A 72,089-nucleotide genomic window follows, 5' to 3' on the forward strand; every position below is an offset into this window, starting at 1 on the left:
AGAATTTTTTAATCTAACTCTGCTTGAACGATGATTCTAAAGGACACGTAGTTTACCACCATTTACGCATGTTTATGAACAGTCAGAATAATTTGACTAGAGGACGCATTTAACTGGTTGAATGCTTAAGTCCTTAATTATATTGCATTAAAAGGACTACAACACCGTTTACATGTATCATCAAAGAAATTGCCGAGATCATGACAATCAATGAAAAGGTCGTGTCCTGCCATTTTGCATAAAATAGTCCGCATTTGTCAAAGCTGTTGTTATTGATCAATACTTGATCGAAAGTTGAACAGTTAGCATGCTTTCAAAAGATTGCGCATTAACAAGGTCAGAATATTACTCTCTGCTAGACCATGCAAGTTTTGTTTTGATTATCCACTGGAGGTCTGACACCATAATTTTACAAGTTGATAGTGGCAACTATGGTGTGTCGCACTTGAGTGGAATAATAGTTTTTTAGTTCCAGAAAATATAATAAACCACGGGATTGATTCAGATAAAAGAAAGTTGATTGATACGTGAAACTGATCCTATCATACGATAAATCCAAAAGGTACTTTCAAAGAAAAACTTAATTAGCCCAAAGATGCGTGTATAATTCAATATATAATAATAAAAGTATAACACAGACCAAAGACAGATAATATCATTTTGTAACAAGATTTTCTTTGTATCTCTCACCATAAGGCCAAAGAAAATAAACATGAAGCAAAGACAACGTTAGGTTTTATCTAATTTACTAGTAATTTCCAGATAAATTTGTTAATTTAATAACTATCGGGCTTTGTTTGCTTGGAAAATGCCTCGGACGGTTTCTGAGCCTAGTTTCACACTCTCGATGGTCAGAATATATGTTTAATTTTCATCACCGACGAGATCTATCCTTCGCCGCACTCATCGTTATTCTTAGCAAATGACATGTTTACAATTCCGCATGTGTAAGTTAGGCATCAGTTATATTCCCATAACATGTATACTATCTCAGAGCTCCACTGTGTTAGGAGCTTTTGTGAAAGTACAGCTCTGTACCATACACACGTTTCTGAGATAATTAAAAATCAAGTTTTTTTATGTTTTCAATGGATTTGTATAAAGTGTTATTGCTCGATCATATTGTTAAAACACCGGTTCTCTGTAAATGTCAGGCCCTTGACCAATAATATGCCGAGTTTGAACAGTCCTTGTTCTTTGGACTGTATCAAAAGTGAGGGTATTTGTTAAGCATCTCTCAAAGGGCTACAGTTTACAACTAAAAGTACTGCTTCTATAATTATAGATCTAAACCGAAAGTTTTCTCCTACTGTTATAAATTAGAAATCAATAAATGTAAATTCGAATAATACTGTAGACTAAAGAATGTAGACAGAATTACCTAAGGAAGTCTGATGTAATTTAAGGCTGTAAGAGAAAGAATCACCGACATTAACTTTGCAAGCTAGAAATCCATATGAACAAATTTGGTAGACCAACTACATTACCAACTGTATGCAATCCCGTAACAGCATTTCAAACGCTTTGCGGAATTATAAATCTAGCCTCAAACAGACACTTGCATACCAGCCGTCAATCAATAGGAACGTTCCGGGTCAATAGTAGCAAGACCGGTTGCCAAATCGACGGTTAACACAAAACTACAAAAGAACTTAGAAAGTATATCAAGTACGAAAATAGGACGGAATCATGCAAAGAGAGGCGGTCAACGGTGTTCATTGATGTAAGAAAAATGTCAGGTATGCTCTAGGTGACTGGGTGAAACAATTATTTAAATCGTTAATCATGCTAGAATGTAAGACTGATACAGAGAAAAGAAAAACTTAATTTGCTCAAAGCTGCGTGTATAATTCAATATAAGAAAATAAAATTGTAACACAGACCAAAGACAGATATCATTTTGTAACAAAGCGTTTTTTGTATTGCTGACCATAACACTTAAGAAAAAAATTAAAGCACAGACAACGATGAGTTTTATCTAATTTACTAGTAATTTCCAGATGAATTTGCTCATTCAATAACTATCAGGCTTTTGCGTGCTCGTTTGGAAGATTAAAGAAAATTAAGAAAATTAAGAAAATTAAAGCACAGACAACGATGAGTTTTATCTAATTTACTAGTAATTTCCAGATGAATTGCTCATTCAATAACTATCAGGCTTTTGCGTGCTCGTTTGGAAGATGCCGCGTACAATTTCTGGGGCTGGTCTCACACTCTGAAACAAACATTTAAATCGTTAACCATGCTAGATTGTAAGTTGTCGATGATAAAATATGTATCCAAAGTTGCGATTGATTTAACACGATGAATATACAGCCCCTAGCTACGGGTTAAGCGGAATTAGACACAATCCTAAAGCAGAGCAAAGGCCTCCGTTGCTCAGTTGGTTAGCGCGCTAGCGCAGCGTAATGACCCAGGAGTCTCTCACCAATGCCCACGCTGTGAGTTCAAGTCCAGCTTATGCTGGCTTCCTCTCCGGCCGTACGTGGGAAGGCCTGCCAGCAACCTGCGGATGGTCGTGGGTTTCCCCCGGGCTGTGCCCGGTTTCCACCCACCAGTGCTGACCGCCGTCGTGTAAGTGAAATCTTCTTGAGTACGGCGTAAAACACCAATCAAATAAATGAATAAGTAAATAAATAAGTAAAGCAGAGCACCACTTATTCTGCCCATATTTACTTACAGATTCTGTCCATATTTACTTACAAGATAATTATACTCATTGTAAAACTTGCGAAAAGAGGGAAGCGTTTTGGTTTTTGAACAAATATAGGTTCAGATAAGATGTACCATCTGGAGAGTCTGTGGATTATTTATCCAGCGAAGATGCGTAAATACATTGTGTATCTTTCACAGCTATTGCTTTATATATGGATTGTTTAAAGCTAGCAGGTGATCAGTATACAGTTTAGTGAATGAGAAAGATCGGACTTGATGAGGATTACTCTTTAACAGTTTCTGAGTCACAAAAAGACTTAGAGGTAAATTGACAAGAACCGTATTCCTCCGGTTTCGTGTGTCCATTTGCCAAAGATCACACTGTCGTCGCTACTCTGGTGTTACTCACTTAACGAGGGGGATGTAAAAGCATACATGTTTATTACATCAACATGCCTAGTGTCTGCATGAACAGTTGTGTTAAATTAGCGTGACAGAGATACCGAGATATTTGTGTTTGACCTGGATATCATCCAAGAAAGATTCAGTGAAATAGAAGCCGATAAATGTTTTGATTGTATGTGATAGGCTCTATAGGCTATGCTGGTATAGTCAAGCGGCGGCTTCACATCGGCTGTTTTGATGCCCTGAAAGGGGTATCTGACATCACATAAGGAATATAGAGGTGTAGAATTAATTCACTACATACTCTTTCAAAATTATCCCTGATCCATTAGCTGAATCCAAGCTTAAAATCCAAGCATTTGACCGCCTCTAAAGTCAGTAAAAACAAATCTATCAAAATAAGTGAACATGTTTGATGCTTTATGTTTACAGTGGTCTTCTCCTGAGGTTATCTCCATTTAAGAAGGTCTCTGTCATTAAACAACATGCTTTCTGATATTTAATCAGCGTGGCTTCGTGACACACAATTTATTTAGTTACTTTATCCGTTTCTCTTCTCTTCCAAAACAAAGTTTTTCACAGGGGAAAACTGGAGCTTTCAGCATTACTGACCGCTAACTAAATTCAATCTCGATAGCAAATACCAAAATTCCGGCTTCATTTGATTTGGCTAAGCAAACACTGTTGATTCAGTGTCTTGGTTTGACGTCTGATGCGGATATGTAGTCTTTTCTTCACAGCGAACTGGGATGGAATATAACAAGCTGCTGCATGAAACACGCGCCCTGATCCATTAGCTGAATTTACACACCGCATAAAGACTCTGATAACTTTATTCGAATCTTTACTTTATCAATTTCAGTGTGTTTTAATTAGCCGCTTAAAAATTATCAGATGCCTATTTCTTGTTTAGTTCTGAAGTGGAGCCTTTGCCAGTCAAATGGTTCAGTCAGTCTGAGTTAAGACTTGAAAAATCATACACGTAGACATGTATATACACTGTGCACTCTGAGTGAAAAGATATAAAGGTGAACAAAATAACTTTTCCCAACAAAAACTGATGCATCACCTTGACTTTGAGACCAATTTTGATCAAAAGTCATCCAGTTCACAACCTTAGTTTAGGTGTGAAATATGCCAAGTTTCATCATACTCTGTTTCAGTGGGCACTAAATAGATTTTTAATAACACTATCTATCATTATAATAACCAAAAAGATGATGGTAATAATAATAGCAATAAATCATAAACAAACCGAGAAAATTTTGTTACATGTTGATGGATGTAAAGACAAGGCCTGACAGCATAATGTTACTAGTTGATAATTGCAACCATGGTATGTCGCACTTGAGTGGAATAATAGTACTGTAGTTCAAGGAAATATAATAAACGACGGGATTGATTCAGAGGAAAGAAAGTTGATTCATACGTGAAGTAGATCTATCAGACGATACCTTCAAAATATATTTTCAAGAAAAAATTAATTAGCCCAAAGCTGCGTGTGTAATTCAATATATGAAAATAAAATTATAACACAGACCAAAGACAGATAACATCATTTATAACCATATTTTCTTTGTATTTCAGACCATAACGCCAAAGAAGAAAAAACTGTAGCATAGGCAGGGTTGGGTTTTATCTAATTTGCTAGCAGTTTCCAGATAAATTTGCTAATTCAATAACTATCAGGCTTTGCTTGCTTGAAAGATGCGTCGTTCAATTTCTGGGGCTGGTTTCGCTCTCTCGATTGTCAGCATATGTGTTTAATTTTCATCACTGACGAGAGATATCCCTCGCCACAATATGTTTTTATCTCTTGTTTCAAACGCGCTCATCGGTTATTATCAGCAAATGACATGTTTGCTATTCCGCATGTGTAAGTTGAACATGGGCGATAGTCCCATAAGACGTTTACTATCTCATTAAAATATATTCCTGTGGCTCCACTGTTTTAGGAGCTTTTGGCAAAAACCAAGAGCACATTTCTGGGAAAATCAAATTTCTTGTTTTTATGTTACTAGTGGATTTGTATGACGTGTCATCGCTCGAACCTATGGTTAAAGCACTTGTTCTTTGTGATTGGCAGGCCCTTGACCAATAAAGTCGCGAGTTTGAACAGTTCTCTTCCTTTCGACTGCTTCTTAAGAGAGAATTTTTGTCAAGCATCTCTCGAAGATCGGCACTTTAAACCTAAAAGCTCTGCTTCTGTAGCTATAAATCTAACCGACGTCATACAAGTGGAAAATTTTGTCCGGGCTGTTTTAAATTAGAAATTCCATTAAAATTGTCCACTGAAGAATGTGACAGAATTGCCTAAGTTGATCTGATGTGTTTACAGACTATAAAACAGAGAGAGAATTACATAGTAATAATCCATATGAGAAAATTTGGTAGAACCACTACAATACCAGCTGTACGCAATCCTGTAACAACATTTCAAACGCTTTCCTGAATTCTAAATCTAACCTCAAACAGACATTTGCATACCAGGCATCAACCAGTAAGGACGTTCCAGGTCAATAATCGCGAGGTCAGTTCTCAAAACGAAGTTTAAGACAAACTACTAGGAACTAAGAAAGTATATAAAGTTCGAAACTAGGACGGAATCACACAAGGAGATGCGGTCAACGTTTTTCAGTGATGTAGAAAAGATGGAAGGTATGCAACTGAGTGAAACGGGTATTTAAATCGTTTACCATGCTAGAATGTAACTTGTCGATAATACAATGTGTATCTCAGTTGGGTTTTGGTCTGCCAGCAACCAGCTCCGGGTTAAGGGGAATTAGACACAGTCATAAAGTAGAACGCCAGAGACTTTGAACGCTGTGTCCATTTTCACTTTCAAGAGAATTATACTCATTTTAAAACTTAAGAAACTTGGAGTGAAGGCTTTTGATGGAATAACCTTGACACAGTTTTTTGCAGAAATAACTTATGACGTTGATTGAAATCGTCACACAACCTATAATCAGCTGTTCCGATGGCCTGAAGCAGGAATCTAACGTCAGATACTGACGTTAGTGTAATTCCATGCAGAAGTGTAGAAAAAAATGAGCACATACTATTTTAATATTATCCGTTAATACAACCTTACAATCCAATATTTAACAGCCCCTAAAGCCAGTGAAAACAAATCTAACAAAATAAGTAAACATGTTTTATGCTGACTGTTTACAATGGTCTTCTCCTGAGGTTGTCTTCATTTTACAAGGTCTTTGTCATTAAACAACACGCTTTCAGGGTTACTGACCACCAGCTGAATTCGATCTCGAAAGCAAATACCAAAATGACGACTTCATTTGATTTGGCTAAGCTAACACTGTTGGTTCAGAGTCTTGGTTCGACGTCTGGTGCGGATATGTAGTCTTCTCTTTACATGGAACTTGGACGGAATATGAAAAGCTACTGCATGAAACATGCGCCGTGATCCAGTCAGTTGAAATTACAAACCGAATAAAGAATCGGATAACTTTATTCACAGTCTTTACTTTATCAATTTCAGTATTTTTTTAATTAGCCGCTCAAAAATGATCAAGTGCCTATCTTTTGTTTAGTTCGGAAGTGAAGCCCTTGCTTGTCGAATGGTTCAGTGTCAGTTTAGACTTGACAAAACATACACGTAGACATGCATATACACTTGCACTCTGGGTGAAAAGATAAAAAGCTGAACAAAATAACTTTTCCCAACAAAAATATGATATGATATGTCAAGTTTCATCACATTCTGTTTCAGTGGGCACTAAACAGATTTTTAATAACACTATTTATTTATAATAATAATAATGATGATAATAATAACAATATATAATGAACACACCGAGAAAATTCGTTACATGTTGATGGATGTAAAGACAAGGCATAATTATCTTTCCTTGCTCAGGTGCTTGCAGATTTGGATTCTGGTGAGTATGGAACCCACGGTGATCTGGATTGATTTCCAAGCTTATACACAAAATAATCATATTCCCTTGTCATACCGCAGTCAAACTTCAAATCCCTATTTCACCAATGTGTTCACTATAGTCGTGGTTGGTTTGGTTATGCTGGCAATTGCTACCATTCGACAAATCAGCTTTTAACCTTGCTGAAGATTACGGATTCCATCACGTACTGACAACGAACCTAAAGTCTATCACTGGAGCAAATAGGCAAATAACCAATTGATTTGAAGTAGCCAGCTTAACCAAATCTTAAAGCGGACGTCAGAGCTACGTTGTTGATTCAGTGTCTGAATGGAATTGATATCTGTAACTACTTCTTAATACGAAGCTCACAAAATCTACCAGACGTGTATTCTACCTCTGTCATTTACTCCTATTGACATCAAACCTTCATTATCCAAATTGTTACCTCCCATACCATGAAAATTTCCATTTCATGTAAATATCTTCATTGCCGCAGTTAAATATGCTCACGCCAAGTGTTTTAACGTAGACCATTCGCTGTTAAGAAATAAAGGTTCTGCCTTTAAAATAAAAGGTAATTTTACGTCTAATCTGTAAATATGGTTATGCCAGAAGCTAATACTGGTACTGAAGCGTAAAATTGTTCAAGTTCTGAACATTTATTCACGAGTTCTGCACTTCGTAGAGCCTTGTGTAATAATCGCTACTGTTCAAGCGTTTAGCAAAATATATCCACTACATTTAACTGGAATTGAGTGGCGCTAATTGGCCTGCCATCCTGCCAAATAGTTGGATTATTCGTAGGACTAAATAAAGATGCATTTAAAAAAATATGATACAATTTAAACTTTTGGGATTAAAAGTTTACAAATCAAACAGCAACTTTACATTTTGTCGTCTTACGAACGACATGATTTAAAGTTCTTCTTCGTACGCCACTCACTGAATTTTGTACTAACCTGCACGATTTGAGGACTGAAAATCGCTGCAGAATAAACAATCATTGTACTATAATTTGGAATGAAAACTTGTTAAGGTTGGGAATGGAATTCCTTGTCACGTTTCCCAGAAAGCCCTTGTAAAGGCTCTCGTTTTGCGCATTCTGTCAACAGTATCACATTAACCTCATCCAGAGAAAATTTGTTGATCTAGTGGAAGGAGTGCGTGGCCAAAACTAATTCTCGGCTTACACTGTCTGTTGGTGCCGTTATAGATTTTTCTTACATCTTTTCCAGTAGGCCCACCACGAAATAGATTGCCTCGATGTTGATGGTTGGAAATAAAGAACTTTCACCAGTAAAAGGTCACAAACTTCAGATTGAATCATACTGAATATAAAATATTATGTGATGACGTGAAGGAAAAACTGAATCATTTATAAAATATAAACGCCACGAGTTAAGTTTGCACTATGGTGGATATAGCAAAAGTCCGGTTCTTCGTCTGGACAATCAGAGAAGACTTGGGCGAATGACAAGGAGGATAATCAGTGGTTTTATAGAAGACTGACAGCATCATTGTTGCTGCATGCGAATGTATGCAAAAGCTATTTTGATATTAAGAGGTTCCAAGGGGCACTGTTCAGGTACGGGAATGTAATGTGAGAAGGTATTGCTGTAAGTTTTACTGCCTCCATGCCACATGCCAGAGGTTCTGTGTGTTAGTTTTTCATAAGAATAACATTGCCAGCAAGCCTGTGTCATATCTTGTCGATGGCGTCTTGTTAGTAGATTAAAACCATGACTTTGAATGTAAGTCAACGGATAGACAGATTACACTTCTATACTCTTCAAAGAAAGTACACAGGCGCCAGTATAAAACCTGCTAGCCCGATTTTATTACCCTGTCGTGAACTGCATTGACGTCATCTTACTGAATTATTCAGTGATAAACTTTTGAAATATAGCGTCACAGAGGATTTACATAAATTGATTTCGTCGGTTTGTCAGTTTACATTATTATACCCTTGGTAGAGAGTTATAAATATTCCCCTTTTGGAATGTCTTATTTTAGAAACAAATGACACCAAAACGTCTCTCTCTTACAGACAGCTTGTATACACTAATGTCACCAGTCATAAAAGAACTAAAAAAAATACCAGGCCAGAAAAATGTATGAACTTTCTAAAGAACATTCGCTATTTAGTCTTACGTTGTGCATTTAATCTCTCATTGATTTTTGACGCTCAGTGCTTGATGAATGGTTTCACTTTGACAATTTACAATAGTCCACCATATGAACATGAAGACGTTGATACAATCGATCATCACTGTGTGGACGTACTGCGATATCCGATGTTTGTCAGGTCATAATACTGATTATTAAAAAGCAAGAAGCTAATGGAGAACACCAGTTGTTGGCGAGGTAACTCGTCTTATTATCGTATTTCCTTGTCATTTTTTGAATGGGTCCTATCACTATTTTACCAGTGTGCTCTCTATGCTTCGTAGTTGTTTGGGTTACTTTGGCAGTCGATACCTTTCGTAAAATTACATTTTAATCTGTCAGCCAAATTACAGATTCCAGCATGGAATTACCACGAACCTGAAGCCAACTACACGAGTAAACTGGAAAATGCCGAATTGATTTGATATAACTCGACTTAAACAAATCTCAAAGCGGACGTATAACACCGTGGATTCAAGGAGCGTCCTGCATCAGTCTCTCTCTAACCTTGTACAGCTTCCACAGATTAATACAGCTTCCGACAAACCTTCGGCCTGTGTTGGACATGTTCTTCGATATCGTCTAGTCTAGTTTAGATTTACTGGGCATCAAATGATCTGATTTCCTAATTTTCAAAATGAAGATGAAAAAAGGCGAAGAGTGAAGATGAGTATGTCATAATGCTACACTATCGAAGAAAATTAGGGCTTCTGTGAAAAAGCACGTTTTTTGAAAACATGAACGTAACATGTTGTGCAAGTAAGAAATGGGAGAACATATTCCGTAACCACGGCCATTCGCTAAAGTTTCTTATAACGCCTACCATTGTTCAAGCAATGAGCATGTACTGATTTTAGCCATCAGTTACAGTTAAGCTTGATTTTATCAAGAAAAATGACAAAATACAGAGAGCTTCCAAAGTTGGCTGATTTAAGTCGGTCTTACGTGTTAGTAGAAGCTTGCTGTGTTTATGGATTACCTGTCGTCTCAAGAGCTGAACAATTATATTTAAATACGATTCAACTAGGACCTTCAAAGCAAAGGATATGTTTAATAAAATTTAAGATCCTGGGTATTTTCGTCAGTGTACATAATAGAAGATTTAGATGTAGGTAAAATTCCCTTAAATACAGAACACAAGACATATATTTTTCAATAATTTTGCAATAACGTTTCACGTTAATCTTTTGAAAACCCGTCAAAAGGCCGACATTAATTTAATCACGAAGGCTTTTGTTCGTTTAAGGGAAGAATTGTGAATAAATTGAGGAGCAGCAAACAACAGACGTCATAATGAAATTATCTATATCACTGTCCATGGATGAAAGTAACAACAAAGACATCTTTGATCAAGATGGGGATAGTTTCATATTAGATCAGGTTCTTCTGAGTGTCATCTAATAAACCTGCAGTAAATCCCTGTAAATTGATGACATTTATCTTGGCCTCGAATGCAAACCAAATATAAAGCATGGGTGTACAATATAATATACTGGCAATAAGTCTGTGAAATTAGATAGCATTTGGGCGATTGACAGGGAACATTATCAATAGCCTTTTGGAAAGCTGACAGAAGCGGTGTGATTCACTTTGGTGTTAGGTTCTAGTAATTGTATCCCCTCATCTTGCACGCCATGATCTATAGAGTGAGGATATAGGTGTAACCTCTGGGTCTGCATGAGGTAAAATACACTCTGCTACAAGCCACGACTTACAGGTTTCTGATGACGTTTGTCTACAGGCCTTCAACAGCCAACAGCCACCAAGTGACGTGGACAATATTGGTGTAACCAAAGCAATACTTTATCTACACGTATGAAGCTACATGATTGCTTTATCTATTTGTCTTGACTGAACAAATGCCTCGTGGTTTTCACCACGGCGAGCAGCTTCTCCTGTACAAGTGAATAGCGACTTTTAAGTTGAGTGATAAACTTACTGATGACCTGCTCAGTCTCCATAATTTTCACACAGGTCAGACGTCTTTAAATAAAGAGAATGTCTAACATTTTACATGTACAATTGCAATCTTAATGAGCGTCAACCGCAAATGTATATGGATATATATAATACATATGGATTATGTCATCTCAAGAGTTGAACGATTTTACTTTACTCCGATTCCACCGATAGGCGGAAGGAATGTATTATATTAACGAAGGTAACTTTTAATAATTTTCCATCATCCTGCCCAGCTGCATGTAATTAAGTCAAATGCACTTCCATGGCAAGGATTTGACTTGATGTGACGGTTGAATAAAGACAAATAACACCAAGGTTTGAAGGTCAGATTTAGAAATTCCTGTCACGTCTCACGAGAGCGCGTGTAAAGGCTATCGTGTAACTTTTCCTCATTCCGAACATATTGTGTTGAAGAATATGAGAAGTTGAAGCAAATTCATTGCTTTCTGCGCCTATGAGTGCACTGAAAGATTATTCTAGCGTAGTGACGGAGAGGCCAGAGCCACATGATTAAAGTACTGATAACAATGAGCGGACAGACTCCGGTTTAGTTCTGTCAACTGTCAAACGGTACCTAATCAGCTTATTATACATATCCGTTGAATTTGGTGTACAAATCACGAGGGTAAATGTTACCGGCTTGTATGCTATATTCCCAAGGAATCTAAAAGTAAACGATACCACTCATATACCATTGAAAGAGCGCACGAAGTCAATAATTACCTTCAGCCTGGACAACGGAATACCCTACTACTGTATAGGCAGCCTTTGGAACAATCGTGCCGTTATATATCCATCATCTGTGTGAAGATATAGACTTATTATGTCTACAGATGCGGGAGAGAGAATGAATAAATAATTCAGAATTTAGACTGTATATGCAGTGTTTTAATCCTATCATGAGCCATATTTATGATCATGTCAAGCCTTTGTGCACGACTGACGATAGGCAGCTGTGCTGAGGAGGATCGTATTCTAATGAACAAGAAGTCCACAAAAATGAAAAATTGACCTAATTTTGAACCCAGCAAAGTGTATATAATATGCAAAATCGTGATTATGTTGTGACTGGTCATATGAAATATGGTCAATAAAAATGTTATAGCATTTTGGCAGTAACAAATATACATATATGATGCCTTTTCCTTCTTTGGTTTATCTTTATTGTTTATTATATTGCTAGAAAATAAATCTCAATATTGTTAACGTTTCTGTGCGATGTATGGATATTCATACCTGGCAATGGTTCTCAGCGAAATAAAAACTTCCGTATTGATGCATATTCACTCCTACAACAGAACACGTCTACAAGGATACAAGAAGTGGACTCATAACGTACAAAATAATCAAAATAATAAAACATAATTAAGGTGTACAGCACACAGAGAGTACTGACGACAGAGTGATAGCTGGCAAATGTTCACACACCCGGTGAAATACGGCCTCTTGTCAATTTATCTCAGTTAGGGTTTATTTCTAACAGTTCATGTCAATGCATAAATGTAGCATAACACAAAAGACCAGACAAAATCTCCCACTAACAAAACTTTTCCGCTGAGCCTGTTTGGTCAACTGAAAGGTTAATTTCCGAATTAAGTGCAGGTTATTGCTCCAAAGGTTCAATATCACCATCTCCGCATCGGCCGCGGGTATTACTAGTCAGTAGATCTTCATTGACCGGAAATGTTCCCAGTTGAAAACAATCTCTAACCAGTTCTTGTTTTTCAGCTTTTCCTAAACCGTTCATGCCCATTCTACTTAAAACAATATACATTATTTTGTGGCTGTTATTTCAGGCCATCGACAATCAATCCTTCCATCAAATCTGTCAACAAGCTGTGACATCGCTTTTGAAGTGTTGAATGGCGTCAAATACAAATAGTAGTGTTGTAAGCACCTTATTCCGTCACCCTAAATGGCTACACAGAAATTTCAATACTCTACCCGTCCTTTTCTACCAATGACAACTCCACAGAAGATTGAAAGATTAAATGGTTAGTATCCAGATTTACCATATGTACTTAGCCTAATTTGCAAGATTTGGATGTAATAAACATATTACGGCTATGGCTTATCGGAAGCGCAATATAATGAATTAAACCCATAATAACAAAAGACTTACCACCCTGGATGACCCCAGCATTTAAGACCTTAAAACACAAGGGAAAGTGTTCGCCATGTATATCAAGAATAAATGTGTTAAAAGTGTGGGGGTGGGGTGTTGAAGTGTATTGATTCAATGCACAGGACAGTGACCATCTCTTCTCAAAGATCAGTTTTACGCTACTCGATGAGCAGAACTACGTGGGCAAAATTCTCGACTTCCGAAGGTGTGAATGACCTAATACATTGTTCTCACATACTCATTGGTGGGAATAGGTTGGCTACGTGGCCGATTAAAATCTTTTAAAAAATGATATGGTTTAAAAACGATCACAATTTTCAGCTTCTAATTTATTTATTTGATTGCTGTTTCACGCCGTACTCAAGAATATTTCACTTATACGACGGCGGCCAGCATTATGGTGGGAGGAAACTGGGCATAGCCAGGGGGAAACCCACGACCTTCCACGGGTACTGACAAACCTTACTACTTACGACTGGAGAGGAAGCCATTCAGCTTTTAAGGTTCTTCTATGTACTGAATGTTAGCTCACCCGACTCATAAATCTCTGCCAATTGATGCAAGACATTACGGTCTTGAATTTAAACCATTATAGCTATTATAGACGTGTTGACCGTTTTACATGATAATATGTGTTCTCTTTTGCACTTCGTCGTATTTGTTACGAAGTCCGTCTTTAAATATTGTTTAAACGCTTATACTTATAACCTGCGCATGCCCCGATTCTGTTGGTGGTTTTTGACCCCCGAGGCGAGGCCTCTGCCCAATTATACCAATAGCTATGAACTACAACAATATGTATAGGAATAACACTAGGAATAGTGGTGCATGTTCCCAGGCCGAGTCAGTAAATGATTCCTTTGCACTAAGACCCATTTCCATCCAAATATCGGATATATTTGAGAACATTAAACACGGTATTTCCACCAAACCGTGTTCTATCCAAGTGAACAATTGTTTGACACTGAATTACCAAAGCAAATATTTAACTATTTCCAAATGTGGACATACTAATTGTCTTACATGTCCATCATTTGATACATCCGCCATTTTTATTTCCTCACTAACTGGTAAATGTTATTCTGTTAATTCCTACGTTAACTTAAGTTGTATTGCGTCCAACTGTATTTACTTGGTAACAAGCAAGAAGTGTGGTCAGCAGTATGTTGGGAAGACCACCCAGAAACTACATCTACGGGTGAACGGGCACGGAAGTCTGTGCGCAAGAAACAATTGCTAATAGGCAAGCATTTCTCTGCCTCCGACCATGACTGGGACCATTTCAGCATTCAAATAATAGAATCGGTTTATCCATCAACAAATGAGACAGATGTCGAATTTGAACGTAAAATCCGTGACCGTGAGCTTTTCTGGATGCTAGAGATTGGTTCAGTCTTCCCATATGGGTTAAATGATAACGTTATGGGAATCGGCAATGTAACATCTAGCCAACCACATGACTCCGTCATAACAAATTTATTCAAATACCATAAACGTAGACCTCGCAGTCATGGTAGGAGGAAGTTCAACAGAAACATGATTCAAAAAAACGTTACAGTTAGCTATTTAGTAGGATTGTCGTATGACACCAATAGCATGCATGCTCTACGCACAGTATTATATGCACTGCCAATGAACTTGCTAAAACAGGTAGTTCAAGACGTATCCAATAACATACACAATTTTAATGTTCCACCTTACCTTGTACGTCTGTGTCAAGACATATCTTATTTTCGATTGTATCGCCCTGTAACTACAATTGAAACTCAACACAATCGACTCTTTCTGAAGATAAAGTATTTAGACAATGGCCTTGATTTAAATAACCTACCAAGCATCTTTAATGAACCTGATGTTCGTAGTGCTGTGCCTAATTATTTTAATATCCAAGAGCCACCTTGCATATCCTATGAGAATACAAAGTCTATCGCTTCCAAAATTTTCAGTTATTCCCAGGCCATCAAGGAGTTCGATTTGGCGACGTATACTTCTGGCGGCCATAACTGTGATCGTGAATCCTCAGTTTTTACCTACGACAAATGTAAACATGTCCTGACTGGTGACTTTAATATTATTAAGAATCACGATCTAAGGAATCTCTTTATGAGGGGTCCTAAGTATAGAGAAAAGAGAAATGTCAACATTCGATCAAACAAAAACAATATCATCTTGGCACTTGAGGAGTATGTTAAAAAATGGTCAAAACGGGAGAAAGTGGATTCTTCGGTACTTGTCTTTGGAGATTGTCAAAAAGAAGGCTAGTTTAACTATACACCGTCTAGACATGGATGCTCTACCTAAAGTTAAACAGGTTCTGAAGGATCCCACTGTGCAAAAAATACTCGCTGACCTTCATAGTAAATATGTCATCATTGTAGCAGACAAGGCTCCTAATAATGCCATCTTTATTTGCAAGAATTATTATTATCAAATTGTTGTTCAAGAGCTATGTGCATCTCCAAGGACACCCAGGTATTCTGCTACTACATGTGCTCTGGGGGAACTATTTAACAAACACAAAACCTTTCTTAACGAAAGGCGCATAAATATACCTACCCGTCACACAGAAATACCACAACTTTACTGGATTCCTAAAATGCATAAATCCCCATACACGGCTCGATTTATTGCGGGTTCAAGAAGCTGTATCACCAAACTCTTGTCAACCCTACTTACGAGAGCGTTACAAGAAGTAAAGTCATTTTGGAATAAGTATTGTTGTGTCATAAGAAAAAAATTCAGGTGTCAACTGCATGTGGATTGTTAACAACTCCAAACGTCTTACTGAAGAACTTGATGCTCATATGCATATACCGTACAAAGACGTATCCACATGGGATTTTTCTACTCTCTATACTACGATTCCTGACAAAGACCTTATTGAAAGAATATCGTCGTTAATTGTCTCGGTATTTACTAAAACAGGTCACCGTTACATTACCGTCAGAAGCAATAAGGCTTTCTTTAGTTCTACTCTTTATAAAGGTTACCACTCATGGGATGTTACATTATTTACTGAATTACTTGAATTTCTCATTAATAACATCTATGAGAAATTCGGAGATACCATTTACCAACAGTGCATAGGTATTCCAATAGGTACCAGTTGTGCACCTCTTTTGGCAGAGTTTGTTTTCATATGAATACGACTACATGCAGAAATTACTTAAAAGTAATATCTTTAAAGCTCGATCCTTTTCATTTACGAAGCGGTATATTGATGATCTACTGGCGCTAAATAACCCCCATATTGCTGAAGCGGTGAAGGAAATCTCTCCGCCTTCATTGGATTTAAAGGAGACAACAGGTAGTCCTGATGGTACATCTTATCTGGAAAGAGGGTTCCAGAGGCACAAATGACACACCTTTCCTCCAGGAACTTCTTAACTTCACAGACACTCAGCTCCTTTATTTTCCCCACCGTTCATGCATGTGTACTCTATTTTTTGTGAAACATGTTAATGTACGTGTGATCAAAAATAGTTGAGTAACATCTCAAGTGATCCAATAGGACTTCTTTGGCCTTCACCAGAAAAGAGCTACATCTTGAAACTCCCCTTTTGAGGTCGCTATTCCCGTTACTGTTTCAGGAATAGCTAAAAGGGCCTACACAACAGTATGTGTAACATATGCGCAAAAGGTTGGGCATGAAATTAATGTATTATTTATAAACTGATTTATCTGATTGTTTTACGCCGTACTAAAGAAGGAAACCCACGACAATCCGCAGGTTGATGACTGACATTTCAAGTGAATTGACCACATGACAATTTGTGTGTAATTTTTTTGTTTTCAGACAAGATACCAGTATAAAGCATTACTGTTGTAAGTAATACAAATAACAATATCAATTTGCAATAAGCATTGTAAATTTCGATTACTAAACCACTGTTGAAAACTACCTGATGAGTGGGTCAGAATATGTGTGGATAGATGTTACCGCAGAAAAAACAATAATATTCCAAACTCCTCATCACCTTCCCGGGTGTGCCTGTGTGAAGGATGTCTTGTAGTGCATTTCGTCAACAGACACAGATTAATCGCGTGAACGTGTTGATCCCGAGGAAAAACTGCGAGGCCAAAGTAATTCACGGCTTACAACCGCTCTTGTAGCGCATTGATGGATTATTTTAGTGTATGTGTTGACAGCTGTCCACCAACAGCTAAAAAGATAAAAAGCTATTGTCGAAACCTCTGCAGGCATTGGTCAGACTGAGAGAGAAGCGTCTAGTTTAGATTCCGGTAAAGGCCAAACGCTGCCTAATCTGCTAAGCTAAAATATCCGTGGACTGATGAAAGACGCCGTGGTCTGAAATTCAAATCATGGGAGTAATGCATGGCGTATATCCGATTTTCTACGGCCATCGAGCAATTCTCTTGACGTCCTTTAATTAGGTATCTCCGGCCTCTCTGTGTGTGTAAGACATCAAGACCACTTTTTGCTGGTGTAGATGAGTGAAACCAGACATTCATAAACCAGCCGTCCAGCAAAATAAACGATCACGAAAACCATTATCTCAGAAACGTACACCCTGCTAGTTTATAAGTTGTCAATAATCAAAATATATATGTTACTCTCAGTGCAAACTGTTCATATATCCAAAGCAGAAATTAGATTCGTTTGCAAGTCTACATGTAAATCGCCAATGGCAGCATAGTCCATTTTATGACAACTTCTGTGGCAAACTAGTCTGAGAGGAATAAATTATTCTGATTTAAAGCTGCAGCGACTATATTTTTTGTGTAATTATGGTCTGGCGAACCAAACTGCGGGACTTGTTTCACTTTCAAACCCACAAGGATTAAATGTGTAAGTGACCAGGTGTGCGGATTATATAAATTATACATTGTAAAACACAGCCTGTCCATACACCATATAACGTTGGTAGTAAACTGTAAGGAAAACAGAGACGGAAAAAAGGAATCTTGACAGTCTTTATACGACGTCGGCCAGCGCTATGGTGGGAGAAAACCGGGCACAGGAAATACCGTAGGAAATACCGCCGTACATGTATATTCAAAGACTCCAGCCCAACTTCATCACTTTTCATGGTAATTAATGCACACATACAAAGATTTATTTTTATATTTAACTGTATGGGCAATTAATGACAGTAAGTTAAGTAAACAAATGTCAACAATGTTACGTTTTTGTGCAATGCAAGTTCATGTTCATACATGTAACTGTTGACGGTAAAAATCTGCGTATTCATATGGTATTTACTCATACGGCGGAACACGTCAGTTAAACTGCAGGGAGTGGACTCATGCCGTCTGAAAGACTGGGTGTAATCCCTCAGTATCAAAGCTTTCCCTAATCCCGTTTGATCAACTGTAAAGCTAATATCCGAATTTAATGCGGGTTGTTGATCGGCCCTCTGAACACCGTTATAGTACGTAACATACTCGTTTTGCCTTCATCGCTAGGCGGCACAATAAGTGTTCATCGGCCGAAAATCCATTCCGTCTCGTCATCTCTAGGAGTTGCCTAAACCATCCACGCCAAGTAACACTCACAATATAATAAAGACGTACAGCATAGAGAGAAAAACCACAGCAGCAATGACAGTTTGGCATCTGCCAAATGGTCACACGTAACCAGCGAAACACGACCTCTTGTGAGTTTCCCCAATCCCCCAAACGGCACAAACCACAAAAGAAGTAAGAATGTATAGATTATAAAGAAAGGTACGAAACTTGGAAGGAATTAAGCAAAGAGAAGCAGACAGTTTTGAATTATGGTGGGAAAACGCCAGAAATGTTCCCCGCAATTCAATGAAATATATTTATATATTGATGCCATATACCAATGGTAATAATCTATTGAGTAAAAAATGTCCCACAATCTAAACCTAGACAAAATCAGATCTAATTTTGCGTTCTTGAATTTAAACTACCGTAAACACAGGGACGTGTGGATGGTTTTACATACTACATATTCACTATTTCTTTCTTTCTTACTGTAGCTCATCAACCGCTTTATCGCTATGTAATCAGTTCATGTTTATGCCTCAGAACTGATTTTGTTGTTTTGACTCTCAGCACCCTCTAGGAAATCATCTTTTGAGCGCAAAATTCCAGATTTCAGCTTGGATTGACTCGAACCTGCAGTCAGTCTCAAGAGCAAATTGTAAAATGCAGTCGGGTTAAACAAATCCTGAAGCGAACGTCGTAGTCACAGTGATGATCCAAAGGTCTGGTAAAGAATTAATACCTGTAATCATTTCTTGAAGCTAGACGTAAGACAACTTACCAAGAAGAGGGATCCTCCGATTAACCGCCATAGATGACACTTTTCTCTTAACTTTCAGCACCGCTTAAAAATAAATACTACGTTGGGAATTGTCCAGAAACAAGAAATGAATGCAACATGCTACAAAGAAAGAAAAGACAGAACATGCATTCTCCTTTTCTTTGTCCCGACCAGAAAGCTACTAACGTTGCTTACCATTGTTCATGCTATGAACACACGTGTTTTCAGTTTACTACCAATAATAATTACGCTTGTTCTTCTTGTATTCAGAAGAGTGTTCAAATATGTACATGTATCTAATAAGTCACCTAAATATAAAACTAGCCAGACGCCTTGGGGAAGAGCGACCCCTGACATTTCCCAGATCCAGTTGTACGTTCATTGGATGACAATCATCAGCAGACATTTCCTGTATTTATGGATTACCTGTCGTCTCAACGACTAACCGATTATACTTCAGTCCGATTCTGGTGAATTATTGCCGCGTCGACAATAAGGGAGTTTTAGATCGAACTTTTTTGTGACTGAAGGTAAAAATAGTCCTAATGTATCATGTGACTTGTCAAAAATGTTAGGGAACTTCTGTCTACATCGATATACCGATTACCTGTCTTGCCGTGTTTCAGAGGCACAAAATGACCTTTCCTTCAGAAACTAATTCCTCAAAACACCCAGATTTGTTCATGTACTCCAATTAATTTTTGTGAAACTTTTATAGACGCACACGTTAAAGTACATGTGATCAAAAATAGCATTTCAACGCGCTATCAGGCGATGGCAGCTTTCCAGTTCTTCCCCTGAATCCAGAATTCAGAATAAGAATAATGCGGCAATGATTACACAAGAGCCTTTGCATAGGCTATCTTAAACCCTCCATGGTTTCCTCCTACCATAAAGCTGGGCGCCGTCGTATAGGTGAAATGTTCTTGAGAACGACGTAAAACATCATTCAAATAAATAAATAAATTCGCATACATTTCATAACTAAGATAACATAACGTTCATAACGCTGAGCGATTTAAAAGTTTCCATCCAGTTTGACAGATGGAAGGAAAGTGATATTTTACATAATACATTTCTTCCACTTTGAAGGATGTAAATGGCGATTCGATAGAATCGGACTGAAGTATAGTCGATTAGCACATGAGGGTATCGGGAATCCATAAATAAGTGAACTTTTGCTTATGACGGGCACCGTATGACATTGCAATTGCAATGTAAATGTAAGCGTCATATCTGACATTCTTAAGCCATTTGTAGTTCGTAAAGGGCGTTTCAAGTCGATAATCGCAAGATCCATTTCCAAAACAACTTTTAACATTAGCTCCAAAAGACAAAGGTATGTAGGAAATTATACAACTAGGAAATAAAGCCGGTAACACACGAGAGAAAAGCGGTCAACAGTTTTCAATGATGCCGGGCAGACAGTGCATATTCCTGGCATGAATCCCATATCAAAGTTCAAATGCGTAGTCCATGCATGAGTTCCAGGTCAAATAACAATTAAACAATGTATCTAGGTCGCGCTTTGATTGCGGCTGTTCATGAAGGCATCTCCGCAGATGTAATGAGCATGGCTGCCTTTACGGCCCCTAGCCCCAGGTTAAGCGGTATTAGATACAGTTCGAAAATGATGAGCGTTACGGACCTTAACGGCACAGATTGGGATGCAAACGATTACGGCTTTCCCGTTAGCATGTAAGGATCTCATACTATAAGAGGCGCCATCTATGATGTTATACATGACATGCTAATCTTTACAAAAGCTGTCTACAAGATAGACGGTTACTCTCCGCAACCAGCGCCATCTATGTTGTTAAATACCATGTACGCGATAGATATGTACATAAGGATAACAGCACCGTGTATTTGGTTGATCACAATGCAGATCGCCAGAGATTCTGAACGCTCTGTCCATACCTGCCAAAAAGAGTGTTATATTCACTATAAAATTTGAGAAACTTAGAATGAAGGCGTTTGATGGAGTATCCTTAACAAACTAGTTTTTGAACTAACAACTTGTAACGCAGATTAATGTCATCACAATTTATGGAAAATCTGAGAAACGCTACAAGGCGAGATATGTATACGCCATATGCAGGACCTTTTGGTATATTGCTATCCAAATAAGGATAATTTGCAATATCAAAATTGAAATTATCCCTTTTGTCGTAAAGGCGGCGTGAAAGGAGACCTTGTTCGTCTTTGTACAGATATAGATCCAAATAAGATGTAGGCCTACCATCAGGAATATATGTTGTCTTTAAAGTTTTTCATTTTCTGTTTTGTTAATTTTGAAGACGTCTGACCAGAATGAATTTTAAGATCTAGTTATGATAATTACATATGCAATGGTTACGGATCATATGTTGTCTCTTTATTTTGACTTTTAGAACCCTGGATGATCGTTTAAACTGGTCATCAATGTATTTATCATTCAAATTGAAGCTGTTATGTGCATAAAAACGGTTCATCGTCTTGGTTTCGATCGAGACCAGGACGCTTTTCATCTGTCAGTAAAAACAGAAAGAATAATCAAGTCGTGAATTAGTTTGCCCTCGCAGTTTTTTCGTTGGATCAACACGTTATCTTTCTGAGGTTAAAGTGATTCTGTTGACGGAATGCGCTACAAGAGATCATTTACTCAGGTACTCCCGGCAAGGTTATAGAGTCTTTCGATTATAATTGTTAATTGTGCGGCTGTCGATAGAATTGTTATTTGTATGAGATACAACAGCAACATTTTACTCTTGTTTTTTTAATAATTCGAATTTATATTTATTTATTTATTTATTTATTTTATTGTTGTTTTACGTTGTATTTAGGAATATTTCACTTATTTGACTGCGGCCAGCATCATGACTGGAGGAAACGTTCCCACGTTCGATCGAATTTATAAGGCTGTACAGTATCTGCAGAGTTTTGACCAGTTCATTGACCAGTGATTGCTCCAAAACTATAACGTATAAAGTTGTTAGTACAAATTTTAAAATATTTTGACAGTAAGAAATATACACATATGCTGGCTGTTTCTTCCTCGGTTTATCTTTACTGTTAATTATATTAAAAGTAAACAAGTCCCAATAATGTTGTGTTGCTGTGCGACGCAAGATTATAACTGGTAACGGCCCTCAGCAAAGTAAACACCCCCGAATTAATATGACATGTTTACTCGTACAACAGGACACACCTATTAAAGGCTACAACGTTTAAAACACTGGGAGAAATCCAAGAGTAACAGAACGTTTTCGCTGAACCTGTTTGGTCAGTTGTAAGGTTAATTTCCGAAAATTAAGTGCAGGTTGTTGCTCCGTAGACTCAGCATCACCGTGATGTAAACACCCCCGTTTTCTCCACAATGCTCGTAGGCATTACTAGAGAGTAGATCTTCATTGACCGGAAATTTACCCTGTCGAGTGAAATCAATCTCCAACCAGCATAGATCAGATTTGTAAGCAAGGTGTGACAGGGTTAAGGAGAGTTAAATGGTGTCAAATGCAGAGAAGCTGCTCATTACGTCAGTTTGAATGACAAATTGATATTAAATTCTATACCCTTCCTTTTTCTTAAAAAGTTATTAAGTGTATGTACATTTCTTGTGTCTTCTCGTGGCAGGGTGTCCATGCCGACAAAGCGCAGCCTCCATTGAAGTGTCATGCCAAAGACACCAGACATTACATGACACCTACTTCGGCGATAACTTTTCACATTTGTTATTGTTCAGGTTCTTTGTTCATGGGGTGTTGTGGACGGCTCACTTCTGGCGTATGTATTTCATATTATCAATGTACAGTGTAAATCTGCATACATATATTCAATCAGTTAACCTACGGGATATACATTGTTTTACCCAATGAGTTAATAATGCTATGTATTAACAGGGTTGAGTCAATTTAACTTATACTGTCGACTCAACCAACAAAATTTCTGAACACTGTTAAACTGCAGCTTTCTTTAGATATGTCTGTTAATATAGCATGGTGAAGTGAAATAAATTTACACAAAAATGTCTCAATAGCAAAGGGAAAAATGTTCATAAGACATAGTAAATGCCCAGAATAAACTTGTTAAAAGTCGTTTAGAATGCATTACGCAGTTCATGGATCACATGATTTCGCGGTCGATTCTCTCCGGGAATCACCTTTTAATCGCAAACTTGCAGATCCCAGCTTTGACTGACCTCGAACTTGCAGTCAATCTCAAGAGTAAATTGGCAAATACCCAATTGATTTGATGTAGCCGGCTTAAACAAATCCAAAAACGGACGCTGGAAAAAACTCTGTTGACTCAACGTCTGGTAAAGAATTAATATCGCTAACTCATTTTCTAGTCTCGACTTGGACAACTTATTAAGAAGCGGGGTCCTCTGATTGGCCGCGAGTAAATATGATGGTGTCATTAGTCGTCACTAAGGGGCCTCCTGTGGCCGGGGGAGTTGACCCTGAATGACCCTGAAGCCTCCCACCACTGCCGTCGTTGTGAGTTCAAGTGCAGATAATGCTGACTTCCTTTCCAGCGTGGGAAGGCCTTCAGCAACCTGCGGACGGTCGTTTGTTTCCCGCTGGCTCTGCCTGGTTTCCTCCCACAATAATGTAGGCCGCCGTCGTATAAGTGAAATATTCGTGACCAATCAAACAAATCAATAAATAAATCACTGCCACTGCCGTTTTTGAAGAATACTGTTTTAGGAACATTCAGTCAAGAAATTAATGTAACATGTGACAAGAAAGTAGAAGTAAAACACACAAGTTCCTTAATATTGCCCTTGCCAGAAGGTTGCTAATGTTGCTTACCATTGTTTATGCTATCAACATCTATGTATATGCTTTAAAGGGATACAAAATCGACGCTGACTGGCTGACAGTTAAGATAGGACTGACAGGGTTAAATCTTGCATTTTGGGCCACACTTGAATAAGTGCACCCTACCTAAAATTCCGCTTAGGGCAAAGCAAAGCCTGGACTTGTCTATCTCTCACACCAATCAAAATCGATTCTTTACCCCTGTAACAAAATAAAGCTATTTTTTATACAGAAGAGTGAGTATGTAATTACTGCAAGTCCGTCGGTCACCTTAAATTTAAAACCAGCCAGACTGTAGCATGTCATGTAAATTACGTATCCTAAAACACTCCTCGATGAATGGAACAGTGTATGTGTAGCGCATGCCGTCAACAGGCTTACATGGGAAAAACGGCAAGGCCAGAACTAATTCACGGCTTCTACTATAGCGCATTGATAGATTAATCTTGCGTATTCGCGGACGGTCAACACCCGATAGGTACAGAGTATAACTAGCTTTTGTATAATAAAATGTCGATAACTATGCAGGGATTGTTCAGACTGAGTGCACAACGTCTAGAGTAAATCACACAGGCTGACTAATCAGCTAAGCTAAAATATCAGTGGATTTCTGAAACGCACCGTGCTCGGGGAATTCAAACCATGGGAATAAAGCATGATTTATCTCCGATTTTTCGAAGGTATATCTGCCCGGGGAGAACGAAATGACCCTTTCATTGAGTTTACTCTTTGGGTATTTCAGATATTTTCGGCATCTCTGTGGAAGACATGTTGAAATCCCTTACAATGTTTGCAAGTGTAGATGAGTGAAAGCAGAAATTGAAAGTCTACATGTAAGTCGCCCATCAAAACATACTCTATTTTAGGACTGTTAACTGCCAGCTTATTTTAACAGGAACCAATTCTTCGGATCTACATGGACAGCTTTTCCCGTGTTTATATGCCCGACGAGCTCAGGACCGCTCGTTCCATATTTAAACGTTTAGGGATTAAATGTACACTGTAAAAATAAGCCTGTCCACTATCTATACTCTAGATGTACTATGTAAACCTGTTGATGAGCCGCCATGGAAAAACGGTAAGTGAAAAAAATATTTTTTTTGAGAGTTCATAATATCATTTAGGCTGTGGATCTGGATAACCTGGCTGAAATATCTTGTGGGATATTGCCATATTTGAAGATCCCAGTCTGCTTTTTAAAACTTTTTTAACAGTGAAGAATACACACATACAATGGCTTTTGTCCTTTGATTTAACTTTACGGTTAATTAATAATTAGTATGTTAATGAAACAAATCTCAACAAGATTGTGTTAACGTGGGACGTAAGGCCATACCCATACATGTAACTGGTAACGGTAAACTTGTTCGCATTCATACGATGTTTGTTCCTGCAGTGGAACACGTCTAGGAGACTTCAACGTGTCAACTCATGACGTCTAAAAGGCTAGTTAGGATTCCACACTATCAAAGCTTTCCCTAATTCCGCTTGATCAACTGTAAAGCTAATTTCCGACGTTAATGTAGGTGGTTGATCGGCTCTTACAAGATCGCCATAAAGCGTAAACTGCCGTGTTTAGTCCGCATTTCTATAGCCGACATTAAACCACAATAAGTCTTCATCGACTGAAAATCCATCCCGTCACATGTAAACAATGTTCATTCAGTTTTGGGCTTGCCTAAATCATCCACGTCACAGTCACTAGCCATACCATTGGTGTTATTTCAGGCCAGCGGATGCTTTTAGCTACAAATCAACCCCTTCACCCCCATCTCCGATGAGTCAAGAAGGTTCAGTGTGTACAGAATCATATGAAGTACAGATGTCAGTTAAGCCGCTCATTTCATGTCTGAGTATCAATTTAAATTCTTCTCTTTTTAAAGGCGGCAACTGCGGTTGTAAACGTTTATTTCTGAAATGTTTTGGGCGGCTCCGAGTACTTGCATATTTGGACGTTGTCTCTTTGTCTGCTTGTCTGTCAGGAACTTTACTTCATAAGTTACACAGGTATTGGCATGAAGGTTTATGGAAAGGTTGGCCTTGGTCTAAAGACCAATCCATTAAACCAGCACTAGTGCGCATCGGGATCTCGATAAAGGAACTTTTTTAACGGCTTGTCTCCAATGTCAGAGTTTGTACTCTTGTTGTAGTGCCTGGCAGAGTATTGCCTATCCATTGAACTTATCGTGCGCTTTAGTACTAGAATGAGAGGTGTCTGGATTATTACATAGGGAATTTTAGATCAAGCACAGCAGGACATTTTGACAATTCCCAGAAAGGGTTGGGGGTGAGTGTCTTAGCACAAGTGCGGCCTATCTCAAAGAAAACGTTTGAAATTCAAAGGGCCACAGGTGCATTCTAAACGATCTCTGTGAAATAAGTTCAGAAATTATATTAAGGCATATAAAAGGAGAAATTCACAAGAGATTCCGCACTGACGCTGAAGTTATTTGAAGAACGGGAAAAACATGACTCCGCTAGAGGTCGCCCTGACCGCTTGCAATGCATTATTCCGTTTTCCAGACAGAGACGCTGACTTCCTGAATATTGGATAAAAGCCACACTTAGATACCCGCATGATTTGCATTCCACATATCCACGGCGTCTTTCATATGTCTACGGATATTTTTGCTAAGCTGATTAGCTACCTAGCCTTTGCCATTGAATATTTCTTCATTCTGATCAATGTTTTTGTGTACACTTATGTATGGGCAAGTTATACAATAGCTAATTATGTCCTGTGGCTGTGGATTGTTGACAGTTCGTGAATACACAAGAATACTTCAATTAGTTTTGGCTATGCTGTTTCTTTGCAAGAATCACAACTGATTTTCTGACGAGATCACAATTTCCTTGTGCACGGAATTGTCGTTACGATACAGTCCATCCAGGTTCTCGTGGGAGCATGACCAGGTATTGTAAACCAAACTTTCAAACTTCTCTGCTATAGACGGTAAAGTTATTGTTCATTCTGTGGTGACATCTGGTCTACACACTGTTCCAGTCATCATATTCTTTTGCTCAGCGTTCTTTAAATAAGGTGTTTCCATTCTGCTTTATAGTAACAAGTGTATTTATATCGCTAAAGCAGCAATAGTTAAATTGGAATTCTTATTTAAAATTAGCATATGAATCACATTTCAATATATTCCGAACTGCGAAAACTTTGTCAATACAGTTATTCCGTAATATAAAGTTAGGACGACTGTTCTCTAAAGGTATTTTACTAAAGCTTTTCTTCACCCTACGAAAGCACAGCACCCTGTCTGGCAGCTGCCGAGGCAATCTTGTGTTTAAAGTGTATCGAACCTTTTCTTAAGCTTTGAGAGTTGTAAATCGCACTTCACCAGGACAGAAATGAAGTATAATCGTTCAGCCCTTGAGACGACAGGTAATCTATAGACGGAGGAAACGTCTTATGACCTACATCTTCCCAATTATATATTTAAAACGTCAGACGTCTCTCCTGACTCTTTCACAATGTCAAAAGTTTACAGAAGATCACTCGACTCGTACAGTGCTCTAGGTGGCTCGTTCCAGTGGCATTCTAGTGAAATCTCCCAGCACATGTCCTTTGGCCATATGTTGTGTTTGAATCGATATTACATCAGTTACATCAAGGCTACCTTGTACATTTAAGAAGGCATACTTTGTTCTGGGACCTCACTGGTAGAAGAGCGTAACTTGCGTTGGAACTCAGCTCGAATTATCGACCAAAGATGTGATTCCTTTAGGAAGGGCCTTTTTTAGTATAGCAAGAATACTTCCCAAAGACATCATAAAGTTTCTTTATGGATAACAACTTCTGGTTTATCTCTTTCAAAGTTTCGATTCTCTTTCATCGTTAGCATCGTTATCAAGCCCGGTTGTTACATGTAGTTAGTATCCATAAGGAATTTTTGTGACGTTGCTCTGACAATTTTTACATGTAAATACCTCTTCGATATAATTAAAATCGCACAGCATAGAGAGTAAAACCACAGCAGGGTCGACAGTGATAGCGGGCAAATGGTCACATGTAACCGTGAAATACGACCTCTTGTCAATTTACCTCAGTCAGAGTTTTATTCTAACTGTTCATGTGAAGTAGCAATTTTCACGCCCCCTGGCACCATGGCTTAAGCAGAATCAGGCACAAAAATGAGTGATGTTAATTGCAACTTATTAAACATAACTGGTATAGATTATTCAAAATGCTGTCATTTAAAATACAATCACATTCCCTAAAGAGGTCTTACCAGTGTAAAATTTAAGGTACTACATGTAATGTGCATACAAATCGGATAGCTGCTGTATTGACATACTTTTGGGTCAATCTCTCATTTTTTGTCTAAACGTCCAGGCAAATAGCCTGCATATTTCCTTTTTCATTATGGTTTACACCCCATTTATGATGATTGTGTGCGACACGCCGATGCGTTTCGCCAGGTTATAGGAAGTTGATTGGATAACATATGCCTTTTAAAAGCATCCAATCTGAAACTTGTATGATCAATCTGATCACAGTGTTAGACGGCGTAAATTGCTGGCTGTCGATGAATATATAAGAATAATCTATCAATACGTTGAAAGACTGGTCAGATAGTTTCCCACATGAATCTACAAATAAAGTGGAAATATGATTATTATGGACCCCTAGGCGGAGTGCGCTGAAAGGGAGCCTTTATTGAGCTGCGTGTAGTTTTTCGAATTAGGACACATCCTAAAATACAAAATGAAATATTTAATCCATATGATTAGTTTATCTTTTAAAGTAAATCTGTGTGGGGTGGTGATAGCAGATATACAGGTCGAAAAAATCCGGGTTCTTCATAAGATGTGTTGGTCTCATTTGAAGCAATGGTTGGAGATGTTAATTTAGTACCATCCATAGAATAAACTGTCTGTCGAGGTTTGGTTAAGCTGGCTATATCAAGCCCCATCGACATCGTGTAACTGACTCCACGTTCTGTGTCCGCCCATGTCATAATCTGCCACTGACTACGCACAGGGTATCTAGTGCCAAGGTAAGCAAATCGGTTCTGAGTTTTGAAAATAAGTTATTGAGCCTGTCGATGAAAGATGACTAGACGATGCCTTGAGACATCACGTACGTCGTATACGCGTTTGAATGTGTTTTAGAAAAGGGAAATATATCCATCTTTTTGGCAGAAATCTCGTTCTGACGGGATAATTTGTTTTTATTGTTATTTTTTGGCAAAGCTTTCCAGGTATAGTAACCGATTAGGCCTTAACCTCATGGATGTTATATCGGCAAAATGAACGTACTGAGGTTTTTTGTAAGAACGTGTTTCTAACAACCACGAGATCAAATAGAGTACGGGTAATCTTTCGAGGAATGGATTGATGTGATTTATTGAGAAAAAAATAAAACGTAAAAGACAAAACGTAAACGACAACTGAGGTGAGTTTTTGAGTTGCAAGTGTCCCTTGACTGGATAGACAGTTTATCTTCATGGTATACATTCTCCACTAAGGCGCTGTTTTCATTCTAGAGAGATAGATAATAGACAAATTCATATATTTTCGAGATTTACGAATACCGTTTCTGGCTTATGTATTAAATTAGACCTCACTATATATCACTCCTAAACTGAGAAATGGTATTGTGATTCATTTCTGACCAAGTCAAACTTAAAAACCTCTTCACAATGGTTAGTTTTCAGGATTTGAAGTTGAAACGTCATGGATTCGTTCCAACGCCAGCTGGGCGGCTATATGTTGTACAATAGACTTCTTATTACGGACTAAGAGGTTACGTCATTCACAGCTTTCATCCCCAATTTCGATATTAGAGAAAGTATACCACTATTTAATAAGCCCTGGTGTACAAGTTGAATGCATAGAGATAAATGTCACTATTACGGAGACAACTCGCACAGATATTCCCAGTATTTTGAAAAGTCAGCCATAATCCTGTTTTGGTAAGCAGGTCTACTCATGGTACCAAATGCATTACAAATGGTAATGTGGCATCTCAGCACTGAGAGACATAGAGAAAGGAGAAAGGGCTGGGTGGCCCTGTGCCAGTATAACATGGCTGAATGGGGTGTCATGTCTTCAGCATGATACTTAAGTGGCAGCACAACTTTGGTGGCATTGACTCTCCCTGCCATAAAGGAACAGAGTATACTGTATGTAAGCACACCCAGTGACACCTCGTCGTCGTGTGACTGAACAGTGGTGAAGCACGTCAAAACTCATGTATATATACAAACGTATACCTTTTGTTAATTTAATGTGTGTATTGCACGCCTCACAAACTTCTTTGGACGATACGTTGGCCACTTGACCCATCATCTACAATCAAACTTCTCGCATGGCTTCCACACCAGACTCCTCGGACAGAGAATTTGTATATTTCCACGCCCCAAGTAGCTTTGGTCGACGACGTACGCTGGATTAGCCGTTCGTGCACTCAAACATTGGTTGAAGACCGCCCGTGTTCCATCAACATGGTGTCTCCACGTCGCACGAGGGAATTAGTCAAAATGTTTTTCAAGTGTTACCGGTATCCCAGTTTTTTAAGCATCTCTTATCTGGTGTACCTGTCCAGCATTTCAGGCATGAAACCGCCCAACCCCATCTTCTTGTTTTCTATTTCGTTTTCAGCAAATAACGTGAGATTTGACTTGGAATGGATGGAATTGCATGTGTTTCTCTTTATTTCTTCCTTTTGCAATTTATTCACTCAGTAAGTGTTCACTCTCTACCAGTGACATATTATAAGGATCTACTTTCTACGATATTTACCTTGAAAGTGGGATAAGAACTTTTCGAAAGCTTCCACAACACAATGAACATATCTTTGACGCCATATGTGCTAAACCGGATTAGATTCTTACCAGTGTTTTAAATGCCATGATTTTACTTGTAACAAAAGAGACGTATTCACAATGCACATTTATGCACAGATGTTTACCTTGATAAGAAACCATGTCACTTATAACCATCCTTATATATCGCAGAATAACACCACATTGTACAGACTTCGAGACTACGAGTATCGTCCTTTGCTCTTCTACGTCTGCGGATAACATCAGGGTTATGTCATGACAATTGATTGTACACAGATGTCGAGGATATTTGATTTTTTTTTTTTTTTTTTTTTTTTGATTGGTGTCTTACGCCGTACTCAAGAATATTTCACTTATACGACGGCGGCCAGCATTATGGTGGGTGGAAACCGGGCATAGCCCGGGGGAAACCCACGACCATCCGCAGGTTGCTAGCAGACCTTCCCACTTACGGGCGTAGAGGAAGCCAACATGACTTGAACTCACAGCGACCGCATTGGTGAGAGGCTTCTGGGTCATTACGCTGCGCTAGCGCGCTAACCGACTGAGCCACGGAGGCCCCGAGGATATTTGAAGGACACATGACTACATTTAAAGGTAGATACCCATTGAAATGAATTATTCCCTTCACCCTGATATGTTTATCTACAGAATTCAGGATACAAACAACGTGCTTTGTATTCCAGACCAATACGCCTTTAACCCAGGGCAAGGGGACGTGTTGAAGGAGATCGTCACATTGAATTTATTGTGATCCCAATAGTTGCCATCATAGTGCAACTGAAATACATATTTTATCGTCGTAAACATGGAATACGATCTGAATGCTGATTTCACTTATAGAACATCCCTTGCGCCTTTGCAACGTCATTGGAAACTACCGACTGCTTTTCTTTGCATGATTCCGTCATAATTCCGTACATTATATATTTTTAGTTCTTTGGAGATTTGTGTTGTACATCGTTTCGGGGATGGGGCTTGCTCTTATTGACCTCTAACAGCCATATTCATGGCTGATACAGAAATGTCTACAAATACGTTTGATGGGCCTTATTTGATTGCCTTTGGCATTTACCATTATAACCTAATATTCAGGCGCTCTTTCTGATCAATACTTTTCTACACACGTCTGTATCGGCGTGTTATACAATAGCTAAATATGTCTTGTAACAGTGGGCTGTCGGTGAAAGCGCAAGGATAATCCATCGATGCGCTAACCGACGATGAAAGCCGTGTATTAGTTTTGGCCTTGCAGTTCTTCCCTTGAATCAACAAATTCTTTTGCGATGAGATTAATGTGAGACTGTTAACGGAATTCGCTACGCGAGACCCTTTAGTCAGGCTATATTGATAACGTGACAAGGAATCCTGAACCCAACTTAGCGAGTTTTCTCTTCCAGTTACGACAGAATTACTCATGATTCTTATAATCACCTAGTCTACATTCTGTCCATGTCATCAAGTCAATTCGGTCAGTATTTTACATGTGATTATTTCCATGTAGTTCTTAATTAAATGTGATGACAACATAGCATTGGCCTCTAAAAAATTTCATTTACTGTTTGTTTGTTTTTTTGTACCTAGTTCTGCTGAAGACACTGTGCTATGACATGTGTCTAGGTGGCCACTATTTAGGGTTTACATGAGCATGATTAGTTGAAGTCATACCTTAACAGATATACATGAAAACTGACAAGAGATCACCTTTCACTGGCTACGTGTGATAATTTGCAACTATCATACTGTCGTCGCTGCTCTGGTTTTGCTCTGGCTTAGCGCTAAAAGTATTAATTGTATTATTTACAATTTAAGCAGTTTAAAACGATGAATTAAAAGCTAAAAAATGGCATGTTTGAAATTTTACGTAAAATGCTCTTAATATACAGTTCCAAAAATTGTCTCGTTCACTGCTGTTTAAATGTATTTATTTATACAAATTATCTGTAAAATCCAAATGAAGCATAATCATTCAGACTTACAGGCGACATAAACATATAATTCATAGTTGCAGAAAGAGAATCGTACATGTATTTTATAAACGAATGCGTTAAGTCACCGTGAAGGTTAAAACAGTTATAATTTCTAGGACAAGAATGTCATTATGAGGCACATACATTCCACCTGTTTTAGCTGTAAATATTAGTAGTAATTTGTGATAATGATAGTTAGGGGTCCACGCTAGTATCCTAGCAGGACTCCTCTTGAAATCGTTAGGATTATTATTAATATTATTTGTCAAGTCGTAAAGTTGCAATATCTCCAAACCTGGCAAAGGTAGAAAAACCAAATTCGGGAGGCTTACTGAGGAAGATATAAAACAACTTTTGACGTTTTCTCCAGTTTTTCCAGTTATGTAAGTTAGCGGCCACTTTATTTTGTATTGATCAGCTAAAAAATTGTTTTCCAAAACAGCTAAACCTGTCGAGATAAACTTTTCGCTTACAGCATTTAGATTGATCTCCCTACCCATATTGTAAAAACTTAGTTTGATACCCAAATAAGGCCAAAACTTACCAGTGAATTTGGATCAAAAATAGGTCAGTTTTTAAATCTGCTTAAAATCATTAAACAAACACACTCTCTAGTGCCCCTTGACGTCACAATTATAAATCTCCAAAAATTGTTTTTCTACTTTGTGTTGTATTCATGTTATGGCTAAAAACCAACAAAAATTTGACAAAATCATCCTATGTAAATAACACGGGAGCATCGTGCTAGACTGCATGAAACCATTGACTGCAGTTTACCATAGGAACGGGCATCAGCTTTTAAAACAATGTATTCTTTCTATCTTTTGTCCTCGGCTACCAGCAGAAGATCAAAGCCTCTTGGTCTCTACGCTCGTCTTCAGCACTTGGCAAATATTAAATGATGCCTGGCAGTCTCGGGTTCAAATCCAGTACATAACCTTTTTCCACTTTTTCGCGTTTTTTCTTTTTCCCCCTGCTTATTTCTGCTATTCAGCATGCAATTTATACAGAGCGTACAGAGGCAATCCCTTGGAATTGTTGTCCTCAAGCCCCAATGGACATCATATCTAGCTGCCTGGGGTTCAAATGCAGTTAATTCCTGTCAATCTTTTTCTGTTTTTTTTTCTTGTTTATTTTTGTTTTGGAAAATTAATGTACACTAGATCTTTGGTCCAAGTCCAGTCTATTCCTTATCAGTCTTAGCAAAGAATATTTAGTAGTTTGAATTTCAAATCTAGTTGTTATTATTCTTATTCAACTAGTAAAATTGCAATATCTAAAAAAAGTGGTAAGGGTAGTGAAAACAAACTTTACAGTCGTTATGAGTAACATATGAGGCAAGCGGCTTTCTGCTGTTTTACTAGTCACTTGCTTTAGCCATCATTTTGATTTTTTTTAATGAACAAAAAAAATGTTCGTCTCCAAAACGGCTAAACCCATCGTGATGAAGTTTTCGTTTACAGTTTTTACGTGGATTGCCCTAGCCATGGTACAGCAACCTTTGGATGGTCGTGGGTTTTCCCACTGCCCTGTTTCCTCCCTCCATAATGCTAGCCGCCGTCATATAAGTGAAATATTCTTGAGTACGGCGTAAAACACCAATGAAATAAATAAATACTCATAGTACAAAAAACTTTAGCTTAGTATGAAAATAAGGCCAAAACTGACCAATGAACTTGACTCAAAAGTAAATCAATTTTTAAAACTGTTTAAAATCATTACTGAAAAACACACTATCTGGTGCCCATTGAAGTCGAGATTACAAATCTTCAAGAATTATTTTTGTACCTTGAGGCGTTTTCATGTTTTGACTGTTAAAACCACCTAAAATTTGACATGACAATCCTATGTAAAGAAGACGGGAGCTTCGTGCTAGACTGCATGATACCATTAACTGTAGTTTACCGTGGGAACGGTCATCAGCTCCGCGACAATGTATTCTTCTGCTTTCTGCTCCCAAGTACCAACTTTACAACAATGTATTCTTTCTGTCTTTTGTCCTCGGGTATCAGAAGACCAAAGCTGCCTAATCTCTATTCTAGTCCACATTTCTAGTAAATGATGATTGGCTGTATAGGGTTCAAACCCAGTACATTCCTTTACATTTTGTTTTCTTTTTTACCATTATGTTGAACGTTATAGACATGAGACTACCAGAAGTGATAAAACTCCAGTCGCGAGGACCCTTCAATAAGATAACAGCCTTACATTAAGTTGAAAATGGCATATAATGAGGAACTGCTTAATGAAAAGTAATTGCAGTAAAATGCAAAAGAATAGTGGAAATGATAAACAATAACAAAAGAAATAAATTTAACGTCATTGCAGTCGTGTAAATGTCGCTTTGATGGCTGTATTGTCTCGACACGAGAAATGTTATACATATACCCAAGATGCGCAGCAATTCCCAATAGCTGAACAGTGTGATGATGAAGTTGATGTTAATGTAATGCCCATGTTTGAAAATTTGAGCATGTATTGATGCTTGTCTGAGTACACAGGTGTATCAGATTACGCTTGTCATTTTTCTAAAACGCCACTGATAGCGTTCCCTGTGAGTTACCCGAATGTTATCAAATTAGCCCGGAGAGCAGCCAAACATACATCCCCGGCAACCCTTCACACGTCCCTCTCGTGGTTTATATTCGGGGCCACGATGCCTTTGATCAGTTGACCGAGACTCACCCGCGGCTGATTAGATAACTTCTGCTATTTAAAAGGACCTTAGCTGGAAATTGCGTCATTATTCTAATCAAAACCGATTTGTATAGATAATTTTACTTTGCAGGGTAGGGGTTGTTCATAATGGATAACTACTGGTCTCTCCACACAATGCTTTGCTTGCTGCGCTTTATTGCAAGTCGTTTTGATATTTATTTGGAATAATTGTACATATGTAACACAACGGCAGGAATTGTATCCTTCGGTATTTTAACAATTTGCAATCAGCATATATTACGCCAATTCAGCTTCACAACGTACGTGGGAAGGTCTGCCAGCAACCACCATAATTCTGGCCGCCGTCGTATAAGTGAAATATTATTGAGTATGGCGTAAAACACCAATCAAATAAATAAATAAATCAACTTCACAAAACATGCCGTTTATGGTTTGGCTATTCCAATCACCCTATCTCTAGCCAGACGCCAACTGCAATTAATAGCCCTTGTTGGGTCAGCATTAGAGGAGTGAGAACAAATTCTTTCTGGACTTCGATAAGTTTATACTGTGCCATTACGTCGATGAGTTCATACTGTGCCATTAAGTCGATGAGTTCATACTGTGGCATTACGTCGATGAGTTCATACTGTGGCATTAAGTCGATGAGTTCATACTGTGGCATTACGTCGATGAGTTCATACTGTGCCATTAAGTCGATGAGTTCATACTGTGCCATTACGTCGATGAGTTCATACTGTGCCATTAAGTCGATGAGTTCATACTGTGGCATTAAGTCGATGAGTTCATACTGTGGCATTACGTCGATGAGTTCATACTGTGCCATTAAGTCGATGAGTTCATACTGTGGCATTACGTCGATGAGTTCATACTGTGGCATTAAGTCGATGAGTTCATACTGTGGCATTACGTCGATGAGTTCATACTGTGGCATTAAGTCGATGAGTTCATACTGTGGCATTACGTCGATGAGTTCATACTGTGCCATTAAGTCGATGAGTTCATACTGTGCCATTACGTCGATGAGTTCATACTGTGCCATTAAGTCGATGAGTTCATACTGTGGCATTAAGTCGATGAGTTCATACTGTGGCATTACGTCGATGAGTTCATACTGTGCCATTAAGTCGATGAGTTCATACTGTGGCATTACGTCGATGAGTTCATACTGTGGCATTAATTCGATGAGTTCATACTGTGCCATTATTTGTGCAAATAAATATTCATTAAATTCTTGCTCTCCTGTTTTACATTTCAGTGTTATATATCATATCTCATTATACTTTACTTATTTACATGTTGATAAATATGGCCGCATTTTTGTTAATCAACTTGTTAAAGAGCCATTGGAATGGACGGAAAGTGTCACAGACAAGGAAAAGCCTTATATAAAACATTATTTATTCATTTGATTCAATTTAAAGCCCAAGAAGATGAGACGCTCATCTTTTGAGCAGGAAAAGAACTGTGAACGTGATTAAACTTAAGAAAATTCGCGTATATCTGCCGACTGGCAGTGGATAGTCATCGTCGTTTGGAGTGCTTAATCTGCCAGTCAGCTCAAAGTCAGGACTACAACAACAGGCCATTAAACAGTTTATCCAACGGAAATATTCCTAGACAACACGACTGGGATATTTAGTGGGAAATGTCATTTCCACTATCACGGTAAACAACACCACACAGCCAGTGTGTACCAGCGTTTTTCTTGGTAGACGCCGCTTGTAAAAATTGGAGATTCCCAAAGTAGGTCTGTAGCTATGAATGCGGCTATAGTTTTCAGCCGGTAGAATGTGTGAAGTGTGATGAGATACACTTGCTGATTTGGGCGTTGATGGCGGAATGTGTAAAGCCAAGGTAACTGGTGTAAGCATACATGAACTTTAAAATCTTGACTTCAAACAGCTATCGTCGTCGCAGCGAGCAAGTGATTTAAATATGCGAGACGATAGGACATAAAGACTGATATAACTGTGAGTACACTTTTGGAAACTGGCCTAAGATGAGTTAAGATATCGGGTAAATATATGGAAAAGAAAATTATCAATGGATTCTGGCTCTTTAGTCCATAGCGACGCAATGGCTTCAGCCGGAAGTCGTGTGGGGCTTGCGCAGTAGCGTCGCAGATTTGTAGCCGCCATATGTCAGGGTGTGCATGCATGTCAGATGCCTGGCAACATGCCCGATTTCCCCGTCTTCATAAGTGAAAATTAGGGAGTAAGACTTTTGCTGTGGCAAGATTGGAGAGTGCCCGCTTTTCCTCCTCACAAGAACGCAGTGAACTACCTTCAATACATAACAGTATTTTATTAACTGACAGGTGTAACATCGTGACAACTATGACGAAACATAGGTACAAATATACATATAGCCGACAGTCACTCTGCTCTAACATTCTGTGCCGATAAAATTTTTATAGTATGGATTGTTACAGAGCACCTTATTAATGTCGACGGATGCAGAAAATATACCGATGCATAAGCAATAAAAATGTCGACAGTGTGTAACATATATCAACGCATATACAAGAGAGGTGGATGTTGGATGTTTATAGTTGAACTACAGAGCTATATGGATGATTACTTTCTTTAAAAGTTGACAAGCATAATATGATTTAAAAGGTATCCGTGTTGTGTTATCTAACAAGGCAGTCTAATACATATAGGCATTTTAAAAATGTGATATTTAGGCAAGATCATGAATACCTTCAAGAAAAACAAAAATGTGTTAAAATACTTTGGAAATTTACAAGTGGAAAACAACTCTCTGCGCAATATACTACGGTACAGAATGTCTTCTATGGAAGTAAACCTCGGAATGCATCCTGGCAGCTTTTCACATAATGTTGTTATTTCTGTATGTATTTATTAATGCAGGCATAATGGCAATGTGGATCAGGATATATATCTCCACATGCCTGATTTTATCTGCAAAGCCGCAACATATCTAACAAAATTTATTCCAGTGAATTTACAGAATCACAGCAATGCAAAATATTTCATATAAACAACTTCCACTATCAATTGACATTAGGTGTAAATTCGTTAACAGTATTATTCTTTGTACAACCATCTACTTTGTTCCATCTTACTGTAATATTCCATTAACCTATAAATGTTAATATACTATATACATAATAAAAGTATGTCCTTTTCACCATCATAAAAAAGAGTATGTACCGTACTTATTCCATTACTCTACTAGTACATTATCAATAAACCGTTACATATAATTATATACATGTGAAACTAAAACAATTATAGATACTAGAAAGGTAGGGTTTGTAGGCTTTGTTTATATTGAAAAATAACATATCTTTCAACTTCCTATTACCGATAACCTGTTAAATCTGATATCAGAGAGGAATAAAATATCAATGTAGATGAAAGCCAAAAGCAGCCATATTATTTCTCATTAGATGAATGTATTGCTGCAGCTAGATCACTCTCAGACAATAATAACTTGATCAAGGGATAATTGGATACCAGACTAGTGATCAATGGACAATGTATATTCTTATGTCCATTACATTCTGAAGCTAACCCAGGTGTCATATAACATTTAGTTTATAGCATAAATGAGTTTACTGGTCCACTGAACCGCGACAAGTCTTTTGTCCTCAACATTTGTTTGCGCCAAATATTAACCGGAACGAAACTTATGGAGCATTAGAAACTTTGGGTAAAACAATTATTGTCGGTCCAGATAAAATCTATGTTATATCAACAAAGGCAATTTCTCTGTTTTCTCAGCGAACCAAGTCTTCGGGTTCGTTCAGACAAGAATCTTGAAACATTAATTGCTGCAGACAGATTGCTCTGGGTCATTCGTATTTGGTGATATCAAACGTGAAACGATCTAAAATGAGCGTAAGGAAATCATGCTGTTGCGTAGCTGTCTGTGTACAGCGTCTGCTGAACGAGGTTACAAATAAGATACAGATGGTTATTTAACAGAATCCAGAATGACCAATGAAAACGACTGTATCGTCGAAAGCCGTGGTGTGTTGTTTTAAAATTACCATTACTGCTACTTTAGCCAATGGAAACTTGTACTCGTTTGCCAATGTATTTTCTTCACACGGGGCGTTCATTGACTAACACAGATTACGTCACTTGTGTCAGAAAAGCAGTTCTACAAAGCTGCCCCAATACTGCGTCGAGCGTATTTACGATAACGACGTTTCTCTTCGCTATGCGTTGTTATGGAAGTCACAATTTGCGACTGGTTTGTAGAACGGTCATCTGGTGTCTTTGTACAGAGCACAGAATCGATAGAAAGCTTAAGAAGACCGTATAAAGTGTTTGTTTTCATACTGTGTAGTCCGTTTTACCGACATAAATCTACTGACTTCTAGCCATACTATCAGAGAGAAAAGATCTACATGAAATATCCAATTAAAAACGTTGCCTTAGCGTTACATGCCAGCCTTTATCTTGGGCTTACAGGTGCATTATTTGTTCATTTGGCTGCAAAATTATCGGCTGGCACATGTTTGATATGTCCTTTTATTATGTACATGTACATCAGTTAAACGGGCTTATATACATAAAATACTTACTCTAAAATTATTTCCATACATAATTACAAAAATTGTGGGTTATAGTTTTGAAATTTGCCCTCCAAATCTATCAGGAACAAACCCTTAAAATTTATGCGAATACCACTGCTTCACTTTGGCAATTATGCCATGCAAGCACAATAGTGTCGTGCTTGTAGTTACTTCATTACTTACTTATTACTTTTTTGAGCGCTTTATATCCAGTTTATTTCATAACCCTTAATTCTCCTAATGTCACGTAGAATTCCAGTATGGTTTGCGTCTGTTCGATTCCATTTGCACGTTGTATCTCGTCCTAGGCTTTGACACCTGCAAACAAGTATAGCTGTGATAATATGTATTCACGTGGTTTAAACAAATGCCTAAACTTTACTTTTGGGCCTTACTCCGTTAATAGTACAACATCAACCGCTTGTCAAGCTTTTAATTTGCCTTTATTGACGTGCATAAGCGTAAAGATATATTCCATAAGACCTGATATTAATTCACCTGGAGACTTTTCAACCTTTCCGTTTGACACAGACACGTAGATGTACAACACAGATATCATGCACACCTCATTCCAGCAGAGTACTATACATGTACAACTCCTTTTTGAGAATTTGATTTATTTATATGTTTGATTGTTCCTTAACTCCATACTCAAGATCTTTTCACTTATACGCCGGTGGTCACTTGTATGGGTGAACTTTTTACATTTTCAGTACCGGTACCATTTTTCTTGATTACCACAGGACCTTTTATAGCAGAATCAGCCAATTCTGATGCACCAGTAAGTCTGCAGAAATAACAGCCATAATCTGTTAATTGCAATGTACAAGGAATCCTACCATACCCTGATATCGAATTGGCCTGCCGTTGTCCTGGTGTTCACATCTGCGGTAACACAGCACTGACATCAGGGAAACAACCATGGCGAAAAACATGGCTCCAGCAACGATCCCACCGATTAAAAGGTAACGAAGAACTGCAAGTACAACAAAAAATATGCACAACTACCTTACAAACGTAGATTCTCATGTGTATCTGATATGCATAATGTAATCACCAAAAGAAGAATACATGAAGTATCCAAAAGCCTTTAGAGAGAGGAGGTTGGAACAGTCTAATTGTTTTACCGATGAAAATTGTGAGGGTGTATTTCAAAATGACATTCTTAAATATAAGTAGAGGTTCAACTGACAACTGACACAACTGACGTAAAACATTTCTGATTTCGATACATGCGTGAAAAGATTTAAGAGACAAATATTTGTTTTACCATCTGATTTTTTTCGTTCCGCTGTTCGTAACCTCTCCAGTCGATATGCGGACCTATCTGAGGAAAAAAAGAGAAAAATGCCGTTACAAGTTTGCAATAAAACTCAACAGAGTCTCGATATAAGAGGATTCATAAGCCAACCTCTTAAAGAGCAGATAAATAAAGCTGTTGCTATATATAACAATAAGTTTTTTGGCATTTACTCCTGGAAAAACCGAGCACTTAGTAGTACAAACACATACGCTGAAGTTTTGTAATTACCGAAAATTAATATTAATATATAAAATATATGGAACAGAAAACGTTATTAAACAAATGTTTATAACTTATGAATACCATAAGTAACGGAGTGAAAGGGGCAGGACATTGGTTACATTTTAAGGAATGCAGAGATTCCCAGATGATATGATAAGAGTTTATGCTAGAAGCAGGTAAACTCTTACGGGTATCGCATGGGGAAAGAAAATAACAGTCGAACTTGTCATACCTTTTACTATGATTCGAACAGCCCTGGTTTCGGTATGCTCCCGTCCGTAAATAAAGTTAGTCGTGACACACACGTAAGAACCACTGTGGTTGGCAGTCAGGTTGGTCAGTTTCAGTTCTGGTTCCGATGCCATGTTCACCAGGCCTTTGGAGCGATCTTGGCCATTCAAGGGCAGGTAACTCCAGGCGAACCCTGGACGAGGATTTCCGCGCGCTCGACACATGAACATAACGTCATCTCCCTCGACTGCGACCATCTCTTGTGCCAGGGGCATGTCTTCCGTGTTCACTCGTGTGTAAACCTCCGTGTCCCGGACGGAGTCTACAAGAGGAAACAGAAATATATACAACTGAATGAAAATATAAAATAACCAACAAAATAAAAACGCGTTATGTTCTATTTCATTCAATCTGCATTGCCTAAAACTCGACATTATCCAGCATTCCAATTTTCAAACTTTCTTTCAAAATAACTTTACGTTACCCTGGGCAATAACTTTTTCGTCTCATAGGCTTTCTTTGCAGGGTTGTGGGCGTACAATGCATCGGTGTGCAGGGCTGCCATTCTTGCCTAACATCGACGAAGGAAACAGATATTCACAACCATTGAATTTACAGAGAGCTGAATATAGGCTACAAGTTAAAAGAAGCACACCATAGTAAGATATTTTACTCCAGTATCCAAAGATTTAAACTTTATCATCGTTTCTGATACTTTTTCACTGTTTTGTGTCTTTGTAGTCTAATGGAATAATCGCAGTGACTGATTATTTACCGTATGCACGTATAAATGGTGAATGGGACACCTTACGCCATTTTTTTGTAAATACAGTTTGAATTTACTTTTTGAATGAGGCTAACCTGCACTGCAGTAGTCCCAAACATTCACCTAAGTTTAGACAAGACAAGATTAGAGGTCATGCAAACTTACGTGGCTGAGCAGTAGCTACCAACGGCGCTGTTGAGACGACATACCCTAATATGCAAAATGTTTATTGAATCTGGCAACTACTGTAAAATAACACCTTTGAGCCACGTTAATTTGCGAGAGCCCCACCCTGTCTCGCCCAAGACTTAGCGAACTTGCGAGACTCCCGGAATGTCGAACTGGCTTACCTGCTTTGTCACATGTACTAGATAAATGAATAAATTTGTTTAGAAGCAACAAAGTAAATTATAAGTTATTTGTGTACGATATAAACCGGACGTTTTATAAGAGTTGATCGACAAGTTTGTAGTTGTTTATAATCTGCAAATCGATGTTAACACCCACACTTTCAATTGAAGATTTGTCGAAGTTGATGCTCTAAGAAAGCATCACGTATTGAATGTTTCAGCTATTCTACTTTGAAAACACATTTATGATCATTAAATTGGTTAAATTGTTCGTAGCACAGGTATGTAGAACTGGAGAGATCAGCAATAATGTATTCTGGGATTTCGTGCATTTCGACTGATGTGTCGCAGTGGTGATGTTTTCAGTGGTGTGTATGATGATTTTATTTAATGTTGTCTTTCTCTTAACGTATAAGAATGGTTTGTATAGAATGGGCGTTATGTCTCAAATTTTCCAACCGAAACAAGCCAATTTCCAGCGTGGATCATCATTCTCTGCTGGTACACTACAAAGCTTGTAAAATACCTCGTTGTAAACAGCTCTACGGAAACGTATCAAAAATATAACAAAAGAGTACGCCACTTGCTTTTGGCGGGCATTGATTCTCATTTCATTTCATTTAACACACGACGTCCGCCAGCCTCAAGGCTAGAGGATAATGGCCAGGGCCGGGAAAACCCACAACCATCCGTTCGTTGCTGGAGAAGTTCCCACGTACGACCGGAGAGGAAGCCAGCATGAACTCACAACGACCGCATTGGTCAGAGGATCCTGTGTCATTGTTTTATTTTTTCATTTATTTATTTATTCACTTGGTGATTTACACCGTACCTAAGAATATTTCACTTATGTGACGGCGGCCAACATCATAGTGGGAGGAAACCTGGCAGAGACCGGGGGGAAGCCACGACCATCCGCAGGTTGGTGGCAGACCACCCCGCGTACGATCACATTCGTGAGAGGCTCCTGAGTGATTGCTTTGTGTTAACGCGCCAAACATTTGGCCTTCATCTTCACGGGATACAACGTTAACTCACACTGCACATCGAGCACCCTCTCGTCAGACAACTGTACCACCTCTTCCTTGGCTTGTTGCTGGACCACACACTTCACCTTCTGGTCAGCACTCGTTATCATGATAGCTAAGGTGCTCTTCCCAATAGGGGAGCAACTGCCAGACATTTTACTGAAGCTCGTTATGCCGGACATCTCCACTTCCTCCATGGAGTGGCTGTGAGTGTTCTTATACACGAGCCACTTGAACGACCCCACCGGTCTGCCCATCGTCCCTGTACACGTGAATGTCACGGGGCTGTTTTCCACTAATATGGCAGGCTCTTGCTGAAGCGATGGAACCGAAGGCTCTTCTGCAACAAAGAAGCTGATACTGTTATAATGATAACATGTCGGGATAAAATCGCAAGATGGTGACCAAAAGTCCAACACTGTCAATACCACTGACATGTTTTTAATGGAACGTGAGATATAAAGTGTGTAGTCTGGCATTTTATGAATATCCAGCGACACTTTGTATAGTTTAGACTAATTTCGTAGGCAATTTGTGTGATCATCTGAGACTGAGTCATCTTAGAACTGTCAGTTTCTTAGTATTGGTCGGAATCTGTGTATATGATTTATTTGATCAAAACGTATTGCAAAACGTAATCAAATTTATCTACAGCCAAGAAACATTCAAAGGATTCAAAGGATTGAACGAAAGAAATAGCAATCATAGAACTCAATGCAAAGTCTAGGAAAACATGACAACTTTACTGTAGTCAGGTTTTTTTGGAACACGGATGGAATTATTAAATTGCACCAAAAATCACATCTCTTGACATCATGAGACAGACATAAAGACTTTTCTGGCATGTAGAGGGAGAATTACGGAATGCACTTATGTGATGAAGAGTACAGTCTACTCAGGCAAACCAACCATGGAAAAGAGTCTTGTCAGAGAGTACTCACATCACCATTTTAAATTTTATATGAAGTTAAAACACATTGTGTACACAATAGTATTCATTCCATTGTTTATTATTTCGCCAATGATTGGAAAAACATCTCTGCTTAAATTGGCTGTTTTGTTACCGCAACATTGTTAGCAAAGACTAGTTATGATATGTCGCTTCTAAACACCATTCCAACTCTTTTTGGAAAAAAGCAATTTTTTTTCTGACGAAAATGACACGGTGGTAAAAATTTCGGCTTCGCTGAAAAAGCTAACCGTTGAGATGAACTTGCACCTTGGGTTTGTGCGGTGTTCTCCCGCCGTATACTTGGACCTCGCACTCGTATGTTCCCTCGTCTATGCACTCCGCAGGCTTGATCTCCAAGATGATCAGCTTGAAGGTTCCTTTGGTCAATATCGTTATGTTCCCTTTACTTGCAAGGCTCTTGTCCACAAATGTCGGTGGCAAATCGACCAGGTCCTTGTTTGGAATCTGCGCAATAAGCTTGAAGGTGTCGTCGTAAGCGGTTTTACGATACCAGTTGATACCCAGCACGATATCGGTTCCAGTGGCGCGATAGGAACATTCCACGGTCACGGGTTCTTTTCCCATCGTGGCCACTTTTGGAGACGGGGCTCGGACCATGATCATGGTATCAGCGAAATGTACTAAAAACAAACAAAAGAGAGTACCGGAAATTAAATATACTGGAAACATACACACACACACAATGCCGTGTAGTAATTCTACAGCCAATAAATAATATGTAAAACAATTTCAGGACCACTTGCAACTTTTCACTTCAAGCTTTTCTTAAGGTTTCCTGCAAGTTAAAAGAGTAATGGGATATCTTCCCTGCTGAATCGTTACTCGGGTATAAACTGACTTTACCATTGCTCTCCGGCATGCAATGCGCGAGTTTTATGTTACCAGTTTGCCGACAAAGAGAAACATGGCAAAAATAGGAGTAAAAGAGGATATTGCACAATGAGGTTGAATAGCATAAATAATATACTACTCATGAGACACAAAATCATCGAACACCGATGACTAGTCCTTAACATGTACATTCTTATCTCCGTGTTATTTTTAATTACATGTACTTTTATAAAATAGGTTTCGGAATTTTTAATCAAAAACAAAAATATTAAAAAAAAATTTTAATCGCTTTTGACTATATTTATGTCGGTTTTGACGATATTTTTATCGGTCATGAACAAATCCGTTTGGTTCACATTTTTGTCATTTTAACCACATTTATCACGTTTGACCCAATAGTTGTCCATTTTGAACATATTTTATTGCTGTTAATACAACAGTTTTCGACCTCGTGAGAAACTTGAGATTGTCGAATTGCACGTTTGCATGATGACACAAAAACGCCAAAAGTATGTGTGTCCTAAATGAAATCCTTACGTAAATTATCGCAAAAACAGAATTCATTGAAGCTTAGATGATCCCCAGTGTGCAATGATAACACAATGTAGCGTGTCAGAGGGCAACTTTGTGTGTAGATCACCACCATTCATTCTCGAAAAAACAGTCCTATGATACGGCGCTTTGAAGAAACAGCCGGGTATTTGGCGGAGACGTAATGCATCCCCAAGAGGCTCTCAGCATCGGAAAAATTGGTCCAAGATTCATTTAGTGTTCTTTATTTGATTTCCTTCGGTGTTGACTGAGCCTCGGAAGTAGACGGTAATAATATCCTGTAGAAAAGCTGGCAAACACAATTTCTATTTCACGGTGTTCAATTTGCTTTTTACTCGGTCCTTATATCGCTTCTTGTCGTCCGTGAAGATCTATCAGAAGTGTATATTGATCCACCCGTAGAAGTAATTCGCTAATGTCTAAAAAGAAAGGATGCCATTGTGGTTAGCCTAGTCTCCGGAAGTTCCGCTACATCTTGCAGCCCGGTGTACAATGCCGACAAAAACTCGCTCTCAAAGCAAGTTATTGCTGACTATGTTTACCTTGGCCTTAGAAATAATATTACATCGATTGGGACAGTGTTTCATTTACTCGTGTCGGCACAGTCGTCGGTGAGTAATTCGGCATGAAACGTTGTCGTCATGCAGCGCCCCGTGAGCCCGTTAGTGTTGGGAGCGTCGACGATTCCTGCTTTCGGGATAAAAGAGAATTGGTTGGGTGAAATTGAAGACCGTGTCCGCGCCTCTGCCCATTTCATTAAGGGACAGATGAAAATAGTGAGCCAAATGAAGTAGCATCAAACATTTCCCGCGTCCCTCAATCCGACCAAAAATGTGATTCCAGCAGCCCATATCGTTTTCACCCTGACGTTGTGTCGCCACTCCGTGCTCCTTCCTCTAATGGAACTAAGACTGGGTAAATAGAATTTCGCGGGTCTGTAAACCCATGTGCATACAGGTCCTCCCCTGCAAACAAACACGGCTGGATAATACCAAACACAAGGGTCGGTGAAATTAAATTTCGCACCGGCGAATTAAGAATAGTGTCTGCGGGGTATTTGTCCTCCCCGTACAGTGGAAGGTTCGGTGTAGGGTCACCCTTTGACTGAGTAGCTATAAATGCTGAGGCGCCGTGTCCTATTCCCGTTTGTGCGATCACAAGACAGCTAGACTTGCAAACACGGATTCATTAAGTTCCTTTGTGAAACACAGAGGCATGAAAAGCATCATTTCCTAACACATTTTATGACCCAGATGAAGGGATGTCAGCAATGGCCCGTTTTAATCCAAACAGAGTGATGATGTATCAGTGAACGGACACGAGTTTACTTACGTAGTAGCAACTCATCCTATCACAGTCATGTCATGTCTCTCGACTGAGGAGTGAATTGGAGGGAAATTACATTCTCTTGATAACGGAATGGTTCGTAGAAGGTGGCTTTTTGGTGGGCTTTGGGCAGGGTGGGGCCTCAGAACGCCAGACGAAAGGTGCGAGTAGTCATTCAGCCTGTCAGTTGCGGCGTTGAGACTCAGTATTTGTTGCTGTATTTCTGTAGATTTGCCGATGGTACAAAGTAAAATGTCTTTTTTTTCTCGATAAAATGACAATTATAACTGTTTCGCTAATCGTAGTGTAGTAGTGTTTACAAATGTCTAAGGCCTAACCAAATATTGATGATTTTTGATATGTTACGATTTAATTCTGCATTCGATACCATTCAACCGATTGGACATAAAATATTATGTGAAAGTTGTACATTTTCTAATATCTTGTATCCGTTCGTCTCTCTTTATAACTGCAATGATGTTAACATGTTGACGTTCATGTGGTAAACTGTCAATATAGAATTGATACCCACTGTAATCAACTGGATTACAGAGCAGGTGAGCATGTTCATGGTCTATGTACTAGTTGTGTAGTTCAAGAAGCTAAGCAGAGAACTCTACTTGCACTACTTATTACATATGTATGTATTCAGAATTGTAGTAGATTATTCTCTAAAACCAAAATAGAGATAAATCTCACACATCTAGCAAGATAGAACGGTGATTCTGGGCTGATTAGATCTAAACCACCATTCACTGCTTCTCTTCACGCTGCTCAGGTGCACATCTTTGAACACTTTCTTACTTCTTGTGGTTTTGCTGAAACTTGGTTTACAAGTACTGACCTGGAACGTGTAGTATCGTTGACGATTGGAATACAGATGTTAAGATGCGAGGCCTAGATATAGGTCCTTGTTTTTGTATGTCATTTTAATAGGTTTCGTGGTACGATGTTTTTTTTTCTATCTCGGCGGCAAAGAATACAGAGCTTTCGGTGTTTAGTCCCTCAAATCCTGATCAAACCAGACTTAAACACAATCCATCTGGCTCCATACAGGGTGAGGATGGTCGAGATAGTATCATTGATAGATGTTTCACGTATAATTTGTGTAATATTACGTCGCGGTACTTGATTTGCCCTTGGGTACTGTAAGATTGCGGCAGCATGGCCCACCCTGATGGCGTATAATTCTTCATAGATAATTACACAGCTTAACTGATTTTATTTATTTATCTATTTGATTGGTGTTTTGCGCCATGCCCTAGAGTAGTTCACCCAAAAGACGACGGCCAGCATTATGGTGGGAAGAGACCGGACTGAACCCAGGGGGAAACCATGACCATCCGCAGCCTCCTGCTAGCCCTTCCCACGTACAACCAAAGAGGAAGCCAGCATAATCCGGATTTGAACTCACGGCGACCGTATTGGTGAGACTCTCCTCAGTCATTGCGCAGCGCCGACACACCGACATCAATTCAGCCATGGAAGCCACCACTGTAATTCAGAACGACATTGGCTCATGATATCCTGCTGGTTGTTTAGTAGTGTAAATCTTTCCTTCCGAGGAAAGGCAAATTTATCAGTCATTCTTGTAAGAATTAACGATGCATTATGGGCAAGTTTTGAGATCGAATATTTTAGACAGTAAGGGTTCTATACGTTCGTTCATGAAAGGTCATTTTATGTAACGAGACCTCAAGACAAACATCATTTACAGGTACCCTGGAGCATTTAGATAAAGATAAATCGATCCTTATGTAAAAGGCGCGAAAATTGTAAACAAGCTCAACATGTATATGAAACAGTGCTAGCACTAACGCGTGCCTTGGTGCTTATGAAAGCATTAAAGAAAGCTAATAAGAGCAGGCAGCATCGTGACAAGGTCGTTTTTGCGGCATTTCCTATCGGTTGAATTAAACAATACAGTGCATAACGCCGCAAATGGGATTTCATTTACCGATGTTTCGGTGATAAGATCTAAACCCGAACAAAAAAGGTTGGTGCTTCCCTGGACACGGGATGAGACAATCATTCTAAGAACCCATCGCAAAATTTTAGCACGAACTGATGTATAATTCATTCCTGAGCGACAAGGAGGCATTCCGGAATGACACCCAGCAGAGTCCAATCGCATGTCTTTTGTTCATTTCGTCGCCAACGTCCATCAGTTGAAGCAGGCAATTTCCAGACGCGCCATAACACAGGTCCATTATTCAAAGCAAAGGCGAATTCGTTTCACTAATAGTTGCCTTGCTCGCCACAGACGCGGACAAGAAGCCGGAACTTGCTACTGTCTATTGAGAGATGATCGAACCGTGTCGTGCAATCGGATCATCTCGATACGGAGTTCTAATCTCCGAGTGAGAAATGCCTACTCATCAGCTGTGATAGGGCAAGTAACCAACTAGCCACCAAGGCACATACTTACTGTTGGGTGGAACACTCCACCACCAAAAGTTCCACACGCAGTTCACACCAAACATTTACGTGTTTCGATACTACCTTTTCCCAGACTGTGTCCCCGAACTTTCTTGAAATACAATTGTACACATAATTAGAAAAAGCGGAAACCAAAAATTACCGTTTAATGCTATGTATTGGAGCACACAAAACATTTGGAACACAGACATCATTCCTTTCCCATGCTTTTATGCAATCAGTGTATTCCAGTGCAAGCATGTACTGAAAAAGTATATATTTACACAGATCTTTTGCGTTGACATGTACACGTACCTGTTTGAGATGTCAAAGTGTTTACCTGCCGCATATACATAGCTTTGGGGATATAGTAGTTGTTGCTGTTCCAATCACATATCCTACATATCGACTTATCCACCTAATGGCTTATCATTTATGTGTTACGAAAACTGGATGAATGGTATAATTGGTACGTGATTGTGGAAAAACAAGTAACCCTAGGGAAATGACTTAATGTGGATTATAATTATGTTGTCGATATAACATGCCATGTAGAAATTAAACCTCAAATAGTCCTGATTTATGTTAGCGTTGTAATCAATGGTCTCTACCAAATACTACAAACCATGTTTTCACAAAAATACAATATCTCTAATGTAAATAAATAAATTTTCCCTAATGAAAAACACGAGCAATTGTCTGCATATGAATATATGTGTGGAGCATTTTGCCTGGGGATTTCGCTCCTCATGGTTCATCTACGCTGCTACACAAAGTCCTCAGTGTGGCGAGTTGTTACGTGTTTGACGCATAACGGACAAGTGGGGAAGATGTGGATGATATGGCCAATATGTAACTGCTGGAAAATCAACGATTCTCCTTTATTTTCACAGCGAGCACGGTTGATGAATAATTCAGTTGACAGAGACCATTACCAGAGTATGACTGTTCGAGCCGTGTGGCTACATGTAACGCCCGGGGTAGAACACATCCAACAATAATCGCTACACCTCACGCAGGCATACCGCGCTGTCAGGAAGGAATACACCGCTCAGGAACATCCTGCCGCTGAAGACAGATTAAGATTAGGAACACAGCGACTATTAATTACATTGAACGGAGCATGGCAGCGGTTAGAAGTGTTTTATGCGAAATAATGCATGAATAACTAATTCATGTCAAGAATAAAGGTGCGAATCAGAGAGATACTACGGCTGGTTGATTTTGTGACATTACAGCATTTTGAGTAATCATAGCCCAGTGACGTCTAATAAATTGCAGTTTAACCTCACTGTGTTTTTCTGCTTAAGTATTTGTGGCAGGGGACGTAGAATTTTCAGCTTTTTACGGGATTATATGAGCAGTTAGAATAATACCTTAACATGTACCTCTCAGGTATATTGACAACATATCGTACATGTATGTCACCGGTTACGTGGGACCATTTGCCAATTATTACCCTGTTGTCACTATTCTGGATTTACTGTCTTTGCTATAGGTCTTTGTTAAATTCCAAAAAAAGAGTGTGTCCGTAAGTCAAGTGATCAGAAGGATACATTGCAATGAGTCACAGGTTGGTCTTTTTCTTTAAAAGAAAGAAAATACGACAAATCAATCATACCTCAGTGGTACAGCCCTTCACTTTTTAGATTCAACTCCAAGCATATGAGATGATAATAGATATTTGTTTTCGCAGACAATTACCATCTGTACGCTTGCCAGTTGAGCCTCTCTTTGGGCCAGGGATTAGAGACTTTCATATGGCCATCAGCTTTGTGATTAAAACATATTAACGGCGTATGGATAGCAATTGCCGGCGGGGACCAATTTCTAAAGTTAAGGCTCGATTAAACTTCCCAACAATCCGCCAACGACCGTGATCCTACTTGACAAACAGCAAATCAATATGAGGCTTTGATCTCCCCGAGGGCCTGCTTCACGCCGACCGACTCGTCGACACACCGTCCGGCAAAATTAGTACCGTTAAATGCCTTACCGGCAGCTCACGACTCCAGCAAACGACAGAGAAAAAATGCAATAAAAAGGTCGCAGCCTGTGGCTTACCCCAGAACGGAAGTCGACTAACGATATTGTCCGGACATCGATTTTGCATACACATCTGGACATACGTTTTCCCTCTTACACCGCGTCTCTTTTCACCCAACAACTTTAGTATTTCGCTTCTAAATATAACGTATTTATTCCTAGGCGCCATGCTTACAATCCATTAATTCATTTCTTGGCGTCTTGAATCCTGTTTCAGCCTAATTTCTATAAAGCTTGATCTCTTCCCAATTATTTCAACGAGATTGGGTATGCAATTGTTTACGCGACACTGGGGTTCTGTAATGCTAATGCTGCTCAACCTGATAATGAAACATCACTGGATGGCGACAGCTACCCTAGACAGCAAATCTTGAATTCACAAAGTTGCCACGAGGAGGTGAGTGGAGGACGAGATTTGTATTTTACTTCCGGCGTCTTCAAATTAATAAGACTTTTTTCCCGTTTTTCAAGATCTGCCAGGTCTCTTGTGCTGCATTGCCTGTGTGGAGGCTCTCAAAGCATTCGATTCCGGTAAACACATTCCTTGAAAAGGCAGGTTGTGCAAAAATGCAACGAGATGGCCCATCACTTGCAAGATTATTGTCAGATAGAAAACCATCAATATGTCTGTGACAACTGCTAACCATCGGTAAACTGAAAACGGCGTCATCATGATATAACGTTTGTCTCTGACAGAATGTCACTAGTTGCTTTCACTAACCTATAGCTATTGACGAGCTCCGCCCTGATTGTGGCCACACAGTCTGCACAGATAATTAATTATACATATTTAATATACATTCAGTATATTTTCACTACTGTGTTATTTCAGAATTACTGCACCCTGAAGAACAAGAACTTATGTGACAAATCCTATCTTCGCCTCACGACGTCCTTACTTTGTCCACCCACAGTCTTGGTGCATGATTTTGAAGCTTGAAAACAACTTACATTTTGTCAATTACATGTCCGTTGATCAAACTGTTCTACTTGTTTGTTACATTTTTAATTACTGTATAGATACACCTAATTCAGGAAACTAAAAGAAAACAGTGTAAAGAAAAACATTACCCAAGTTTGCGATCTTTTGAGTAATTTCCTGCTGACTGAATTCATCAAAGTAGTAATACAATTTAATGAAACTGGAAGAGAAACCGGTATGTCAAGATCTCTACAGCAGATATCTCAAAAATCAAAATCGTGCACCATGCAGTGGCACAGGGATTTGCAATATCAGTATGGGAAACAACAACTCTATACAAATGCTATGTTTTCTTAGTGAAACTCAATAATATTGATCGTCTTTATGTTCAACTTCTTGTACAAAGTGACTATAAAATTCAAAGCATCTGAATCAGGTAGATGATTTGTACTATAAAATCTGTCCTGAATGCCTTTCAAAGACCTGCCTTTTGCACGGATTGGAGGTATATGTATTCAGCGCTATCTCTTCCACAGACATGTCCGCAAATATATGCTCACAGATTAATCTCTGTCTTCAGGAATTTAATAATTAAGATCAATTTCCTCTTACCCAGATTTTCTATTTCTTAGGTAGGTTTTGAACTATTCTCTTCAAAGAGCGTTCGATACGTATATCAGGTTTGGATAAAAGGCAGCAGATATTATACTCAATCCTACTCAAGATGGAATGGAAAATGATTGCATATGGTCTTAGACTGTTTGCCAGGGAAATGGCGGCATTTTTAATCAGGGAACGGCGCCTCAGGGAATGTCTTAAGTGCTTCATTTTAAAATATTTCACAGAAAAGCAAGTGGTTTTTTTCCTTTAAATTGTAATTTCTTATCACATATTTTTTTTTACATTTCGACTAAATTGATATAGTCTTTACACATCTTATTTATACCGTGTAATGTTCTTATCTTTTCGGGAAAATGATTATCGCCAGGCGTTAAACTACAGTTGAAAAAAGTTCACATTTGAGATTTTTTCCACTTGGAGTTCCAGAAAACTCGAGGTGTCATTTAAGAGTTTGCCAAGATCGCGTTGAAGAGATTTGCAAATTAGAACAGCTTGGAAAGAGTCTTAAACCGTTTGCTAGCAAACATGGCGGCATGTGACAAGCAGTGAATCGATGGCTATATACACAGCTTATTGCAAACGTTATTTCTACAGCAACAGCAGTCACAGGAGCACGTCTTCTTCGGGCAAATTATTAAGTTCCTTGGTGGGACACGCTGGTCATAATCAATCGGGGATGTCGTACAAATTGGAGTCGGGCATGGCTAGTATATCCGGTCAAACAGTGACTAGTTTGGGCGCCCTGTCATCCTGTGCCTATTCCACTCAATTATGTAGCTATCAGTTGGAGACACAAGGGCGATTGTCCGATGGGAAGTGAACGTTGTCCTGATACATAGATGGCTAGTACAACTTCTTGCTCAAGGATCAGTCTTAATACAGGAGACCTTTAATGATGTCGTCTGAATGTACATCACCCGTTGGATCGGGTTCTCGAGTCTTAGTTTGGTATATCCATATTTAATTGTTTCGAAATGCGATTCAGCGGCGATGACACTGAGTATACAGGAAAATCCTGATGGGCTTCACAGAAAGGCAACATAGATCAGACTTTATATTGGCACGGATCGTAAACTGGGATGATTAATGTACACAAATCCTACACAATCACACTGAGCGATAAGTATCCGATTCCAGCAGTCGGCTCTAAGTTGTCATGCATTGTACAAAGCATAGAATAACGGGAGCTAGGGGAGAAAGAAAGTACTGATATATATATATATATATATATATATATATATATATATATATATATATATATATATATATATATATATATATATATATATATATATATATATACTTAAACACTACAATGTGTTGGGAGATCTGCTGAATGTCTAAACACTGCTCATTCAGCCTCAATTTAGGTTTTGATGAAACACGAAGTGTAAACTGTATCGAATGAAAGCATTTATTCTCTCACGATTTGCAAGTATAAACAAGTTCACGAGTACTATACACAGAGCCCGACAGGCAATTTAACAATCTAATCCTTCATTTAGTGCTTAAATCCATGAATAAACCAAGAGAAACACCGGCTAGACGCCGATTTTCATAGATGTTAACCTTTGCATAATGGTGACAGAAATGGTAAACTTGTGCTCTCCTGTCTTTGGTTTACACTCGTTTCATCTGATGCCTATTATCAAACTGAGAATATTTTGCGGTCGATCCGTCTAATGGGTTCTCCCGGAAAGCGACACGCCGTTGACTAATGAGACCGCGAGTTCGAATCTGGCCCCCGCTGATTCGGCTGTATCTATAAATCAGAGAGTTTATTAAGTACGTGGCAAAGACTGAGATCTGGTAGCTTTATTCCATCGTTGATCATGCATTACGCTAGTCGGAGACCACTCGCCACTTCCACCAGTAACTGCACATACATGTATATGTTCGCCACATAGAAAACGGCCCGTCTCTTACTGGCTAAAAACTGGTGCTTTATTCCCGGCACCCTGGATTCTTTCGTTCAGACTACTTTGTTAAATTCTTCTAAAATGTGTTAATACCGGTTATTGTTTTCCATAATGGGCCTAATCGGTTTGCTTTATACTTAAAAAAAAACAGCGGTCCGTTGATAAATTACGCCTTCAAGTTGTTTGAATGTCCCGGAGTGCATGTTTCGTTTGACATGGCGATTCCAGTTATTGACTGAAGAGGTTTCATTGATTGATTGATTGATTGGCCGATTGATTCATTGAATGAATCATTCATTGATTCATTTCTTCATAAATAATTCTAAGCGTAAAACCGGGGCAGCGACAGTTTGATCGTTGGCAAATGGTCACACATAACCGGTGAAATAGGGCTTCTCAAAATTTACTTCTCTAGGTCTTTTTTCTAAGAGTTGATGTAAATGTTTAAATAGTAGCAATTTACACATCCCTGAGCCATTTTCAAGTATAAGAAATTTGTTATGGCATCAGTTACAACAGCACAGAAACGGTTTATGCAAATCCACTGACGAGCATTAAGCATGGGACCTTGCGATTATTGACGTGGAAAATTCTTATTGGTTGACGGCTGGTACACGAATGTCTGTTTTAACGAATAGATGCATAGATTTTCTCCCACTAAACAAGTTGGAACAACTAGTGGGACACGTGGAGAATCTGAAAGTTGAGATTTACTATCACGTGGTAAAGTGAAGTCAATTAACCGAAAAATAGCTTTTCACAATGAGCACCTGATAAAGAACTAAAGCATCAATCTTGTCTTCACAAATGCTGAAGACTTGTAATCTTCAATAACTTGAAAATTGAGAGGTAGGCCTACTGGTATTGCACCAATATCTCTGGTATGAAAGACGAACACCTTTATCTCTGATAAAAGACCCGCGTGTCGTGCTTTTATAACTAATTATAGTCTATTTCTTTTAGAGTGTCGCCTACATTCAGTAGTCTGTAAAATCAGTCATACTCGCTACCAAAGTTTAACCAGTGTCACGTAACAACCCAAGCCCTACACACCGACATGTTGAACGTGCATATTATTACAAGGAAAATACATTTAGAATACTTTTCCTATTTCATAATGCTAAACTCCATAAGCTTAGTTTCGACACCAAGAACTCGTTCCCTCGGGGGACGTCATAATTGTTCAAAAGCAAGCTGCATGCTGGACAATGGGCGTGGAGAGTAATTTATTTTTCAATGCTTGCACCAACAAGCGCATTCGAGATCACACTCCTTTCCACGTGATCATACGGTGCCGTGATATTTATTTGATTTATTTATTTGAATTGTGTTTTACGACGTACTCAAGAATATTTCACTTATACAACGGCGGCCAGCATTATGGTGGGCTGGAAATGGGAAGAGCCCGGGGGAAACCCAGGACCATCTGAAGGTTGCTAGCAAACCTTCCTACGTACGTTGTGAATCTGAAGTGGCGTAATTGCAATTGCGAATTGTTAAAAAAAATTGTATTTTCAGATATCCATATCTACTAATGGTATAAAATCATGCCCCTACCTGTATCTCAATTAATCAAAAAATCCAAGATAAAAGTGAACTATTTACTCACGTATTAGCTAATGAATATTAAGTTACTCTGCATGACGGTGCCCACGAAAGACAGAGTTGGAAGAAGTAATTTAGTATGCCAAGGCAAGCGGTGGCGTTTCTGTACAGTTGAAAGCAAAGCACGTCACAACTCTTCGTGCGGCATATGGGAAGAAGGATGTCATTGCAGTTTAATATATCAGCTTATGCTTTGGGTCACCCAGCGTCGACAACACGGCGAGGAACCCACGATATCTATTTTTGCAACCCCTCTGAATTCTGTTATGCAAAATCAAGTGGTAAGTGTGAAAAGTAGTCATCCAAGATCAGGTGACGTAATGCACTAGCCTCGCTTTCGATGTCGCTGTTGTGAAAGGCATGGCGCCTATGTATGTTAGGGAAGTAATCCCCACGGAAGCAGTAGGTACATTTTTATTTTAGAATGCAACAAGCGGTTAGAACAAACTCCATACAGTAACACAGCCTACACTACTGTCTCTGAGAATGGACTAAATAGCTTTAATTTCCTAACACCCTTCTCTAAATACACACCAGCGTGAGATCTGTCATTTATACGATACTAAAGCATGTGAACAATTTCAGATTTGGCAGTGTCAGTAACAGGGTTTATAGTTAAGCCGATAGCAGTTATGGTAACTTTTGTCGCCCTCCGCCAAACACGTTGCACTCCGCCCAATATCCAGCATGTCACCGCTTTTTGAACCATTATGGCGTCACCCGAGGCACCCGTGGTTCTTGCCGTCGAAGCCGAGTCGGTGGACTTAAACATTATGAACCAGAAAAAGTGTTCTAACTTTTTTTCCCTTGTAATAATATGGACTTCCAACATGTCCGTGTGTAGAGCTTGTGTTGTTACATGTCATTGACTAAAGGCAATTCTGTGTAGGGAGAGCTGAATATAGCCGACTCGCTAAAAAAAAAAAACAGATTATACCACAATTTGTTGCAGTTCTATTATGAAATAAGATTTGGTTGTATTTTCTAGTCTTCATTCATCCGCATTTTCATAGCATTGCATATAGCAGGGAACTGGGTTAAGCACAGTTGTTAATGGCTCTTACAAAGCACTAAGCTGGTCGTAATAGAGAACACCCAGATGTAACTAACCACCCGCACAACTGGATATACGGGAGAATGAGGTCGCCATTTTAATACAACACACATGTTAAACGAATTAAATGCCTAAGCAAAGCCCGGGTTATCTGCAGAAATCTGCCAGTAGGTCACGTTTGTAACATGAGATCACAATGGTATCAACCCACATCTAGAAATCTTCAGTTTTAATGAGTTTTTTTTGCCGTCAGCTGAGCCCCGGCTTTTAGGAGTTAAGAGAAGAGCTAACATTCAGATACGTTTCATGCCTCATTTAAAGTACAGATCTGTAACCTTGGAAGTCAGGGATGTTAATATATTTGGTGTTAACTATGAGTACAACCATTTTATAGGGAATACCATATGACTACAGGGTTGTTATTAGCGTTGACATTCTTTCAAGTTCAAAAATACATTTATACGAACATACAGCAATATAAGCTCTAATGATTATTCATTATGAGTGTTATTATTGTTTTTTTGTTAAATATAAACACACATTAAATGCTTGTATTGTGGGGATATAGATGGAGGTTTAGTGCGTTAACATGAACAATGGTCACATTTATTGGTCTGCATACTGTGCTTCTCAATACTGGTACATGTATAACATTAAACAGATGTAGCCAGACAGGATTTTTCTCTCTGTACATTCGTCGTCATATGACTGAAACATTGTTGATTACGACGTCAAATCCCAAGCACTCACTCACTCACTCACTCACTCACTCACTCTGTACATATTTGTAAGGTCACATCGAAACCTGAAGTAAGTTTTAAGGATATGGGCAAAACATTCTAGGTTTCACTTATCTTACAATATCAAAATCAGCAATAGATTTGTGGCAAATGAGGCCAAAAGTATTCACATGGCGATAAGGGTTAATATCTCTGATTAATATTGAAGTCAATCCAAATACTGCGCCTCTCGAAATCTAAACAGCTTCCAGGCAATGGTGTTAACATAATTGTCGATTCTGCATTGAGAACGTTGACGTACTAACCAAAGGCAACATGTATTCAGTCTAGATAGAGGTTAAGCTATCCGTATAGTTTAGAATGACATATTTGCCCTGCCCGTCCCTCCCACCGACTTCGTAAAGCTTGCTAATTTCGTTTCCCCGTTTCCCTATACAGATTTGGATTTATTCCGTGTTTGAATGCAGATCGTTTATCATTTGCATTCGGTATTCATGCCGTCAGTTCCGTCTAGACGCCGGGTCGATGGCCCGTCATTTAACCGTTCAGATTTCGCTCCTCTTTGACAATCGGGGGTGATAGCCATGTGATTATCAGTCCTGATGCTCTAACCAATCCAGATAATTGTTTAACGCTGTCTTCGGCGTGATAAATGCACCGTAAATCGAACCCAGCAGACAAAGTACAACTGTCTGGAAACTGGTGTGACACGCTGTCTGTTTAACTTAGTCGATCAGATCTTCTTTCTTTCCCTCATGGAAAATCCCAAGTCGTGGAGAGACTTTAAACTAGACGGAAATTGCTGATCAATGTTCATTTCATAAGATTTATAACGGTCTTATTCTAAACTTCACCATTCGATTATGGCTTTTCTATCAGAGATGATTTAAATTGTCGAGGGGAAAATTACTCTTGAATGTAGTGCAAATTACATAACCAGCATGGCAGAAGTTTCCACTTAATTAGTCGGTTAGAAGAATAAAGGTATTTGATTGCATTTTTCCAGCGTGAAAATGTACGACTCTATAATTGTCAACCGCGATGACTTTATTATTAATAACTGTTTGAATACATTGGAGTTAAATGTTTAAATTCTAGGAGGCAGGTGGAATTTACGATGTTATTAAGAGGTTTTGTGTAGTTTTATTTTCACTTAGACTTGCCCAAGTTTACTACTAACTAGGGTAATATCTTGTACTGCACAAAACAGAGCTATTTAAACTTGACATAGATGTAGTTGTATGTGAGGAGCTAAACACTTATGACATAACTGACACCTATAAAACTCTATAGAATCCAACCATTAAACTTCAGTGTACTGAGTACAAAAATAACTATAAACCATAAAAAATGTAGATTTATTCAATTTACGCTTACGTGTTTTTTTAGTATTCTTCTACATTAATCTTTATAGGAATATCGATCTGTGCGTCGAAGAAGACATTGTTATACCAGCCGTAAACCAATAAGAACGTTCCAGGTGAATAATCGCAAGGTCAGTTCCGAAAACGACGTATAGCACAAACCACCAAAGAACCAGAGAAAGAATATAAAGTTCGAAAATAGGAAGAAATCATGCAAAGAAAATAAACGAATACTTGAGGTCTAACGTCGTACTTAACAATGTTTCAGTAATATGACGACGAGGAGTCATAAGGTGTGTGTGTGTGTGCATATACTGTGTCTTATTGTGGCAGGTCGAGTCCATGTCGCCAAAGTGCTCCTGTCACTGCAACATCATGCCAAAGATACAAGACATGACAACCAACCCAGTCACATTATACTGACACTGGGCCAGCCAGTCCTGTTTTCATTACTCTAACCTCCCATTGCTAAGTGCCAAGTGGGGCATCAACAAGTAGCATTTTAATGCATTTGGTATGACCCGACCCGGCCTGCAAAGAGAAGCAGGTAACAGAAAGACTACGCCTGGATGTAATTGCTCTTTACTTAGTTGACTACATGCTAAGTTAAGGTTAAACCAAGTGTAAGTGGCACATTTCGGATATGACATCATATGACGTCAGAAAGAACTTTTTTCCGACAAGAAAACCGGACCTATGTTATATGTGCCTGTAAGCTACGTGGGCAGGTATTTAGGTACAGAAGAAACATACATATGCATGTAAAAGAACGTTAAGATTATCTTCTGTTTGCGTCCGAAAATAAAACATACCCCTACATTTTGGGATGTGGTATGTGTGAGCGTAGTGCAAAGCCTCACTTTTTTATTGTATGGTCAATGTTGAGCCATGTCAGGTCACAAACAGGTTAAGTGGTTTCAGACATATAGAGTAGTTCAGATTTTCTGCCGTCTTGCACAGTCACGAACTTGTTTAGTCATCCGATGATAACTGTCGGGGAACTGAATATTCAACGTCAAAGGTGTGACACTGGCGACTAATTGTTAACAGGGGAACAAATGATCACCGTCGATTCTTTCTGATTACCTGAAAGAGCTTGGTGAAGCAAATTCCATTACGGTGTCGGCTCACAGGTTGATGGAAATACGCGTTGGCAGTGAGACGCTAAACACACCCAGCTAAGCAACATGCTTTTAGCACTGAATATAACAAAAAGTGAGTTAAAATGGCACGTGAAAATACGAAAGGCACGCATTTAAGTGTAATAACGTCTTCAGTACTGAATCCAAATTCCGTATAAGCTGTTTTTCTCCGTTTTCATTAATTGATAAGCCAAACATGTACTTTAACAGTACTCCGACAAAGGGTTTCAATAATGACAAAAGATCCATAAGACATGTTATGTCACCGTTTGTCATTATTTGTTACAAGGATCGTGGTAACTGTCTTCCAGCAGCACATTGACATTAAGGCTCAACACTTTGCATAGCCCGTTGACATTTTATCCCCCTCTGTTTAGCTAAGTGTGGCTCGGGGCACAATGGTTAGCAGTTTAATACTCTCAGTAGGGGGCTTTCGTTGAAGGTGGATAGCCCACCCTTTTCTGTCCTAATTCGCACCAAATGAACCAGTGGCTGAAAACTAAGTTTTATAGAAACGAGACGAAATGGCAAATCTCTCATTTCCATCCCCTACATAGAAACTTTAAGTGGTAAATTACAACACATCTCCATCGCAAAACTCACCGAAACTTCACGCCTTCTGATGCATAACTGGTTTAAAAGTGTAAAACGTTAATCACAGTTTAAAATATGATTCGTGTGTATATTGCAATACTAAAAAAAAAGTCATACTGATGAGGGACAACCGCGATTTAGTCACAAAAAACTTATAAAGTAGAGAGTAGTGGAAACTGTTCTTTGGTGTTGTGAAAATACTTTGGTGTAGACTGACATGGATCCGACGCCTAAGCGTTACTTAGAAAATAAAAGACAACTCGGCTCTCATGTACGAATATGTGCAATCATGTATAACATTGCACATACACATAGATAAAAATGGCCTTTACGGTTGCAGTAACAAAATTGCGCAATTATATCGGGAACGCTGTGAACCTCTGCGCCACCTGTAGCCTCAGTCAACGGCCTAACTGGGGAGGAAGCGTAATTGGTTTGCCTTTAGTATCATCAAAGCCTGAGCAAAACCTTTGACATTTCCAGCAACGTAACGAACTCCAAAGGTGGTTGTCAGTTAAATATCCGCCACAGGTTACATGTTGTTAGATGTACATATCTTCGCCAAACTCCGTATATTCTGCCGATTATATGAACGCCTTCGATCTAAGCTGGCAACTGGCATTACTCTTGCCATCTGTATCGATATACAACGCTACCTATTCCGGACGACCCCCTAGAGAAATCTTATGCGTACTGGGAATGGCATTAACCGCCTTAAGCCGACGTACGCTTCTATACAACACACCAGAGTGAACTAAAAAAACTCTCCTTTGAAATCTATTCTGTGGGAATATTTTACAAGCCCATTAATTGCCAGCGATCCTGGATAGCCGCATAAAAGGTCAACATCATATGTTCCATTATATGTATGTACAAAATTCGTAATGAACCTCAAGTGTTTATTTTTTCTATCTTTTACACATCCATGTGTAAGTACCTGAGTTAATAACTCCAAAACATATAATGCTCGAGGCTTCCAACAGGAATGGTTGTGGGTGAGTCTGTAGCCCCGGTGTCCGGTGCTCTTTGTGGTCGCCAAGAGGCAAATGGGTCATGTTATCAAACGGTTTACCAGCCGGGCTGTCTCCTTATCGAGTGCTATCCCCGGGCGCTGTTAGCCACCCTTTAATGCAAGAAATTGGTTACATTCCAATATAATGGTGATGCCTGAAGGCTACAGATCCCAATATCGTTAGCTAGGGGGGATGTTTTTCAATCCTGCAAATAAAAAAATCAATGCATCTGCCGCCTATTTGTTAGAATTTATTCTCCAAATTATCTGCCATGTGATCAATTGGCCCAAGTTGCCCATCCTGTGGCGGCCTGTCGCCTGTTCCAGTCATGCGGCATCATTATTGATATCATCACACTAAGAAACTGCCTGCTCACAGGAGTGCAGTCTGCTTGCACCCGACATAACCCCACCTCCTCCATTAAAGTTTTACTGTCAGAAAACAGCGTTGTGTCAATCCCGACAGGCAGCTACAGATGATATCTGCTTTTGGTGCCTCCTTATCTCGGCGTGAAATGAAAATATTGTAGAATTGCCCATGCCAGAACCAAGATGAAGCATTTGCTGATGACACTGCGAGTAATCAATGTTGCTGTTGCTACACAGTATAGATACCAGCGGGCTATAGAGTGTGCAAAGACAATCGCTCGTACATCTTATTAAAGTAGACGCAAATTGGACCACTACACTATGTATTCTGTCAGTGATGTTGCGGTGTCCACTTAGTCGTATTTCGATGCCAGATACATGTATATTCTGGAAATGCATGGTCTTTGAACATAAGAATGAGGTATGGATTAAACTCAGGTAGAACTGGACAACGCCCAGCGCACACAGAGCCTTGTACAATGGAGCAAACGCATGGAAAATCCTTAACATAAAATCCGAGAGGGAATGCATACAATCTCAGTTCTCGGGTGAGCTTTTTTGAATGCTGTGAACATGATCTGAATTGATTATACATAACAGACTTATTCCACATGAATGGAATGAAAGGCGGCATTCATCTATAACGTGCTAAAGATTTGAATTTGATGCCAGCGCTGCACACACACAAAACCAAGCCCGATAAAAGAATTGAGAATAGAGAAATCAATCATAAAAAGCACGTCCACAGTGTGAATTGAACAGGTGGAATTTTTTTGTAAACCGCACATAAAGCCTTTGCGAAGTTTTGTGGAATAGATTTGATTTGTCAGATCAGAATACATGTGTGTATTCGTGGTTTTAGGATATATTCACTTATTTATTTCACTGGTGTTTTACGCCGTACTCAAGAATGTTTCACTTATACGATGGCGGTCAGCATTATGATGGGAGGAAACCGGGCATAGCCAGGGGTAATTCCATGACAATCCGCAGATTACTTTCAGATCTTCCCGCATTCGGCCGGAGCTTGTAGGATATAACTTGCAAGCAGTGTTCACGTAATAGCAAATGTGTGGTGTGACATTAGTACATGTTCAAGAACATGTTACTGGAGTACAGAGCTTTCTACTTTTTTTTACATGTGCGTAAAAAAATATTTGTGAAATCCGGTATTCCCAGTAGGAAGAAAACAGTTCTTTGAGTGTCTGTAGGTCCCAGTATTTTACCACGACTGAGTTTGCGGCTCGATAATTTAAACGCTTTTTCCACCGTTTCCTCCAAAACACCGCTCGAGAGATAAACAAGAACGATTTCTTTAAAATGAGATCACGGTGTAAGTAAATTGGTTGTGGCGAGATGGTCGTGGTGTTGCGTTTGTGGTTGGAAACGAAATTAGGGATGCAAGACTTTCCCAGTTACATAGGCTGAACAGATCCACAAAATGCTATCTAATCTCTATAAGGCCTTCGGTGAGTCAATACAAACAACAGACTTGCTTCTACACAATATCAAACGATAAGCAAATCTACCGGCAGTAAGAGAAAATAATGAAGCCACTGCTTCAGTTTGTGTAGATAAGACCAATGCGATTTTGTAATGGTCTAAGTCTGTATAACATAACTCCTACGTTCACAAGAAGATAAACATCACGTTAGTCTATACCCAAGGCGATCACGCTAAGAGTGTGTATAATAGATGAGACAATGAGGGAAGTTCTCCAGTCAAGCTCTCTGGGATCGTAATAAAGTACATCAAAACCCTGGTTTCAGCCGGTAACATTTTACACATTTCGTCTATGAGCGATTATTCGGTGTGTCTCTTTAGAATCGATGTACATTATTTACCTCGACCTGGTCATGTACGTGTTGGTGGAACTTTACGGAAGCCTGGTACTTGTCACAGAAGGGTGTTTCCAAGAAATCCTTCTCCGGCATAAAGCCTGTCTAGTCCTAAAGGCAAAGTTAGTGTTGCAAATGGTAAAGGCAAACTGTAGCCGCTTTTATATATAGGGCGTAAATCCTGCGTCAAACATCACACTGGCGACGCATCTCACTACAGCATGTATCATCGTGACAGTTATGCTTGACCTATCTTACATCCTTTTAATAAAATGGATTCCATCACCAGAAGATATTCCACACACCCTGGAATTAACTAGACAACCGAATGTGGTGGTTAGGAGTAGTTACTTATTTCACACCAAATCTCAACCCTGGGCCTCGTTCGCATTTGTGTAAACGTCCACCACATTGCACAACTCTCGCGTTATGACACAGATGCACTATGTATTTAAAACACGTGAGCCTTGCTTTTTAAAACTGTCATTATTTCGTTGCTCAAAATAAGTCATTTTTTTATGAAGAATTCCGCTTCTGATGTTACGTAGACGTGACTAGATTACCTGTTGGATTAAGTTAGGTAAGCCTATTACTATAAAAACTACATACAGTAAACACTACGTACAGTAAAGCAGCGACAACAGTGTTATAGTTGATAAATATAACTATAAACTGGTCACTCATAACTGATGAATCCTGACCTCTTGTCAATTTAGCTCAGTCGGGGTTTTATTTCTAAATGTTCATGTAAATGTTAAAACAGTAACTTATACATCCCTAGCAACTGTGTGGATTCAATTCCGTTAGCATGAAATAAAAATACGGTGTAAATTTGTTTCCTCCCTTACAGTATGAATCTATCATATTAAAAAAAATGCCTGGATTGAATGCAATTCCGGTATTAATGGCCAGTCTGCGCTTCCTTACAACGTTAAAAGGCAACGTTCTCTCTGAGTCGTCAGACGAAGCCTTCTGTGCAATTAGATACGGCATCGGATTGAAATGTTATATTCTCCTAAAAACATTCCCCCAATGGCTAACTACAGCCAGCAGGAAGGTTGTGAGAGGGTTCAGCATATGTGTCTCAAGGCGAAATGGGTCTCGTTCGCTTAACAACATGCGTGACGAAGCCCATCACAAGTAGACTGCAAAAAAGACTCCATTCATCAAGTGTAAACCCCTGTGATTGTCTTTGCCAGAAGAGAATGGCACAGGGAGCAAAAAGTGATAATGGCACAACTGGATGGTGTAAAAACACTACTGTCTACATGTATGTAGGCTACGCTGACATAAACCGGTGTCACTTGAGAGAGCCAACCGTCCAAATCGCCATAGCCACAATGTGAGTAGATTTGCTCTGTGTTTAACATCGATAAGTTATTCATTTATCAATTGCAGATGTTCATCCCAAGAGGCTGCCGAATTCAGTTACAACATGGATATATCACTCGCTGAGAACGATGAAAAATCCCGTATTCCTATTCTTAGGCTACGAAAACAGGAAGATGTAAACATAATCCTGGCAGATGACACAAACATGTCAATAGATTAAAATTATGTGGCGATTAAAACGAAATTAGCAGCAGGTATGCCGTCTATGTGCATTGATTTTGAGTTCAAATATATTGCAAATCATCAACATAAAGATTTTATAAAAATGTCAGAATGCTTGAAATAAGACAACAAACATATACTTACCACATGCGACAATCACAAGGCAAATGCCTGGATGACAACATTTAGTGGTCATAGTGAGGGTTGCGTGGATGCCCTGGTCCGGTGGCAGCAGTCAAGAGTAGCCTGTCGCAACGAAGCAGTCGTGGATCGAATAACGCACCGGAACTCGCGAGTGTCTGAGACTATTTGACGGCCCCCGGCAGTAAGAGGGCCTTGCTCTGGGGCTGTGACCAACCACGTGTTGTTATCTGCTGTAATGGTCGCTGTCAAGTGAACGCACGCAATCCCACTATGAGCAGCGGTAATCCAAAGCCAGTCCAATGACTGTATAAGCAGCTTGTCTCAGCCAGTTACTCTTCTTTACCTCCCCAATTCTGCCTTCCGTAAGTAATTCAGCCAACTGAAAGCGTGTTCTTTCTGATTATTGCTTTTTTTGCTTTCTCGCTTTCGTTTTCCCATCGGAACTGATTATGTTCTCGCTTTCAGATTAGCACAACACGCATGGAGTCCGAAGCAGATCAACTGGGCAACGAAGCCGAATTACATTGGCAAGTTGAGCCGGCTCTCAACCTGATTTATCTTCCTTAGCTAGCCTTTGACAGTGGCAGGGCATTACTGAGTGTTCTCCACAACCCGGCTTACTGAATATCATATAAGTAGATTTCTGACGGCAGTGGACTCATCCGATGTTTTGATCAAAGAGGTTAGACCCAGAAGCCTAGAGATAGACAAAGGTTACAATGGTCGGCCGTTTCAGCTTACACGCCAATTGGCTCCAACAGTGGAAAAGGTAATAACCCACTGTTTAGTGCTTCCCCAAACCTTCATGACGACAACCCACCGTTATGGCTTCAGTAATAAACGGACAAAGTATCAGTTCATGTATACGCTAGAGCACCAACAGGGGATAAGGGACGCTGACAAGCTTGTTACAAGCTTAGTTAAACAATTTCCATTGTTCAGCGTTCAAACTCCTGTACTATGTACCAAGGCCATTGCTCAAGAAGATATCGGGCTTAGAGGAAAATTAAATATTTGCAAGAGATGCATGATGTACACATAAGGACATCAACATGCCAGTTCCTGTGACAATACTTACAATATATATAAAACCTATATATACGACATTAATTAATGTTCTTTGATGTATGCCATCATTTGCAGGAGTCCCTATGACAATAAGAAAATATAACAAGGTGTTAAATATATTTACAAAAAAAACAAAGCCATAGGTTTGCATTATAAACTTTGTCGGGTAACAATATAAGAGGTAGAAACTATAGTGAACGCAGCAGTAGGACGTTAGCAATTTATGTCCGAAAGGCAATAGTAATGAAACGACATTGTTATACCGAAAACTACTATTACCAGATGAAATCACTCAGTGTTAATGAGCCAAAGTTTCTATGTTTTCGATGAGAGGGAACTCTTAGGTGTTTCTGTTTAGTTAGGTTTGTATATACGTTTTCAAGAGCTTGAGCTCTCTTGATTACCCAAGATTTTACACTTAAAGAAGGAAAATCCAGTGTGCAGAATATGTGCTCCCTATATATAAGCAGAGTTAAGATGCAGTTCTTGTTACACATCGCAAAAACGACGTGGGAATGGATATCTTCAGTAGTGATAAACATGGGACTCTTCGAAATAATTCTTTTCCGGTGTATCAGTCGTTGAAAATTCGTTTTTGTTGGAAAAACGTAAATCATCGCCATTGACAATACAATGAATAAAATGTGAGAAAACTAGACCAGAATCAAGTCTGAAAGGATGATTTATCCAAGAGTTGAGCGTTCGAGTCACATTTATATTCACTTTGTTAAAAGGTTTTGATATATGTGTCTGAGCAATAACGAATTGAGTTTTTCGAAACAACGTGGCCGGTATAATTCGCATGGAAGGCTGGCAATAGTTGGGCTTCGGAGGAAGTAGTTAAGCCATCAGCCTATATGAAAGTCAGCAGATAACTTAATAAAAACTGGATTCAAGCTAGTCCCGGTAAAAACCTAATAAGCAGTCATATGGTCTTTTTGTTTTCATATCGATCGCAAATTGTGAGAGCTGTCCGAAGATTGGATTATTGTTTTTGGCTATGATCATTAAACGTGTCAGCACGCCTGATAAGTATCAGCTTGTGTTTTGCTGACTTTCCCCACAAAATGGTGGCTAATCTAAAGAAAACAGCAACCTCGATGTCCACGCTTATTACATGGACGTGTGGTTGCCAAGATTTGCCTCGGCTGTACCCTCATAACTTACATCAATGGTTTCTCTTTTAGACGATCGTGGACAAATGCTTCCCATTGCTCCTAACAGGAATAACACCGCACAAAGCCTCAAGGGCTAGCTGTGTACACTGTGTTATATATGTGTATGATAAGATGAATGCAGATACGAGCCCATTAATAGTTTTGTGGGGTAAGGCGTATAAATGCCGTAATTCTGAAGTAACGAAGGATATAAGTTTGCTTCATTATTTGTTTGATACATTCATAAGTGCCTAAATGGTAACGATTGAAAATAATTCATTGTTACTAAAGTCCACAACGGAGGACCTAGGATTACTGCATTACTTTACACATTTATACAGGTACGTAACCAAATGGTAAATACTAACAATAATTCATCGTTACAAAAGTCAGCAATGGAGGACCTAGGTTAACTGCTTTGCTTTACACATCCATACATGTACGTAACCAAATGGTAAATATTGGTAAGTAAATAGTAGCAATCGAACAAGATATTTTAATTATAATTTCCGTAAATGTTCATACCCTGTAATTATATGCTCAAGAATTTAGTAATGTAAATTTTGACCAACACGGCTCAAAGAATTCCAAGAGCGATTGACAATTCCTGTTCACTGCCAGAAATTGTCGACGTGATGTGGCGTTAACTGCGTGCCAAATTTGATGGCATTGAAATTGGAAGCGAACATTTCACTCACACTTGGAAGGTTATGGTCCTCATTAAGTGAGAGAAAATCCATTTGCCCCATCCCCTGGATTTAGACTGTGATGACAGGCCAAGATAGTGAAGCGTCGCTTGCGCAAACAGGAAAGCCTTTGTGGGTATGCTGAAGGAGGCTAATAAACTTCTACAGCGGCCCTGCTGAAAGATAAAGCATTGTCGTTCTGGAGCGAGTAGTCATCATTTGGAACCTTGGTCTGGAACCAATCTACGTCCGCGCCTGGTCCTAATCATGACATAGGCTAATATGGCAACCTTGGCAGTGGTTTCGATAACGATTTAACATTGGCTACCGCTGACCGTAGCCAAAGTTGAAGGGCTGTCATGAGCCCAAGATTTATTCAGGCAGGCTTTACATTAAGGTCCCGGGAATTTATGTCGACAGGCCACCCTTAAATTATTCGCCATATATTCGATCGGTAAGTGATCTGGCGCCTGCTCGCACTTTGCCTCATTAATTTCTACTCATTTGTTCGTGGCACCATCGGAGAGAATTATGCTCTTTACTGTCTATTTGCTCTGTTTGCATGGTTAATTGTTCCTGTTTACCGAGGCTGTCGGTTACATTAGCTCCGGGGGGAGCGGATCGTTACAGAGGCCTGCTAATCCTGCGTAACAAACGTACACGTGTTTGCTTTTCTAGGTCTCAGTGCATCTCTAAGGGGGGAGAATATCCTATATTCCTCTTAATACATACATCGAGGATACAGTCCATTGAATGAAAGAGTTTGATACATATGTATGACGACGTTTCCCAGGGACTCCGGATTGCTTTCACAATCACATGATGTCGACTTATAAACATAAAAAGGTCTGCCAGCAACCTGCGGGTGGTGGTGGGTTTCCCACGGGCTGCTTGGTTTCCTCCCACCATAATGCTGACCGCCGTCGTATAAGTGAAATATTCTTGAGTACGGTGTAAAACACCAATAAAATAAATAAATGAATATATCCTAAAAACACGAATATGCACATGTATTCTGATTTGAAAAATCAAATGCACAAAAAGCACCAAGAGCTAACGTGCATATATTTTTCACTTCATAAGGATGAGACTGTCTTTTGTAGCGAGTTTTCAAAACGAGATCCAATTTGCCTTCTGCCTTAAGCTATTGGCATGTCCATTCAGTTGAATAATATACGCCATAAACAATACGAAATATGCTAATGAAATATTGATGTGGAAACGGCGAGCAGTCGAAATAGGTTCTGGATATGTTGATGATATGTTGATGACCAGACCCGCAACTGTCCACAACAGTCCATATCTTCTTTTCTCGAAAGGTATATTATACGTATAGTGCATACTGTGGGATGGGGTTTGAGGAATTGTCCGCTCGAGAGAAGTGATATTCAACGAGGGCGAACCGCGAGTTGAATAGCACTTGTCAAGAGCTGACAATTCCTCATATTCCATCCCACAGCATGCAACACATGTTTTATTATACCAATAAAACATTGTACCTTTTCAGGTTGTGTTTAAATCGTCGAATTTGTACGTTGATAACGGAGCTGTAACCGTAAACTGTTGTTTACGTTTCGATCAAGCGGACGTCGGAGAGATAACAAAGGTAGATAACTGCCGTACATTATCGTTGGGTATTAGCACGGCATCGTTGGATACTGTCTCGTGAACGTGGGATATAACTTTGTGAGCATGACGTTGCATTTCTTGGGCGCACGATCGTTGTGCATCATGTTTTGAGGAATATCACGTGACCGTCTTAAGACCAATGGAAACGGAAAATAACCCTTTGAGGTATAATACTACTTAATATTTTTAACAGCTACACTGTAGTTTGGAATGAAAGCGGTCTCAACTCTCAAGATGAGAAATCCAAGCTGTGTTTCCAGTAATTCCTTCTATTAGGTTTGCCTTTGCAAGATGGCTGAATAAACCTAGATGGCAAGATAAATTAAGCTGTCTTCGGCTCTTAAAACACCAGCC

The 72,089-nt window shown here is 39.1% G+C and overlaps 2 protein-coding genes across 2 annotated transcripts; both read right to left on the minus strand.

Annotated features, from left to right (window-relative positions):
* Positions 1-36,164: 36,164 nt before the first annotated feature.
* LOC135462933 (shematrin-like protein 1) lies at positions 36,165-36,923 on the minus strand. The gene has a single exon (XM_064740250.1). It carries the CDS (start codon positions 36,921-36,923, stop codon positions 36,165-36,167), a length of 759 nt encoding a protein of 252 aa, XP_064596320.1.
* Positions 36,924-40,575: 3,652 nt separating this feature from the next.
* LOC135462941 (nectin-3-like) lies at positions 40,576-45,741 on the minus strand. Its single transcript, XM_064740262.1, has 6 exons — positions 45,372-45,741; positions 44,182-44,511; positions 42,029-42,349; positions 41,542-41,598; positions 41,116-41,247; positions 40,576-40,589 (listed from the first exon to the last, which is right to left on the minus strand). Exons 1-6 carry the CDS (start codon positions 45,739-45,741, stop codon positions 40,576-40,578), a joined length of 1,224 nt encoding a protein of 407 aa, XP_064596332.1.
* Between the last annotated feature and the right edge of the window lie 26,348 nt (positions 45,742-72,089).

This window comes from Liolophura sinensis, chromosome 1, assembly GCF_032854445.1.
Source record: "Liolophura sinensis isolate JHLJ2023 chromosome 1, CUHK_Ljap_v2, whole genome shotgun sequence".
In the NCBI taxonomy this organism is placed as follows: domain Eukaryota; kingdom Metazoa; phylum Mollusca; class Polyplacophora; order Chitonida; family Chitonidae; genus Liolophura; species Liolophura sinensis.

What these genes read in the sequence shown, in the direction of transcription:
- LOC135462941 (XM_064740262.1), bottom strand. Translation starts at nt 45,741, where the DNA reads ATGGTCCGAGCCCCGTCTCCAAAAGTGGCCACGATGGGAAAAGAACCC. An exon ending in GGTGCAAGTTCATCTCAACG is followed by an intron (nt 44,512 to 45,371) that starts GTTAGCTTTTTC and finishes TCTTTGTTGCAG; the next exon opens with AAGAGCCTTCGGTTCCATCG. An exon ending in GAGGGTGCTCGATGTGCAGT is followed by an intron (nt 42,350 to 44,181) that starts GTGAGTTAACGT and finishes TTCCTCTTGTAG; the next exon opens with ACTCCGTCCGGGACACGGAG.
- LOC135462933 (XM_064740250.1), bottom strand. Translation starts at nt 36,923, where the DNA reads ATGGCACAGTATGAACTCATCGAATTAATGCCACAGTATGAACTCATC.